The sequence below is a fragment of the Pimephales promelas genome, chromosome 10 (genome assembly GCF_988280905.1).
Source record: "Pimephales promelas chromosome 10, fPimPro1.hap1.1, whole genome shotgun sequence".
Taxonomy (NCBI): Eukaryota; Metazoa; Chordata; class Actinopteri; order Cypriniformes; family Leuciscidae; genus Pimephales; species Pimephales promelas.
In genome coordinates this window covers 458,199-529,919 of record NC_142778.1, presented here as the reverse complement: position 1 = coordinate 529,919, position 71,721 = coordinate 458,199, and the positions used below count along the sequence as shown (strand labels likewise).

General features: G+C 40.0%; 3 protein-coding genes across 3 annotated transcripts; all 3 read left to right on the top strand.

Annotated features, from left to right (window-relative positions):
- Positions 1–8,831: 8,831 nt before the first annotated feature.
- chrnb4 (cholinergic receptor nicotinic beta 4 subunit) lies at positions 8,832–23,211 on the top strand. The gene is made up of 7 exons (XM_039647424.2): positions 8,832–9,049; positions 12,094–12,239; positions 12,447–12,491; positions 16,382–16,491; positions 17,543–18,281; positions 19,099–19,377; positions 22,276–23,211. The coding sequence occupies exons 1-7, from the start codon at positions 8,947–8,949 to the stop codon at positions 22,435–22,437; spliced, it is 1,584 nt and encodes a 527-aa protein (XP_039503358.1). The 5' UTR covers positions 8,832–8,946; the 3' UTR covers positions 22,438–23,211.
- Positions 23,212–24,341: 1,130 nt separating this feature from the next.
- chrna3 (cholinergic receptor, nicotinic, alpha 3) lies at positions 24,342–33,544 on the top strand. The gene is made up of 7 exons (XM_039647427.2): positions 24,342–24,419; positions 25,089–25,234; positions 25,996–26,040; positions 28,406–28,515; positions 29,235–29,992; positions 30,356–30,627; positions 32,494–33,544. The coding sequence occupies exons 1-7, from the start codon at positions 24,359–24,361 to the stop codon at positions 32,620–32,622; spliced, it is 1,521 nt and encodes a 506-aa protein (XP_039503361.2). The 5' UTR covers positions 24,342–24,358; the 3' UTR covers positions 32,623–33,544.
- Positions 33,545–36,577: 3,033 nt separating this feature from the next.
- On the top strand, positions 36,578–71,520 carry lgals4 (galectin 4). The gene is given in 125 exon segments (XM_089116665.1): positions 36,578–36,634; positions 36,782–36,870; positions 36,957–37,155; positions 37,253–37,366; positions 38,390–38,575; positions 38,782–38,870; positions 38,959–39,157; positions 39,250–39,363; positions 39,493–39,609; positions 39,850–39,938; positions 40,027–40,225; positions 40,318–40,420; positions 40,658–40,683; positions 40,926–41,014; positions 41,103–41,301; positions 41,394–41,507; positions 41,635–41,751; positions 41,994–42,082; positions 42,171–42,369; positions 42,462–42,564; positions 42,800–42,825; positions 43,065–43,153; positions 43,242–43,440; positions 43,533–43,646; positions 43,780–43,896; positions 44,136–44,224; positions 44,313–44,511; positions 44,604–44,706; positions 44,936–44,961; positions 45,204–45,292; positions 45,381–45,579; positions 45,672–45,785; positions 45,919–46,035; positions 46,275–46,363; positions 46,452–46,650; positions 46,743–46,845; positions 47,075–47,100; positions 47,340–47,428; positions 47,517–47,715; positions 47,808–47,921; positions 48,049–48,165; positions 48,408–48,496; positions 48,585–48,783; positions 48,876–48,978; positions 49,208–49,233; positions 49,476–49,564; positions 49,653–49,851; positions 49,944–50,057; positions 50,185–50,301; positions 50,541–50,629; positions 50,718–50,916; positions 51,009–51,122; positions 51,248–51,364; positions 51,607–51,695; positions 51,784–51,982; positions 52,075–52,188; positions 52,316–52,432; positions 52,672–52,760; positions 52,849–53,047; positions 53,140–53,253; positions 53,381–53,497; positions 53,740–53,828; positions 53,917–54,115; positions 54,208–54,321; positions 54,449–54,565; positions 54,805–54,893; positions 54,982–55,180; positions 55,273–55,386; positions 55,512–55,628; positions 55,871–55,959; positions 56,048–56,246; positions 56,339–56,441; positions 56,671–56,696; positions 56,936–57,024; positions 57,113–57,311; positions 57,404–57,517; positions 57,645–57,761; positions 58,004–58,092; positions 58,181–58,379; positions 58,472–58,574; positions 58,810–58,835; positions 59,075–59,163; positions 59,252–59,450; positions 59,543–59,656; positions 59,784–59,900; positions 60,142–60,230; positions 60,319–60,517; positions 60,610–60,712; positions 60,940–60,965; positions 61,205–61,293; positions 61,382–61,580; positions 61,673–61,786; positions 61,914–62,030; positions 62,264–62,352; positions 62,441–62,639; positions 62,732–62,834; positions 63,064–63,089; positions 63,332–63,420; positions 63,509–63,707; positions 63,800–63,913; positions 64,041–64,157; positions 64,397–64,485; positions 64,574–64,772; positions 64,865–64,967; positions 65,197–65,222; positions 65,465–65,553; positions 65,642–65,840; positions 65,933–66,046; positions 66,174–66,290; positions 66,530–66,618; positions 66,707–66,905; positions 66,998–67,111; positions 67,219–67,341; positions 67,487–67,575; positions 67,898–68,096; positions 68,189–68,302; positions 68,438–68,554; positions 68,794–68,882; positions 69,222–69,420; positions 69,513–69,626; positions 69,734–69,856; positions 70,002–70,090; positions 70,413–70,611; positions 71,024–71,137; positions 71,271–71,520. Coding segments are annotated over 125 exon segments (15,099 nt in total). The 3' UTR covers positions 71,280–71,520.
- Positions 71,521–71,721: the final 201 nt, after the last annotated feature.

Here is a 71,721-nt window from a genome sequence, read left to right as displayed (position 1 = left end):
GAATACATTTTTGGTAGTTATGATGAGGACTGATGCTGGTTAAAAGATTTAACTTGGTAAAAGTGGAAAATAATAATAATATATAATATTTTAGGCAATGTTTAATATGTGGCCATTTTTGGTCCTTAATGCACTCAACGGTGTTAAAAATCTAATGCAGCACAAGGGTTAAAGGCTTTAAAATGCTCAAAACAAAACCACTATATGTGCCTGTGCATTTTTCTGTTCATTTGAATAAAATCATCCGCTTGGACATTAAAACTGTTTGATTTGGAAAGACAGACTGACTCTGTTCCAGTGATTCGACTCATCACATCCAGCTGAGGGAAATAAAAGACAAACATTGAAGTGTTTTATGACACTCAAAAGAGACATTAATATGTTAATGCAATTTCTGAAAGGACAGTGTGTTAGCGTGAACCGACTCCACAGCAGACACTCTCTAAACATGCTGCGGTGTTTGGGTCAATTATGGACAAACCAAACCGTTGGGTTAAACGTTTCACTTCAAAAAGGTGAACCAATGGTTGGGTTTGTCCATATTTGACCCAAACAAGATGATGGGAAGCACTAATGGGTTTGTGGACTCGCCATGTCTTGTAACACGGGTTATCAGTGTGTGTCCTGAGCTGCGTGTGTGTGTGTGTGTGAAGACTGGGTAATGTAATAGCGAGAGCGCTGGGACGCTGTAATCGCATCAGGCTTCAGCGGCTCGATGTGGGGCAGTGTGTGTCCGTCTCTCTGCATTCTCCCTAACCAGCAGACATAATCAGATCCAGTCTGTGTGTGTGTGTGTGTTTGTGTGTTAATTTTTGGTTGACTGTATATTCTGTGAGTCGGAAAGCTAGAGTTCAGTCCTGAAGAGATTCATCGGACAGTTATACAGCTAATGTAGTTTATGGGTCTGGAGTGTCCTGTCACGAGAACACAGACCTGGCTTAAGTCAATTAGCTAAGAGAGCAGACCTGGCTTAAATCAGAGAGAGAGAGAGAGAACAGGAGGGGGAGAGATATATAGATATAGATATAAAGAGAGAGGAGTGGGAGAGAGAGAGGAGCTTCATATAAACCTCTTCAGTCGAGCTGCAAAACCCGTTTAATGTAGGATTTGTGTGTGTGTGTGTGTGTGTGTGTGTGTGTATGCTTAATCACATCATGCAGTTTATTAGGGGCCAGTGAACACTTACTTGACCCTTAAATAGCTTTCTGTGGCCCATTTACATACTAGCATGCTTTCATAACTTAATACGAATATTAGCAAAACGTTCTATTTATAGAAAAATCTATTTATGGGAAAATTGCAGTTCAGAGATTGCGGGATTTCAATGTCCGAAAATGCTGATAAATACAAAAATACAAACATGATTGGAAATGAATTACTGATAATTCAGTTACGATAAATTTACACCCTAAAAATGCTAAAATTTTTGGTCAAATATGGACAAATTTAACCCAACGACTGGGTTTGTCCATATTTGACCCCATTTTTAGAGTGTTGCATTAATACTGAGCAAATAGCAGTATATGACTATATAATAAGAGTATATTTACAAAAATAAGTTCTTACTGGTGTCTTTCTGAGGCGAGCTCTGATATAAAGAAACCAGTCGAAGATTATTGTGTTCATGATGGTTTTCTGAATCACTCAGGAAATACACTTCTGTGCCTGGGAGAAATAAATACATGGGCTAAATGAAACTGTGAGTGTGTTTGAGATGAAACCAATGTGTGTCTGTGAGTTACACACACACACACACACACACAAACAGATGGAGCCGGACTCTCAGAGGCGACGAGGATCCAATCACACACACACACACACACACACACACACACACACACACACACACACACACACACACACACACACACACACACACACACACAGATGGGGCCGGACTTTCAGAGACGAGGAGCATCCAATCCAGATCCAATCACACACACACACACAGAGAGAGAGAGACTGGTATCTGCTGCTCGGACGCCCGCTGGCTCTGACCTTCTGAGTTAATGGATGTTTTTGTGCTATATTAATGTTAAGTGGGAGATTTAGCAGCAAATAATGTTTTGTTATGCTAATTTAGAAGTTTTTCTGTTAATGTTGGTTTTGTGAGAGTTGTCATCAGTGTTGTTGCACTCATACACAGTCCCTCCAGAATTTCACGATTTTTTTTTTGTGATTTTTGCGATCAAAATGACTGATTTTGTGGTGGTAATTTCCAAAAATTTGTGAAAAAATTTGGGATTTATACATAACATTTACCATAATAGTATAAGCATTGCTACTGTTTAACATACTATTGTTACAGTAATATATTTACAAATTAGTATGTTAGCAAGCTACCTGTTAGCTAAGTTTACATAGTTCCCACATGACGTCACATCATACACATTTATTGTGAGTGTTCACAAATATAAGTGAACACTTTTCAGTTTGAATAATGTCCACATGAAAATACTGTATCTGAGGCGAAGCTGCATAATCTTTTTTGTTACTGCATACGGATCCACACCATTTATCAATAAAATGTTTGCATTGTACCTCTCTCTGTCTTGTTTTAAAGGGTTAGTTCACCCAAAAATGAAAATTAAGTCATTAATTACTCACCCTCATGTTGTTCCAACCCTGTAAGACCTTCGTTCGTCTTCGGAACACAAATTAAGATGTTTTTGATGAAATCTGAGAGCTGGATCACTCACTAGTCCATAGGCTTCTTGAGGGATTGAAACTTGCCGGCCTCTAGAAGTTATTAAAGACATCGTTAAAATAGTCCAAGCAATTCAATTGTGGATATCAAGAATAGATATTTCAACCTGTAACAATTGAATTCTTGCTATCAAAAATAAAGGTTTTTACTAGTAATAATTGTATTTCTGATATGTGAAATAGAAACTAGTAATAAATCAATTCTTGATATCAACAATTGGATTTAAATATGGTGACATTTCACTTGTGAAAACACAATTGTTGATATCAAGAATTCATATCCTGGAAGTGAATAAAAGCTAAAAGGGCTTGCCACACTGAAGGACGTTCCCTGACCCGACGCGGAGCTTCATTACCGTCCCCTAATGACATCCAGAAGATCAACATCGACACTGCCGTGAAATATGCGGCACATTAATATCTCTGCTGTATGACAGAACAAATCCTTCACAAACCCAGACCTTTAGAGGATTAGCTCACTTCAGAATTAATTAGTTAATTATCTCTCCTCCACCTCATCCAAGATGTGCACGTCCTTCTTTCTTCAGTGGGAAAGACATGAAGGTTTTTGAGGAACACACTCCAGTGACTTCAATGGGGTCCAACAGGTCGAAGGTCACTCAGTCCCAGGTTTGGATGAATTCTGTGTCCTGGAATGTTTTATGATTAAATTACTCACAGTTAAATTGTATAGTTCATTCTTAAGGATAATATTTTTCTTTTATAATATCAGCTGATGTAGCCGAACGCTCACATCACACACACACACACACACTCTGAGATTATTGATCCGTCGTGTGACTTACACACAAGGACAGATTCGGCCGATCCAGAAGCCCGTCAGACGCGGGTAAATCATTCTGTGCTTTGCCTTTATTCTCGCTTCCAGATAATTATGATTTGTATGGTGTTTTTAAGGCTGTCCTTGACCTCTGCCGTCTGTAAAGCTGCACTTACATCACTACAGTCTCCGTTCCAAATGCTCTCTATGAATCCAGCGATCTTGTAAAATGTTAACGGGGTGTATTATTCGGATGTAATCGGCTGACGCTGTGGACATTACACACGTTCTGCTTTCACCTTCAGAACCGTAACACACTCTCACAACATCCTAAAGACTGAAGATGTTCAACACCGTTTATGGGACACTGGTCTATAAAAGCTTCATTTCATTTAGAACAAAAAGAGAAGCAGATGCAAATTTTAAAAGGACAGATTATCCAAGAATCAGCCGCTGGCTTCGATTTTTCACGCTAGTGTCGATCCGAACCCGTGTGACCGTCTTTCTTCTGTGAGGTTTGGAGAATGTCTTCGTTTTCTGTCCAGGACTCTGTCAATGTCCTATGAAAATCAGTAGGGTCCAACACACACACAAATGTGTTTCAGCGCTGAGAGATTGATTGAGGTCCAGTATGACAGTTAATCTGCAGCAATGTAAAAACAGCACAGAATTATGTCCAATACAATACAATTTACAGGCCTGTTAATATAAGAGAGTACACACACATGCATAGCCTACCAGACAGCAGGATCGCAGAAGGACCAGCTCCTCCAACAAACCAGGGACAAAACAGGATCCTCTAGCCAGATACTCTGGATAAAACCCTCTGTTAAATGATGACTTTAAAATGTCACAAATAACAGTTTCATAGAATCTGCAGTTGCCCGACTTTTCCAGTGTTCCTGCAATGCAATGCAAAAAAACTAATGCAATGCAAAAAAATGCAATAAAATAAAATAAAATGCAATGCAATAAAATGCAATGCAATGTAATAAAATGAAATAAAATAAAGTATGTAATGCAAAAAAAAAAACATAATGAATAAAGCATGATTAAAATTATAGTATACAGTTAAGTAAAAATGTTAAATTATTATGCAATTAAAATAGCAACCATTCAAATTAGAATCCATGATCTCATAATCATGATTAAACAGTTTTAATGTTTTAATTGCGCAAATAAAAAGATGTGAAATTTATAATTGACACATTCACATTGCATATATCTCAGGAGGTTCTTCGGGGAATAAACACATGGAAGGGTTCATATGAGAGCGTCACACAGACCCGTCATCAGTGTGTTTCAGTAGTAATCTTTAAAACTCGTAAAAGGCCTAATGGCTCCATCCGTCTCCAGCGCTGAGGAGATGTAGATGATCAGACAGGTGAGAAGCACAGCAGTAACAGTGGACAGATATATGACGAGGGCTTCAGTGGACACTTGCACAAGAGTTATTAAAGATTATAACCTCAGTTCATTCAGTGCGTCTCGAACAGCTTACGTCTGAAAGTGTCCAGAGGATCAGGATCGCCACAGATCAGTCATTATGCTTCAAATTAAAAGTGAAATATAAAACACTTGAGATTAAGAAACGAATAGATTATGAGAGTGAGTGGTTATATTGAACCACATCTACACGTCTGTGTGCATGTGTGTCTCACTCTATAGAAGTGTCGGTCAAAAATGACAGAAATTACATTTTTATGTCAATGACATGAATGTACTATATTTTAGCTCGATCATGTTTTTCATTAAATATTTTGTAATTTTACACTCTAAAAATTGCTGGGTTGTTTTAACCCAACTTTGGGTCAAATCCAGCCATTGGGTTACATTTTTCAATTACATTTTTAACCCAACATTTGGGTTTGTCCATATTTGACCCAAGGTTGGGTTAAAACAACCCAGCATAGGGGATTTTATGGCACTACATTATATTTACACTGTATTTATAATCCATTTATTCACGTTTTGAGCATAAACCTGAAAATGTACAACCCGATCTCACGGGAATTCGTAGGAATTTTACGAGGTGGCTAATTCGTAACAATTCATACGACCTCACTTGTACAAATTAGTACGATTTTGCTGGCCAATTCGTATGAATTCGTACGAATGACCTACTCCTGACCCCGCCCCTAAACCTAACCATCACGTGGGTTTAGAAAAATCGTATGAATTCGTACAAATTGGTCGTGAGATATGGTAGGCTTAAACTGGTAAATCTTGAACGCTTTAGAGCGACAGACTGGAGTTTGATCTCTTTATAAAGACGACGCTTGGCAGATTATTGATGAAGGGAAAAACGTTTTTAAAAAGTTCACTTACAAAAATTACAGAATTTTACGTTTATTGTCATGAGAAATGTGCAAAAATACTATTTTCACTATTTTTATATGAAATCGAAATTTTCAAAAACACATTTTACTCTAAAACTGCAAGAAAATCCAAGCGCTGAACAAGTGTGTGAGCTGATGTCTCAGTAAACGAGCGTTCAGTGAGTGTGTATTCGGCTGCAGTTCCACACGCTTCCACTAGAGGAAACTCTCATTCATTTCCAATGCGCTCGTTTCTGACACGAACCGCACAAGTTGCTTTCAGGACCATTGAACCTGTTCAGATCATGTCCATGATGAGTGTGTGAGTGTGTGTTCACACAGCAAGAGCCAAAACCTTGACCAAGTTTCGTACCAGTCCGATGAAGTAAAAAACAAAAACGTAACATTTTTCTCTCAGGGTCATCGCCGATTATGATCTGACTGTAATAGCCACATGTGCTCATCCGCCACTTCAGGGTGTATATTGTCTTTATTGAGCACATAATCTGTGTTAACTGCATAAACATCTGAGCGAGGGCAGTGTGCTGTGGCCGTCCCGGGTCAGACGCTCAGATCAATACCTCGGTGTGTGTGTGTGTGTGTGTGCTACAGGAGCACTCGCGGTAATGAACTGCCCGTTTGATATATCTAGTGCTGAAACACACTCTGCTACACTCTGTCGCTCGACAAAACTCCCGTCCTGCGGCATCAACTCGGGTCTTTAACATCGAGATCTGGGGTTTTTTTCTACCGTAACTTCCAGAACGTTCCCTGTCAGCTGGAATAATACGAAAAAGTTCATTACAAAATGTTGCAAATATAAACTTTTAGCGTGCCAGGGGAGTGCAGTGAGATCAGTGAGATCGGCCTGTGTTGTTGTTGCCGGAGTCTCTGAAGCTCGTATGAAGGCTCCGCCCTCTTCTGAATGGAGGCGGGGCTAAAGCTCATTTGCATTTAAAGGGACACACACTAAAACAGCACGTTTTTACGCACACCCATAAAGGGACACATTTGACAAGCTATAATAAATGATCTTTGAATGAGATTTCATGAAGCATTTGATGCAATAAGGACACAGTTAAATAAACTGGGCTTCAGTCATATAGTGCCAAGTAATTCAATTGTGGATATGAAGAATAGACATTTCAACCTGTAACAATTGAATTCTTGATATCAAAAATAAAGGTTTTTACTAGTAATAATTGTATTTCTAATATGTGAAATAGAAACTAGTAATAAACCAATTCTTGATATCAACAATTGGATTTGAATATGGTGACATTTCACTAGTGAAAACACAATTGATCCAAAACAGGATCCTCTAGCCAGATACTCTGGATAAAACCCTCTGTTAAATGATGACTTTAAAATGTCACAAATAACAGTTTCATAGAATCTGCAGTTGCCCGACTTTTCCAGTGTTCCTGCAATGCAATGCAAAAAAAATAATGCAATGCAAAAAAATTCAATACAATAAAATAAATTGCAATAAAATGCAATGCAATAAAATGAAATAAATAAAGTATGTAATGTAAAAAAAATAAATAAAAATAAAGAGACACATTTGACAAGCTATAATAAATGATCTTTGAATGAGATTTCATGAAGCATTTGATGCAATAAGGACACAGTTAAATAAACTGGGCTTCAGTCATATAGTGCCGTTCAGTTTCATCCACCCAGAAAACGAACCTCTGCTGGACGTCAAACTCAACGTCAAATCCTCTGAGATTCGAGTGTCCTGTTCATTCAGTGTGCTCCTCAAAGCCATAAATCAGCCTGTGTGTGATTGGATGGAGCCGGAGACGACTGGACACGACAGAAGCGCTTTAAATCTCTCACACACACCAAACCGCACGGGTGTCCTTCACCGGCTCTCTGACCACACGAGGAGTCGAGGGACAGTGCTCGATTGGGGATCTGAACACACACAGAAGCGTCGGATTGCACTAATGCATCAATACAGACGTGACCTGAGAGTTATGCTTCTTCCTAGTCTATAAAATGCTATAAATATGAATCACTACACCCCCCAGATGCCCTACACATATTCTTAAACCACTTACATTATAATTTGCGTAATAGTCTTCCACATGGGTTTATTAGTAAAATGATTTTTGCCACTAATATGATTCATGGACCTCATTATAAGTTACGTTGCCTGTGTCATAATAACACTATAACAGCAATGCATTTTACATTTCACAGAGACCAATCATCATCATAACATCAGAAACATGTGCGACGGACTCTTCTCTAAACATCAGATTCAGGAGCTCCTCATTATAATTCAATCACAGCTCCATGACATTCATCTGCAGTCATTAGTGAATGATGATGATGATGATGATGATGTGATATTAATAACGTCACCCTCCAGATCCCACATTCATCTGTAAATATTTTTAAACCGCTTACATTATGATTTCCCAGACAGTACACTGCTGCTGTAGACATTAGGGATGGTGTTCTTCTATTCGGTTTTATTGCAAGTAAAACTAGTATTGTTGCCACTAATATGATTTATGCTCCTCATTAAGTCACTTTGACTCTAAACAGTCCATTTGTTCGCCGTGGCACGTTTTGTTCTTCTAACACTGCCATGATGTCCAGAATATTACAAAGTGTTCCTGAACTCAGAATGTGAAGCGAGTGATGGAGAGAAGAGGAGATGAAACGGCATCTGAGGAGAACAACTGTGATGGATTGAGGTCAGAGACATGACCTTTGACCTGCCCTGACCCCACACTGCAGTAAAACACCAGCGGGATCAGGTTAGGGTGTCACACGTTTTAAAATGTTGTGTTTGAGATCTCTATTTTGGACAATGCACCCCTTATAGCCTATTGCAGATGGGGCATGTTGTCACAAAGGGTCACGTGCTCATTAAACATTTGGTTAATAATAACGCTAGAAAATACGTATTTTTGCAGCCGATACTTTTAAAGATAAAAACTGTGACAACTACCCCCGGTGTCCTGAGCGGCGGAGACGCGCAGTGTGCGTGTGTGTGTGTGTGAGAGAGGCTGATGCGGGAGAGTCTCTGGATGCCTCGCGCGAGACACACGCGCTGCCGGTGCCGTGGATCTTCATCCTCTTCATCTTCATCAGTGTTTTGTGGACTTCTGCGCCTGGATCGCGATGTTTGAACGCGACGGAAGAGCCGCGACGCGTCTGGAGAACACGCGCTCTTTCGTGACGCGCGCGCTGCCCGTTCTCCTGTGCGTGTTCACACTCATCAGAAGTAAGTGTAACGCGCATTCGTGCTTTACTGTGAAACGCGCTCGCTTTAGCTTTAGAAATGTCTTTTCCTGATGTGTTGCTGTGTGTAGAATTGTGTGACCGTGTTTACTGAGATGGCAACTAAATTTTTTTACTAAATAAGCGTCATTTTTGAGGAGTGTCATTAAAATAATGTGCACTTTCATGACATGAGATGAAGATTGGGATATGAAGAGTTTTAGAAGAATCTGTTTTTATTCTACACGGTCGCTCCCATATTGAGGTCACGTGATCCAGCCCTGTCCTCCAGTTGAGTGACAAGACAACTATAATGATATATGTCAACTTTATCTTGCTCATTCAGCTATAGTGTAGTACAAAGTGTAAATTACTTTATGAATATAAGTATAAAATCTAATGACAGACATGAAATCCAGTGTTATAAAAATGTTATTTCTACAGTTGATTCTGAACATTAAATGAACATCAGTCGTATATCGAGTGAAACGCTTCAGAACACATGTGGGCGGGGCTTGATTGTGTCTGTGGGGAGTTGATTGGTTGGTTGGCTGATGTGGTGTGAGTGACAGGTTATAGCCCCGCCCTCGTCATCAGAGAAGAGATGCTGCTGTTATTCTGATTCAAGATTATTAACACAATAATGATGTGCACCCATAAATCATTTACAATAAACACCACAATATATTCCATAAAAAAATGTATTTCTTGGTGACTTTAAGATGCCAGTATGTTAAAGTGAAGTCACGGTTCAGGGCGGCTGCTCTGTAAACCTCGTTATCTGCTATTTAGGCTACTTAAAAAAAATATGGTGACATAATGGATTTAATATTTTTAGTGAAATTAGCTTTTTTAACATAAGTTGAATCTCAAATTTGTGTGATTTAGAGTGAATAGAAAAACATCAAAACCTCAACGCTGCAGAAACTCTTCCAAATGTCCACAATAACTGAACTTTAAACATTAACACTTAATATCAATATTTAATCTCCATTTCTAGGCATATGCAAAGCATGCTGGGAACTAACAATGGTGTCTCTAATTAAAACCGCATAATTAAACGAATTCTCTTAAAATAAATAGGTAGCCTGTTTTCCTTTATCAGCTGATCGGTTCCTCGAGCCTCAGACCTGCCGACGGTTTCTTGGAAAATTAGGAGAATATCTCTTGGTTTTATTAGTGAAATGTTCTTAATATTTTCTGTACAACAGCAAACCAACATTTATTAATAAAATATACACAATATGTTTAATTATCACTAATTATCACAAATATTTTAATGGAATTAGAAATTAGACCCATGATTGCATCTATACAGTGTGTGTGTGTGTGTGTGTGTGTGAGAAGTGTGTCTCATGTACAGTATCTGCTGTGTAAATCCCTGAAGTGTGATCACACACTGATGTTCAAACACACACACACACACACACACCGTCTATATGACTTTTTATCTCTAATATGGAGAAGATAAACATGGTAAAAGTGGATCTGGTATCTTGTACGCTCTTAGTTTGAGTTGTATAATAACTCTGGAATATTGCAGTGTTTATTATAAATGATTTATGGGTGCACATCATTATTGTGTTAATAATCGTGAATCAGAATAACAGCAGCATCTCTTCTCTGATGACGAGGGCGGGGCTATAACCTGTCACTCACACCAGATCAGCCAATAGCAAACCACAACCATCCAATCAGTTCCCCACAGACACAGTCAAGCCCCGCCCACACGTGTTATAACGTCACACGTTATTATATACATGTAACATATATCATAATGAAGAATTGAGGCCGTGAAGGTTCTGGTTCTGCTGGTTCTGTCTCTTTAAGAGTTTCATCAATCACATCACCAAGAGACTGCTTACAGTGTGTGTTTCTAATGATTGCAGATCACTGCTCATTAATATTAATTAATCTTGATTAAACCTTCCAGACTCAGCATTACGCACACGTTTTATCCGCATTAACCGAGCGAGTTACACACACTCTCGTCAGTGATCCACGAGTGTAAAGCGCATCAGAAACTTCAGTGATCTCTAATAAATGTCAATTTTATAAGAAGCCAATAAAATCAGTTTGAGTTCCTGAGTCTGCAGAGCCAATCAGACGCTGCCAAACTCTGCCTCAGCATTAATCATATGATTGTTATGAAAAGATGAAATTGCATATTTACAAAGAATCTGTTTGCACATGAGTTTTGAACCAGCCTACTAATTAATTACAGTGATACACTGCATTTATAGAAAACATGAATTATTTTCATAGAGAATATATGATGGTGAATGTTAAAGATATCCCACTTTCACTGATCACAGTATTAATATCTGTGGATTATGTGAGGTTGTACTAAACTATAATATACAACACTGCCACGGGTCAGTCTCTCGCATCAGAACAATAGACTCAGTCCTGGGCAGTCCTCTACCTTCATCATCGTCATCTTCAACAGTATGTGTTTCTGTGAGAGATGATGTGATTTGTTGCCTGTCTATCGGTACCTTTAATAATGTGGAGGATCGATAATTAAAGGTATTTACATTAATCATAATAAAGTTTTTTATGTATTTTGACACAAAAAAAGCACACAACTCTTTTCTTTTTTTGTAAACGCATGATGTATAAACGCTGTAAACATATAATTATAAATTATATATTATATTATAAATTATATTGTTCAGTTTTTACACACGTTTTCAAGATTTTGCCTCTTTTTTCGCAACTTTACACAAGAATTGCACACAGAATGTAAAATGCCTCGCATCTCTTGCTAAACGAAGCACTGCATTCAGAATATCACAAACATCTCAAAAGCAAACATTTATCTTACGTTGCAAACACTGTTGTCCTAATATTATATTTGTGTATATCTTATGTACACACAGTCGTTCAGAACTACAGCTGTGTGTACATGAGAACTACAGTGTCTGGAGAAGTTCTGCTGACTCTGAAGCCGGCGGGTAATAAACTATGGGCTGTTAAAGCCTCCTCAAGCCGGACTGATGCAGCGGCGAGGTGTGTGTGTGTGTGTGTGTGTGTGTGTGTGTGCAGGTGGGGCGTGTGCAGACTCAGAGGAGCGTCTGATGAACTGGCTGCTGGGTAAAGAGCGCTACAACAAGCTGATCCGGCCGGCGCTGAACCGCAGCGAGCGAGTGACGGTGGTCCTGCAGGTGTCCCTGGCGCAGCTCATCAGTGTGGTGAACTAAACACTCCTCTCGCAACTCATAGTATGCGCGTGTGTGTGTGTGAGACGCAACATGGGATCTGTTTGTGTTTCAGGGGCATATAATTTATAATCAATCAATTAATTAATTGTGATAATAAATTAAATTTAAGTTTAAGTGTAAATTTTATTTTATTGCAAGTAACAGTTTTGGGTAACTATATTATTTCTTTGCCCTCAGAATGAAAGAGAGCAGATCATGACGACCAACGTCTGGCTCACTCAGGTCAGTGTCAGTCACATGTCAATCAAACTCAGGTCAGTGTCAGTCACATGTCAATCAGACTCAGGTCAGTGTCAGTCACATGTCAATCAGACTCAGGTCAGTGTCAGTCACATGTCAATCAAACTCAGGTCAGTGTCAGTCACATGTCAATCAGACTCAGGTCAGTGTCAGTCACATGTCAATCAAAATCAGGTCAGTGTCAGTCACATGTCAATCAAACTCAGGTCAGTGTCAGTCACATGTCAATCAGGTCAGTGTCAGTCACATGTCAATCAAACTCAGGTCAGTGTCAGTCACATGTCAATCAAACTCAGGTCAGTGTCAGTCACATGTCAATCAAACTCAGGTCAGTGTCAGTCACATGTCAATCAAACTCAGGTCAGTGTCAGTCACATGTCAATCAGGTCAGTGTCAGTCACATGTCAATCAAACTCAGGTCAGTGTCAGTCACATGTCAAACAGACTCAGGTCAGTGTCAGTCACATGTCAATCAAACTCAGGTCAGTGTCAGTCACATGTCAATCAGGTCAGTGTCAGTCACATGTCAATCAAACTCAGGTCAGTGTCAGTCACATGTCAATCAAACTCAGGTCAGTGTCAGTCACATGTCAATCAAACTCAGGTCAGTGTCAGTCACATGTCAATCAGGTCAGTGTCAGTCACATGTCAATCAAACTCAGGTCAGTGTCAGTCACATGTCAATCAGGTCAGTGTCAGTCACATGTCAATCAGACTCAGGTCAGTGTCAGTCACATGTCAATCAAACTCAGTGTCAGTGTCAGTCACATGTCAATCAAACTCAGGTCAGTGTCAGTCACATGTCAATCAAACTCAGGTCAGTCACATGTCACTAAGGTCAGTGTCAGTCACATGTCAATCAAACTCAGGTCAGTGTCAGTCACATGTCAATCAAACTCAGGTCAGTGTCAGTCACATGTCAATCAAACTCAGGTCAGTGTCAGTCACATGTCAATCAAACTCAGGTCAGTGTCAGTCACATGTCAATCAGACTCAGGTCAGTGTCAGTCACATGTCAATCAAAATCAGGTCAGAGTCAGTCACATGTCACTCAGACTCAGGTCAGAGTCAGTCACATGTCAATCAAAATCAGGTCAGAGTCAGTCACATGTCACTCAGACTCAGGTCAGAGTCAGTCACATGTCAATCAAACTCAGGTCAGTGTCAGTCACATGTCAATCAAACTCAGGTCAGTGTCAGTCACATGTCAATCAAACTCAGGTCGGTGTCAGTCACATGTCAATCAAACTCAGGTCAGTGTCAGTCACATGTCAATCAAACTCAGGTCAGTGTCAGTCACATGTCAATCAGACTCAGGTCAGTGTCAGTCACATGTCAATCAGACTCAGGTCAGTGTCAGTCACATGTCAATCAGGTCAGTGTCAGTCACATGTCAATCAGACTCAGGTCAGTGTCAGTCACATGTCAATCAGGTCAGTGTCAGTCACATGTCAATCAAACTCAGGTCAGTGTCAGTCACATGTCAATCAGACTCAGGTCAGTGTCAGTCACATGTCAATCAGACTCAGGTCAGTCAGTCACATGTCAATCAGACTCAGGTCAGTGTCAGTCACATGTCAATCAAAATCAGGTCAGTGTCAGTCACATGTCAATCAAACTCAGGTCAGTGTCAGTCACATGTCAATCAGGTCAGTGTCAGTCACATGTCAATCAAACTCAGGTCAGTGTCAGTCACATGTCAATCAAACTCAGGTCAGTGTCAGTCACATGTCAATCAAACTCAGGTCAGTGTCAGTCACATGTCAATCAAACTCAGGTCAGTGTCAGTCACATGTCAATCAGGTCAGTGTCAGTCACATGTCAATCAAACTCAGGTCAGTGTCAGTCACATGTCAAACAGACTCAGGTCAGTGTCAGTCACATGTCAATCAAACTCAGGTCAGTGTCAGTCACATGTCAATCAGGTCAGTGTCAGTCACATGTCAATCAAACTCAGGTCAGTGTCAGTCACATGTCAATCAAACTCAGGTCAGTGTCAGTCACATGTCAATCAAACTCAGGTCAGTGTCAGTCACATGTCAATCAGGTCAGTGTCAGTCACATGTCAATCAAACTCAGGTCAGTGTCAGTCACATGTCAATCAGGTCAGTGTCAGTCACATGTCAATCAGACTCAGGTCAGTGTCAGTCACATGTCAATCAAACTCAGTGTCAGTGTCAGTCACATGTCAATCAAACTCAGGTCAGTGTCAGTCACATGTCAATCAAACTCAGGTCAGTCACATGTCACTAAGGTCAGTGTCAGTCACATGTCAATCAAACTCAGGTCAGTGTCAGTCACATGTCAATCAAACTCAGGTCAGTGTCAGTCACATGTCAATCAAACTCAGGTCAGTGTCAGTCACATGTCAATCAAACTCAGGTCAGTGTCAGTCACATGTCAATCAGACTCAGGTCAGTGTCAGTCACATGTCAATCAAACTCAGGTCAGTCAGTCACATGTCAATCAGACTCAGGTCAGTGTCAGTCACATGTCAATCAAAATCAGGTCAGAGTCAGTCACATGTCACTCAGACTCAGGTCAGAGTCAGTCACATGTCAATCAAAATCAGGTCAGAGTCAGTCACATGTCACTCAGACTCAGGTCAGAGTCAGTCACATGTCAATCAAACTCAGGTCAGTGTCAGTCACATGTCAATCAAACTCAGGTCAGTGTCAGTCACATGTCAATCAAACTCAGGTCGGTGTCAGTCACATGTCAATCAAACTCAGGTCAGTGTCAGTCACATGTCAATCAAACTCAGGTCAGTGTCAGTCACATGTCAATCAGACTCAGGTCAGTGTCAGTCACATGTCAATCAGACTCAGGTCAGTGTCAGTCACATGTCAATCAAACTCAGGTCGGTGTCAGTCACATGTCAATCAAACTCAGGTCAGTGTCAGTCACATGTCAATCAAACTCAGGTCAGTGTCAGTCACATGTCAATCAAACTCAGGTCGGTGTCAGTCACATGTCAATCAAACTCAGGTCAGTGTCAGTCACATGTCAATCAGACTCAGGTCAGTGTCAGTCACATGTCAATCAGACTCAGGTCAGTGTCAGTCACATGTCAATCAGGTCAGTGTCAGTCACATGTCAATCAGACTCAGGTCAGTGTCAGTCACATGTCAATCAGGTCAGTGTCAGTCACATGTCAATCAAACTCAGGTCAGTGTCAGTCACATGTCAATCAGACTCAGGTCAGTGTCAGTCACATGTCAATCAGACTCAGGTCAGTCAGTCACATGTCAATCAGACTCAGGTCAGTGTCAGTCACATGTCAATCAGACTCAGGTCAGTCAGTCACATGTCAATCAGACTCAGGTCAGTGTCAGTCACATGTCAATCAGGTCAGTGTCAGTCACATGTCAATCAAACTCAGGTCAGTGTCAGTCACATGTCAATCAGGTCAGTGTCAGTCACATGTCAATCAAACTCAGGTCAGTGTCAGTCACATGTCAATCAGGTCAGTGTCAGTCACATGTCAATCAGGTCAGTGTCAGTCACATGTCAATCAGACTCAGGTCAGTGTCAGTCACATGTCAATCAAACTCAGGTCAGAGTCAGTCACATGTCAATCAAACTCAGGTCAGTGTCAGTCACATGTCAATCAAACTCAGGTCAGAGTCAGTCACATGTCAATCAAACTCAGGTCAGTGTCAGTCACATGTCACTCAGGTCAGTGTCAGTCACATGTCACTCAAACTCAGGTCAGTGGTGAACTCGTGTCCTTCAGCTGGTCCTGGATCTGTCCTCTGTGTTCACTCACGTCCGCTCGCCAGACTCATAACCGGCTGTGTAATTATGGGCTGTCTGAGCAAGGGAAAGCTCATATATGAAATAATAAGACTGATTATCCCTGTAATCTGCAGAACTGGAATGATTATCGTCTGTCGTGGGACCCGGCAGAGTACGAGGGAATCGACAAGCTCCGGATCCCGTCCAGACACATCTGGCTCCCGGATATAGTGCTGTACAACAAGTGAGTGAAGACCTGGAGCTTACTGATTAGATCCTGACTGTCACTTTAGATCCGTTTATTGCGTCCTCGCTGAATAAAAGTATTATTATTATTAATAATAATAAAATCTCCACACTTTTCAATGGTAGTGTACGATACTGTCCACAAAAATCTGATCGATAATAATCATAGTCTTGAGCATCAGATCCTCATATTAGAGTGATTTCTGAAGGATCATGTGACACTGAAGAGTAATGATGTAATGATGACAAATTCAGCTTTGATCACAGGAACAAATTACACTTCACTATATATTCACATAGAAAACAGATTTACACTGGAATAATATTTCACTGTTTTACTGTGTTTTTATATCAAATAAATGCAGCCTTGTTGAGCAGAAGAGACTCTTTTCACAAACACTCTTGATTATTCAAACTTATTCGATTATTCGAGTCTATATGTATTTTAATATACTAGCGGCTGTAGCTTAAAATGGCCATTCACTAAATCATTCTGCAATCATGAGACATTTATGCATATATAGAACATTTTTGACATAAAATGTTCTTTAAAACTGAGTCAAGAGTTCTATTGAGTCTAAGAGTGTATATAATGCTCTAGAAAATTAAACATGATTATTTATCAAATGAATTATTGCTTGTTTTATTTTATGTTCACTGTCATGTATTAAAGGTACAATATGTAAGTTTTCGCCACTAGATATCACCCCCCCTCCCCCCAAAAAAGAAATTTGATCAAATAAATGCAGAAGAGACTCACTTCTTGATTATTCCAAAATGTTTGACCGCAAGAGTATCTACGTATATTTTAATATATGAAATAATAAATTATGTTATATATAAATAACAAATTTTTCTTAATTGTATACATGCATATGTGTGTATTTATATATACAAAATTATTATACACAGTACACACACTTACTTTTATTTTGGATGCGATTAATCGCGATTACTTGCACTAATTTTAATATATGCAGTGTAAGTCAAATGCTTGTTGCAGTTGTAACACATCTGGTGTGTTGTGTGTGTGCGTGTGTGTTCCCCAGTGCTGACGGCACGTACGAGGTGACGGTCTTCACCAACGCAATCGTCCTGTTTAACGGCAGCATCGCATGGCTTCCCCCCGCCATATACAAGAGCGCCTGTAAGATCGAGGTCAAGCACTTCCCCTTCGACCAGCAGAACTGCACTCTGAAGTTCCGGTCCTGGACGTACGATCACACCGAGATCGACCTGGTCCTGAAGACCGCGGTGGCCAGTATGGACGACTTCACTCCCAGTGGAGAGTGGGATATTCTGGCTCTGCCGGGCCGGAGGACGGTCAGCGATCTGGACCCGACCTACGTGGACCTGACCTACGACTTCATCATCCGGCGCAAGCCTCTGTTCTACACCATCAACCTGATCATCCCGTGCGTGCTCATCACGTCGCTGGCCATCCTGGTGTTCTACCTGCCGTCGGACTGCGGAGAGAAGATGACGCTGTGCATCTCCGTCCTGCTGGCGCTCACCGTATTCCTCCTGCTGATCTCCAAGATCGTGCCGCCCACTTCTCTGGACGTCCCTCTGATCGGGAAGTACCTGATGTTCACGATGGTGCTGGTCACGTTCTCCATCATCACGAGTGTGTGTGTGTTGAACGTGCACCATCGTTCCCCGAGCACACACAGCATGCCGGCGTGGGTCAAGCTGGTGTTCCTGGTCCGGCTCCCAGCGCTGCTCTTCATGCAGAGACCCCGAGGGACCGCCACCCGTGGGAGCCGGCGTCTGCCCGACCACATCCCGGTACAAACTCAAATTCAGTACTCACTCAGTATACTTCGAGATACGCCGCCTATCACTGTGTTCATATATGAGCGATTACCCTCCTCCCTCCCCAGCTCCACCTCCATACGTGCAGACTAATCCGGTTTACTTCAAGTGTGTTAAAGGAGAACTCCGGCGAACAATGAACCTTTGGTCTAATAAAACATCGGTACCTAGTCGACCGTTCTCTGAGATTTGTTTTCATGATAATCAAATGTAAAGAGTTTTATCTCTAAAAACTGTTTAGCGTATAATGCTAGTAATGGGGGCATTGACTAAGTAAAAAGAAATCGCTAGTTTATACCACTAACAAGGCTCAAAATAGCCCCACACTAACACAGAAACATAATGAGGGTCCATACATTCAAAACGAAGCATTGAGAACTTTGTAAGTGTACAGACCGTTTAATAAGAAGATACTTTATGAAGACAGTTCACTTCGCGTATACAGACAGGAGCCATCTTAAAAAATAGTCTCGATAAGTCGATCCCCGAACGCCGCTCATACAGTTCAGAAGTTCGTTGAACTTCATACAGTTCAGATCACTCAGCACGACGTTCGTGGTTTGACTTATCGAGACTATTTTTTAAGATGGCTCCTGTATGTCCGGTATATTATATCTATGTCTAGGTATAGATATATTTTCAAGATAGAAGAATGTGGTTTTATAGATACTAGAAACATGACTTTTTAAATTAAAGATTGGTATTAAACAGTACACCCATTTGCGTCCAAATGTATTATTGAAAAAGGGAATTATTTCAAATACAGTAAAGTCTACTGTTGCTCCTCTAGGGCAGGACTCTGTTGGGTCTCGGATACGCAGCTCCTGGTAAATCCGGCATGTCCTCGTCTGCGTCTGCGCTGCTGGCTTCGACTCTCTCGTCACCGGGACACTTTTACAACAAGGGCCCTCAAACACACTACAGAGGAGACCCGCGGGCCTGGGGACAACAGAACTGCTCACAGGACCTGAGGGGGAACAGGCCGGACTGGGGATCTGAGCTTCAGGAGGCTGTCGATGGCGTTCGTTACGTGGCCGATCACATGATGGGAAATGATGATGATCAAAGCGTGAGTGACTTTCTCTCCCCAGATACATTATTGTTTAAAGAAAGTCTCTTCTGCTCACCAAGGCTGCATTTATTTGATCAAAAATACTTAAAAAAAAGTTTAAATATTATTATAATGTAAAACAGCTGTTTTCCATGTGCATATACAGTAAATTATGTCGAATTTATAGTAAATAGTAAATATATAGTCCAGTCTGCAGTGTCTAATATGATGATTTGATGCTCAAGAAACAATCACACAATTGTGAGTTTACAGAATTGCGTGATATAAAATCGCAATTGCGAGTTATAAAGTCAGAATTGCATGATATAAAGTCACATTTGCTAGTTATAAAGTCAGAATTGCATGATATAAAGTCACATTTGCGAGTTATAAAGTCAGAATTGTGTGATATAAAGTCACATTTGCTAGTTATAAAGTCGAGATTGTGTGATATAAAGTAATATTTGCTAGTTATAAAGTCAGAATTGCGTGATATAAAGTCACATTTGCGAGTTATAAAGTCAGAATTGCGTGATATAAAGTCACATTTGCTAGTTATAAAGTCAGAATTGCGTGATATAAAGTCACATTTGCTAGTTATAAAGTCAGAATTGTGTGATATAAAGTCACATTTGCTAGTTATAAAGTCAGAATTGCGTGATATAAAGTCACATTTGCTAGTTATAAAGTCAGAATTGCGTGATATAAAGTCACATTTGCTAGTTATAAAGTCAGAATTGCGTGATATAAAGTCACATTTGCTAGTTATAAAGTCAGAATTGTGTGATATAAAGTAATATTTGCTAGATATAAAGTCAGAATTGCGTGATATAAAGTCACATTTGCGAGTTATAAAGTCAGAATTGTGTGATATAAAGTCACATTTGCTAGTTATAAAGTCAGAATTGCGTGATATAAAGTCACATTTGCTAGTTATAAAGTCAGAATTGCGTGATATAAAGTCACATTTGCTAGTTATAAAGTCAGAATTGTGTGATATAAAGTCACATTTGCTAGTTATAAAGTCAGAATTGCGTGATATAAAGTCACATTTGCTAGTTATAAAGTCAGAATTGCGTGATATAAAGTCACATTTGCTAGTTATAAAGTCAGAATTGCGTGATATAAAGTCACATTTGCTAGATATAAAGTCAGAATTGCGTGATATAAAGTCACATTTGCTAGTTATAAAGTCAGAATTGCGTGATATAAAGTCACATTTGCGAGTTATAAAGTCAGAATTGCGTGATATAAAGTCACATTTGCTAGTTATAAAGTCAGAATTGTGTGATATAAAGTCACATTTGCTAGTTATAAAGTCAGAATTGCGTGATATAAAGTCACATTTGCGAGTTATAAAGTCAGAATTGCGTGATATAAAGTCACATTTGCTAGTTATAAAGTCAGAATTGCGTGATATAAAGTCACATTTGCGAGTTATAAAGTCAGAATTGCGTGATATAAAGTCACATTTGCTAGTTATAAAGTCAGAATTGCGTGATATAAAGTCACATTTGCTAGTTATAAAGTCAGAATTGCGTGATATAAAGTCACATTTGCTAGTTATAAAGTCAGAATTGCGTGATATAAAGTCACATTTGCTAGTTATAAAGTCAGAATTGTGTGATATAAAGTCACATTTGCGAGTTATAAAGTCAGAATTGCGTGATATAAAGTCACATTTGCGAGTTATAAAGTCAGAATTGCGTGATATAAAGTCACATTTGCTAGTTATAAAGTCAGAATTGTGTGATATAAAGTCACATTTGCTAGTTATAAAGTCAGAATTGCGTGATATAAAGTCACATTTGCTAGTTATAAAGTCAGAATTGCGTGATATAAAGTCACATTTGCGAGTTATAAAGTCAGAATTGCGTGATATAAAGTCACATTTGCGAGTTATAAAGTCAGAATTGCGTGATATAAAGTCACATTTGCGAGTTATAAAGTCAGAATTGTGTGATATAAAGTCACATTTGCGAGTTATAAAGTCAGAATTGCGTGATATAAAGTCACATTTCCTAGTTATAAAGTCAGAATTGCGTGATATAAAGTCACATTTGCTAGTTATAAAGTCAGAATTGCGTGATATAAAGTCACATTTGCTAGTTATAAAGTCAGAATTGCGTGATATAAAGTCACATTTGCTAGTTATAAAGTCAGAATTGCGTGATATAAAGTCACATTTGCTAGTTATAAAGTCAGAATTGTGTGATATAAAGTCAACATTTGCTAGTTATAAAGTCAGAATTGCGTGATATAAAGTCACATTTGCTAGTTATAAAGTCAGAATTGTGTGATATAAAGTCAACATTTGCTAGTTATAAAGTCAGAATTGCGTGATATAAAGTCACATTTGCGAGTTATAAAGTCAAAAATGCATGATATAAAGTTGCAATTGTTTTAAAGTCAGAATTGCATGATATAAAGTCGCAACACACAATGTATGTTACTTTTGCTGTAACGCTGTGCAACATATCGCTCGTCTTCACATTTATGACTTCATTGTCTTCCGTCGGTTTAAAACATCAGAATCTTGTTTAACTATAAAGATCACTTGAATCAGATGCAACTCCACAGACTTCTTAAATAAATCTGATAAAACACATTAATCGCATTAATTAACAGCATGTTTGTTTGTTGAATTTCACAGTAAAAGCTGAATGTCATTTAAATTTGACATTTCAAAGAACATCTTTTATGTGGAAACACAATTAGCAAACAGAGGTTACATTCGAGCACATCGATCGTGTCCTTGAAGAAATGCTGGAGGAGGGAGAAAGTGTGTGTGTGTGTGTGTGAGATGCTTGTTCTTGCTCAGCACTTGTTGACACACACATTCTCAATCTCCTTGTTCTGTTTCCTCGTCCCTCATTAGTGGTCATTAACTGTATTAACGAGGTTTCCTCTGTCCAGGTCATCGAGGACTGGAAGTATGTGGCCATGGTGGTGGACCGCTTGTTCCTGTGGATCTTCGTGATCGTGTGTGTGGTGGGAACTCTGGGTCTGTTCCTCCAGCCGCTCTTCCAGAACCAGGGCGTCCCCCACCAGGAGAACCCCAAACGGGACGGCGTGTGAGGAACGCTCTCTGTGACCGGGGCGTTATTCTGCGAGGAACTGATTTCCACTGTAGTAATCAGTAGATCAGGAGCCGTCGGACCCAGAGGACACTCGGATACTCTAGTGGAACTGCAGAAATGATGATTGTTTTCTTACAGGTTTCACTCCCCTTGTCTGCCATTGGTCAGATAAAGCAGTTAACCCCACCCACCGACTCACGCTATTGGTTGAGCCGTTGTTTGTCACTTTTTTTTTCACTTTTCAAGGAAATAAACCTACAAATGACCCATTTAGTCCATGCATACTAAGCTGGGATAATATTACTTTAATGTGAACATAAATTACACACTTTTAATTATCCTAAATGTGTTTACACTGAAAAAAAAAATGTGTGTTTGTTTTTACTTTGGACTTGCTTATTCATTTCACAAATAATTACAAAGAAATGGTTGCAAGTAAGATGTTGAATTAAATTGACTTTTTTAAAGTAGACTGACATCTTATTTTCCAATAGTCTTAATAGTCTTTAATTTACAATTTTGAAAAATCATTTTACAGTGTTTACAACTTGTATCTTCTGTTCCATTAGAGCTGCGTTAGGCTTGAAATTAATTGTAGAAGTAACAAAACAGCAGAATCTCATCAATAACACCATCTATTCACTGGGTTTGTGAGACAAGAGGTGTGGTATTAAATAACCACACACACACACACTCTCTCTCTTTCTAGGATGTCTTTTTGTTTTCCGAGGTGAGACAATGTTTTGTTTTCTACAAAGTTTTCATTTAATACCACATTTTGTCCTATGGACCGAGTTATTCTTTATGTATTGTGATGTGAAGGATGTGCACTGATTTTTGTTGTGTCCATAATGCATGCTGTTATTGATAAGACTTGTGTGTTTTGTCAGATTTATTTGTGGAAGGTAAATTGTCCAATCCGTTATAATCTTTAAAGAAACCTGTGGATAACATTCACAGAAAGAGTCGCATCTGATAAGTGTTCTTTAGAGAAAAGCAAGATTGTCCATGTCCATTGTGGGAAAGTCTTATTTAAATAAAACTAAAATCGTATATATATGTGTGTGTGCTTTAGTTGTAACGGAAGGATGGTGTACTCATCTTCAGTATTCGAGAGCTGTCCTGAAGGGACCAGTCCTGCATCATCAGCGTGTATAGCGCCACCTGCTGGCCAAGGCAGATCTCTCCTTCACACACTGTGTTTGAGTGTCATCTAATGCATCAGAACACCACATCTCCTTATCCAGAGGCAGATCACCACAGATTTGGCTGTAAATGTTGGACATTGTTATATTTCCCGCGGATCTGAAACACAAGGATGGAGAACATTAGGACAACTGAGTTTATCTCATAATACTGAGACAGAAAGCAAATGCTTAGAAAAATACCCAGTAATAAAGTTTTAATAAAGTTGTGACAGACAGCCAGAGGTTAGTTTTAGCCTATATGTGTTAAACTACACTGCTTTGCAGGATCATCTTCTGGTGGATTAGCGCCATTTTCATTTCCAAGTTTTTTGACAATATAGACTTACTCTGAGGTAAAAAATAAAAATAAAACAATAAAAACAAATAAAAACCGTTCTCGAACAATATTAAATGTGCTCTTCATGGTAAAACTGTACACAATCCTCCTTTAGGCTACTTTCTGATCACAGTCTGATGCGTTGCGTTTTAAAGGTGGTATGTCAACTTGTGTAGCCTAGTTTTAAAAACGCGCATCGTCGTTTCGACGAATATAATCGCTACTGGTGCATATAATCAAGTATCTTTACCTTTCTGATCAAACCTGACATTAAACCCAAAGAAAGAGCTCGTGTCCATCCTGGAGAGTGAGTGACTGCATGCTCGCTCTCGCTCTCTCTGCGCGCTCACGCTGCGCGCTCCTGACTGTTATCAGCATATTCTCCGGACTGTACGATGAAAGCCAGAGAGATCGTAATTTTCCACACTTGCTCTTTTCTGTTTTCTCTTCTGTCAGGTGAGTAAAACACAACTAATGTTCTCGGATACTTGTTGCTGTTTATTGGAATATAGTGTGTGTGTGCTGTCTGTGAGTGACTCAATGTTAGTTTGCAAATAAGACAGATAATGACAGGCTGACCCAATTAACGAGTCGGTTTATTTATTGAGCGTAATGCCCAAAGTGTGTGTTTCGTGTAGTTTGGATTATAACTATTTATTCCCGAAAATTACTAGTTAAAAAAAGAGTTTTTCGAAATACTCGTTTTCTTTTTTGTGGCAACATTCCCCAATGCTTTCACACTGTGTGGGGTAAAATATCACAATTAAACATTTTATTTTTCTTTTAGGCACAATAAAGATTCTAAAACTGCAAGTTTTTTTTTATTTCTTTACATTTGTAAAATTAAAAATATATATATTTATGCATGCATTTACGCCTGTTTTAGAAGTTTTAACGTTTGATTACTTGTAATCAGGATTATAATATTCAAGATAAAGGATTTAAGACGCTTTCTACAATGTTTGCAACTGTGTTATTACACAATATCAAGCGCTTTGCTGCGTTCCTCGTGTGTAAGTCTGATCTACATGAATGTAAGTTGATGAGTGTGTGTTCAGATCCTCAGATCCTGCAGGTAATGTAATGTAGTGGTGTGTGTGTGTGTGTGTGTGTGTGTGTGTGCAGATGCGGGGGTTTCCGGCTCTGATGCTGAGCACAGGCTGTTCTCCATCATCTTCTCCAGTTATAACCAGTACATCAGACCCGTGGAGAACGTGTCCGACCCGGTCGTGGTCCAGTTTGAGGTGTCCATGTCACAGCTAGTGAAAGTGGTGAGTGTTTGCCTCCTCCTCCTCCTCCTCCTCGTCTGCATCAGCTTCCATCAGTCGTGATGAGTTCAAAGAGCAAGGGCTTTTCACTCCAGAAGCCTTGACCTCTGACCTCAGGCATGCATGAATCAGTCAGTCAGTGTGAGCGAGCTCGTGATTTAGCTAAATCTCCTCATCTAACCCAGTGTGACCCATACACCTCACTGCTTTCAGTACAGTTTCCATCCAGCCTTTTCTCCTTTGCTGTTTCATGGTTTAATTCATTTTGATTTCTGGTTTCTGTGATGTAGAATGGAGTGAGAGCCATTTTCACTACTTCTGTGAATGCAGTCATGTCTGCTCGATATGCTTTAAAGTTTTTAGGGAGTTAATTTCATGCATTTTGGGTTTGAAGGACAAACCACTATAAAAAAGTGTAATATCGCAGCAACATTACTGGACTGATGTTATATTTGACATTCGATTGGATGAAAAAAACATTTTCAGGCTCCTATTGTAATAGATGACAGTGTATCATGCACACGTTGACAGTTTTAATAGGTAACAAATTAAGTTTCAACAAATCAAAATGGTTTCCTTAGCTGTGTTTCAATCGAATTTAACTTGTTCACAATATTAGAATATGGCATAACCACCAAACCAACATTTGAGATGCAGCGATGCGATTGGTCCGCTGGTTTAGTCCAGTTGTCCAATCACAGCCTCTGCTGGGTTTCTGCTTGCACATCAAATCTCTCTCTGAGACTCTGCTCCTCTCTCCACAGGACGAGGTGAACCAGATTATGGAGACCAATCTCTGGCTGCGACATGTAAGCTCATACATTATTCATGCACGTCCAACTGATTCATTTTGATCACTCAACACACTTGTATTCGCTATATCTTTGCGGTCACTGTTTAAATTGATCGGTACAGGAGTAAAGAAGTGAGCTTCACCTGTAAAACTGATTTACCAGTTAAATATGAATCATGAACAGACCTTTTATTACATAATAATAGGTAAAACCTTTGTGAATGGTGCTCAAAAGTATGTCCACTTTATTGATAATTCAGATTCAGATTGATAATGCATTTCAGATCAGCAATACAATGTTTTTCGATTTACAAACCATGTATTAAAAGTAAAAACCGGAGATCTGTTTTTAAAAGTCCAAATGATGTTAATTGAATAAATAGGAAAAAGAGGCTGCTGTCACTTTAAGAAGTGAGCGGTGATGTTGACTAAGAAAGCTGGAGAAAACTATGATTATGATCACCTAATAATGATTAACCTAAAGTTCTAGCTTATTTGCGGACGATAACTGTGTTCTGTGGCTTGGTTTAAAACTGAAATTTAATACATTTACACTGAATATGTTTAAAGAAAATATTTTTTTATTTTAGTATGATGTTGAGATATCAAAAAATTGTTGTTGTTGTTTGTCCAAATTCATTATTACCGCTTTATACGTTTCTTTATAATAATTCAGATTAATAACTGACAGCGCAGATGAAGAAGTAAACGAGGATGAGAGGATTGTGATCTGTCATGTTAATTCCCTGATGTCTAATTGTCTATTGTTTTTAATTAAATGAAGTTTAAAGTTAAACAAGAAGATTGCCGGAAATAAAGAAAGTGCATATCATCATTTGTTTATAGAGGACTATCGAATGAAGCATCGTGATCTACTGGAGATAATCGTGCAGCTCATTACCGTTTCAGCATAATCTCATTTAATACATAATTCATTCTCCTGGGTGGCAAGTCTTACAAAATATTTTAGCGACTGACCTAGACAATAGAAATAAAACGGTGCATCTATTAACAGTGTCAGACATATTAAAAATGACAAGCGGGATGGGTCTACCCTTTCTTTGTCTTTTATTACTGTGTCCTTTCTGCAGACACAGGCTTTGCTGTTGCTCTGAGACGATCTGGAGAATAATAAACGAGAGGATGGCTTATAGCCATGTCTTTCAAACACACTTAATATCTTAATGTCTAACGATCGTGCCAGAATCCAGCAGGCCTTCACAAACTGAGCTCAACTATATTACTCAGCATATATTGAGGGAGGGATTTAAAATGCATGCTTTAAAATATAAAATGTACTTAAAAATAACTTGTATATAGGTTTTTAAATAGTAATTTTACGCTATTTCAACTTGTTAACTTGCTTCCTGAACATATTTGATTTATTTAGTCTGTGAGTTTGCTGTGACCGTGGAATACTAAATGTAAGTCAGCATTATACACTAGCCTGATGCAAATACAATGTTCCTCTAATGTTCAAAAGTTTTCTAAATGTTTACACTCAGCAGATATATGAAGTTTAAATTTAATGTAAATCAAATATAGTGTACTATATTTTTTTATTTTATATGAAATATATGTTTTACAAAATATTTTTACTCTAAAATTAATATAAAATCAAATCTAACCAAGTTATGTTCCAAATTTAAAGTTGATATCACAAAAATTGAAGTTCCCATCCCATGAGATTGTGTTTAGGCGTACTACCAAAAATAGCCACCGGGTGCCATAGATTCTATTGAATTTAGTTTTATACATTCTGCCTTAACAAATTAAGAAATTTCTGTCCTAATATCAATTCTGTCACAAAATTTGTAATCTTGAGACACAGACCTTTCTGACATTGTGTTTTGTCAAGATTAGAAAAAGTTTTGATCATAAATGATGAAATAAAATAAGTAACGTTTCTATGGTAACACAATGTTCAATTATAAAACGGTTTTCACAGGATCAATTCTGAGTTTATAAGCTTTCAAATGATACCTATTTTATGATAACTACTAAAATATGGGAAATAATAAAAAGGCGATAAAAAATATAATATTATATTTTAGAGGATATTATAATTTTTAGAGCCAATATTATACCTTAATTTTTTATTGAAAAATACTAGATTATATGTTTTATTATGAACTTTAGCATAAAAACAGAAGTTTCAATGATTAAAAGTGGGTGCATCGACTTTTTGTGACAAAGGTCAGACCTCCTGTTATGATGGAGATTTTTTGAGGTGCACTCTTGTCATAAATTCATCAATTACTCTTCCTACATAATTTGTAACACAAAACAGGGGTAGAATATCGATTTGGAATAGACCTTTCCAAAGATAGATAATTTGTCATAATCAGATTAGGATTTAATTGAAATATGGATCTCCGTAGATCTGGAATGATTATAAGCTGAGGTGGAATCCCAAGGACTTCGGAGGGGTCGAGTTCATCCGTGTTCCCTCCAAGAAGATCTGGAAGCCGGACATTGTGTTGTACAACAAGTAAGTGTGCCGGATCCGTTCCGCTCCTCGTTTCGTGATTACGGGTGTCAGTCCTTCATCAAGACCCTCGTGTCCCGAATCGAGCCCGTTCTCATCCCAAGGCGTCATATACTGAAACTTTTGACATTTCGTCTACATTCAACGCACATGGCACCCTTCAGCGTCAAGATGAGATGCAGATATATATGGGACAGAAGGCGCCTCCTAGTGGTCTAACACTAACACTACCCCAGACCTAAACCTACCATAACCGAACAAAGCTCTGTGTGTGTTATATTGACGCTAAAGTGTGCCATGTGCGTTGGATTTAGACGAAATTTCAATAGTGTCACTATATGACGCCCTAGGATGAGAACGCTGAACAGGCTTGGACCCAAAGCACAGGACAATAGAGACACCAGAATAACAATATTCATGATTCTGAAGCTGAAAATACAGAATTATTGTTGATGAATATGCTTGATCTCTGTCACTGACTAGATATATTTACATTAATGTCAGACTGGAAATATCAGACATGTGGCATAATCAAGACCCACAGATATGTATTATTATACATTATATTCAACATTATATATAGCAGTTTACTGTAGTCCTGACACTAAAACTCTGAAAACAGTAACTTTCATTTTGGTTGAACGATCCGCGACACAAGTGGTTTGAGTTTTGCATGTGCCGGCCCTCGTCCTCACGATCTGCCTCTGTTCCCGAAACCGCAGTGCTGTGGGAGATTTCCAGGTGGACGATAAAACGAAAGCTCTTCTGCGCTACAACGGAGACGTGACCTGGATCCCGCCGGCCATCTTCAAGAGCTCCTGCAAGATCGACGTCACGTACTTCCCGTTCGACTACCAGAACTGCACCATGAAGTTCGGCTCGTGGACCTACGACAAGGCCAAGATCGACCTGGTGCTCATCGGCTCCACCATCAACCTCAACGAGTTCTGGGAGAGCGGCGAGTGGACGATCATCGACGCGCCCGGGTACAAACACGACATCAAGTACAACTGCTGTGAGGAGATCTACACGGACATCACGTACTCGCTCTACATCCGCCGGCTGCCTCTGTTCTACACCATCAACATGATCATCCCCTGTTTGCTGATCTCCTTCCTCACGGTCCTGGTGTTCTACCTGCCCTCGGACTGCGGCGAGAAGATCACGCTGTGCATCTCCGTCCTCCTCTCGCTCACGGTGTTCCTGCTGGTGATCACCGAAACCATCCCGTCCACGTCTCTCGTCATCCCTCTGATCGGGGAGTACCTGCTGTTCACCATGATCTTCGTCACGCTCTCCATCGTGATCACGGTGTTCGTGCTGAACGTGCACTACCGCACGCCGAAGACGCACACCATGCCGGGTTGGGTGAGGCGGGTCTTCCTCGGCTTGCTCCCGCGGGTCATGTTCATGACGAGGCCTGGGACCGACCCGGAGCGACCCGGGAGACCGTGTGCTCTTCATGCTCCAGCTTCCCCTGGTGAGAAACATGTGTGCTAAGTGTACTTGCGGCCTTATTTAAAATATAATAAAGCAGTGTTACTCATCGCCAACTTTTAATATGTGGCTTGCGTGGCGGTGAATATTACAGTGATATGATCGTGCTGTCAATATATAGATATTAACATGCAGGGTGATATATTAATGATGAATATATTCTAGAAATCAGTTTTTTTAGTCATCTTGTCTCAGTTACAAATTTGACCGGTGAATCATAAATAATGACTTTTTCTTGCATTGCATATTGTATGTTCAGGGACGACAGATTGATGATTGGACATGGTGTTTATGTCTGGATGTAACGTTTGATACTCTGACGCAGTGAAGGGTGTTCTGTGCCCAGGCCCCATCGCTCCTGGCCCGCTCCTGTGCTCGACCGAGCTCCACAGCCTGGCCGCCGCCGGGCTCCTGCGGGGAGAGTGCCCAGGCTCCTGTTGCTGGAACCCTCACGGCATCAGCGGCGCGGGAGACGACGGAGGAGCGAGTCCCAGCTCCAGCTCCCAGTCCTCAGATGGGCTTCTGTGCGCGGCCGCTCTCTCGCCGCGGGTCCGAGAGGCCATCGAGAGCGTCAAGTACATCGCAGAGACCATGAGGCTTAAGAACGAGGCCGAGGAGGTGAGAGAGCCGAGCGAGGCGTCATTATACACTCACCTAAAGGATTATTAGGAACACCAGACTAATACTGTGTTTGACCCCCTTTCGCCTTAATTCTCCGTGGCATTGATTCAACAAGGTGCTGAAAGCATTCTTTAGAAATGTTGGCCCCTATTGATAGGATAGCATCTTGCAGTTGATGGAGATTTGTGGGATGAAGCTCCCGTTCCTCCACATCCCAAAGATGCTCTATTGGGTTGAGATCTGGTGACTGTGGCGGCCATTTTAGTACAGTCAACTCATTGACATGTTCAAGAAACCAATCTGAAATGAGTCGAGCTTTGTGTCATGGTGCATTATCCTGCTGGAAGTAGCCATCAGAGGATGGGGACATGGTGGCCATAAAGGGATGGACATGGTCAGAAACAATGCTCAGGTAGGCTGTGGCATTTAAACCATGCCCAATTGGCACTAAGCGGCCAAAAGTGTGCCAAGAAAACATCCCCACACCATTACACCACCACCACCAGCCTGCACAGTGGGAACAAGGCATGATGGATCCATGTTCTCATTCTGTTTATGTAACTCTGACTCAACCATCTGAATGTCGAGACTCATCAGACCAGGCAACATTTCTCCAGTCTTCAACTGTCCAGTTTTGGTGAGCTCTTGCAAATTGTCGCCTCTTTTTCCTATTTGTAGTGGAGATGAGTGGTACCCGGTGGGGTCTTCTGCTGTTCAAGGTTGTGTGTGTTGTGCTTTGCTGCATACCTCGGTTGTAACGAGTGGTTATTTCAGTCAAAGTTGCTCTTCTATCGGCTTGAATCAGTCGGACCATTCTCCTCTGACCTCTCGCATCAGCAAGGCATTTTCTCCCACAGGACTGACCCATACTGGATGTTTTTCCCTTCTCACTCCATTCTTTGTAAACCCTAGAAATGGTTGTGGGTGAAAATCCCAGTAACTGAGCAGATTGTGAAATACTCAAGACACCAACAACCATTGCTTAAATCATCTTTCTTTCCCATTCTGGCATTCAGTTTGGAGTTCAGGAGATTGTCTTGACCAGGACCACACCCCTAAATGCATTGAAGACACTGCCATGTGATTGGTTGATTAAATAATTGGATTAATGAGAAATTGAACAGGTGATCCTAATAATCCTTTTGGTGAGTGTATAATGACATTATATTTCATCAAAGGACAATTCCGGCGCAAAATGAACCTAGGGGTTAATAACACATGGGAACACAGAGTTTACATTGAATTGAATTGAATAGCTTTATACCGGTGGTTCTCAACTCGTTTGGCCGTTTCCTATGGTCATCAAGCCAAGACCCGCTTTATTAGGAATTACAGTATTTACAGTCAACAATTGAAGTGGATCAACAAAAGTGCATCAAAGTTGTCCTCAGACAAGAACAGGTATTGTTCAAAATTCATGTATAACTTTGATGAAACGTTTTGATCCACTTCAAACGTTGACTACTGTATTTATATATGGGCCTGTTATAATACATTTGCTTTCGCAAAAAAATTATATTTGCAAGTAAGATGATATTTAATGCTTAGTTTTATGATCAAAGCTCTGTAGTTTTAAATCATACAATGATTGAGAGATGAACTAATTCCTCAAAAGCGATGATCATATTTGAAATACTCATGATTTTTATTAGAAATGATGATGGATAATCAAGTAAACCTCAGTTGCTTCTGTCCATTTGAAATATTACTAACAATATCAAAGTGATGTTTACCTTTACAGTGCAGTTTTGAGCGCAGAAAGACACGTGAAGCTGAAGCAGGACGCATGCAATTAATACAAGTGTAAAGACTCCATCAGACGAGCTTTGCTGATGTCTTGCTCTCCGGCTCTCGACTCCGCAGGTCCAGGACGACTGGAAGTACGTTGCCATGGTGATTGACCGGATCTTCCTGTGGGTGTTTGTGCTGGTGTGTATTCTGGGGACGGCCGGGCTCTTTCTCCAGCCGCTGCTGTTGGCCGAGGACATGTGACGCACACTTTCGATCTCAACATTTTGATAGTCAGAATCAAGTTTTAGCAACCCTAACAATGCATTTTTTACATATTTCTATCATGCGTCGTTTAGAGCTGAATGCCAAGACAGTCGCTGGACCTCGAAGGGTTAAATGGATCATCATCGGACTTTAGGAAGGTTTCTCTGCACTCGTTACCTTAAACGCGGTTAAAAGTCTTACCCAAAAGTGGACATTTATTTGCTCTCGAGTTGTTCATAACACACACATGTTCATTATTGTTCATAACACACGGCGTCATATTTTCTTTTCTGGTTCCAGAAATGTAGTATTTTGAAGAATTCTCACACAGGTCTTTTCCATAGTTCATATTAGCTCCAGAATACACAATCTTATTTCCAATATATAGACTTTTTATCTGACAATTCTGACTCATTTTTTTCTCTGATTGCTTTCTCAGAATTGTGTTTTGTTTTTGAAGTCAGAATTGCCAGATAAAAAGTAGTATTTTATTATTGTGGTAATAGGTTTCCATACCAAAATGGCTAAAAGGTAGTCTGTGCAACTCTGCTTTTGTCTTCCAGGGAAAAATAACATCACACAGCATTTTTTATTTATGTATTACATTATAATAATTTGTTACATTATATAAAAAATATCTAATAAAAAAACCTGTTAGACTTTTTTTTTACAGACTTATAAAAAATCCAGTCTCTTTATGTTCACATTTGCTTCCAGCGCCACCTGGTGGTGACTTTGAGCAAGTCCAGGGAACCAGTCAGTAATGGGTTTCTAAAACTATCAATGCAATCCGATGTTGTTTTCCCGACATGTAATAATTGTCTGTTCGCTGTACATGTCAATATATTCTTAATGTAAAACTTTGATGCACATTTCCAACCTTTCAAGCAACCCTGCAAATAAAGGAAACACTGAGAACTGTGAACATCTTCTGTCAAGGAAGAAATGATTGATCTTTGTTCTCGTGAGAGTTATGCGTTTCACACTCACGTCTGCCTTCGGCTGTATTCACATCGATCACATCTATCTAACGCACTGTAAATTAGTGTCATACACCTGTCTCTGAGAGTTCACGGCTTTCATCACACAATAAATCAGATCTTCCTCAAGTGGCATTAAGGCGGAATCGCTCACACTGACATCCAGACAATATAAAGAACATATTCACAAATTTATAGCAACCTATTAATAATAGGATTAAATGACATCATGTGTACATTCAAGGGTTTCTCAGTTTACAGGTTTGTTATCATCTGCTTACACACATTTAAAAAAATGTTGCCTCTTTTTTCTCAAAACTGTACACACAAATCCAACAATTGCACACAGAATGGAAAATGCCTCACAAGCAAATATTTGTCTTGCGTTGCAAGCATTTGTGGTTGTGAATACAGAATTACACAGTCCAAAAATCCTATAACTCAACCTTTGACCTTTTATAGGCCCATTCTAAAGCACTGATTGGTGTGTGTGTGAGGCTTTTTAAACAGGAAATCAAGAGACTTCCTGTTAGATTGTTGTGTTTCATAGAGACGTGTGTGTTGTGGTTTGCAAACAGACTTTGATGAAATTGAAAACCGAGTCGAAGGCAGAGGATTATTGTCTGGTTTTGCAGATGTGGTGTGTGTTTTTGAGTGTCAGATTTCAGAAATCGTGTGACAAGTAAGAATTTTGTGTGTGTAAGCAAAAAGGGTTATGATCACCTTCAGGCCTTCTCAACACACGCAAATATTCTGCAAGATGAAGATGAATTAATATCAGATGTGAACATTTGCACACCGACAAAACAAGTTTCTCTCTCCCTTCAGTTGCTCATTTTAGTGTACTTATACTGGCATGTTGACAAGATTTGACCAATAACCGACATGATGCGTGTGACGTAAACGGCATTAGTTCCTCTCGGACACATCAGATGTACTTTGAATTAGGCATTAAAGTACAACACCTTATGCAATAATCTTGAATCTGTGCGAGCATGAACACAATAACACTGAAGGGCCACAAATACAACAACTGCTGTGTGTAACCGTTCCAGATGTTAAGCAAATGTGCAAATTCATTCATTGAAACTAAACAGTCATAAACCGTGATATGGAGGAACTATAATGGCCTGCACATTTTGTTCAAACACAAATGTAGTTAATTCTGTAATTCATATTTAGCCAAATGTATTGCTTGATTCTTACTAAGAAACATTCTTTGGTTGAACTGTGCAGTAATGCCACAAAACACATACTAGTTTACAGGGTCCTTTAGTCAAGGAGTTTTATTGGAAATCCTTATGTCTGAAAGAACAGGATCCTGAAGTTCATGCTATTCACTTTATGAACTTATGAGAATTCTGCTGACTTGACAAAGCATTTGATAATCAAACTCGCAGCTCTGCCCTCCGGCTGGAACCGGTCCGGGTAACGTTACACAACACGCTATAGATTACACAACACTCCTTCATGAGATCATATAACTTTATTAATGAGCTGAACTAATCAATAGTTAACAACGAGGGGACGCAACCTTCAAAAGATTTTACTACACTATTGTTCAGTGAAAAGTAGTAAATGCACGCTGTAGTAGATCAACATTAGAGGACTGCAACTTCAAGCAGAAACAAACATGGATGTTGGCTTGATGACTATTCTTAACCCTCTGATGGTCTTCCTTTATGAATCACGTCCTGAGCCTTCCCGGTCAGAAGTGACCGGAGGCCTAAAAATGAAACATCTTCCATCCCAGTAAAACCAATGCAATTTATTTTTGTTCTATAATATTTATTCTTTTTAATTTAGTATTTTGAGATAATTTGATTCAATTTATTAATATTTATGCAATATTTATGGTCTATTTTTTCAATGGAAATATATATATATATATATATTTCTATATATATATTATTATTTTTTTTAATTATTAATGCAGTATTTTTGTTTAATATAGAGTCCTATAGGCCTTCAGAAAAAAAAAATTGAAGAAAATTAGCACCGTCTGGTTAGACAAAAAGCATAGATATTATTAAGATATTATTCAAATTAGAAACAAGTTAGGTCAAAAGTAATCTAAAAGTAGTCTATATTCAGGGATGTGAATAAGTTTGGACACCCATGCTAAAGTTGCCTAAAAAAAGGAATAAATAATCATCTTTTGAAAATTGATCTTTATGCCATGGCCCATGGGTTTATTTCAGTTAGCCTAATAGCTGGTGTGAACCGCCTTGAAAGTCCATGCCGAGTCTAAGTGTGGTGAAGTGTGTGTGATGATGTGGGGATTTAATCCCAAAGGCTGAGGGAACTTTATCAGTGATCCATGAAATAAATGGCCTTTAAAAACATAAATCTGTCCCTATATGGGAGTTTGACACAGGGGTGTTCTGACTTATGACCCCGTATTTTAAGGAAGAACATTTATTTATTCATGATACATTATTCATTCACAAAGAACATTGGTGTCCTTAAAGGTTGGATTTTCCTCATTTTTTTTTTTTAATTAAGGCATTAAGATAAATTTCCAAAAGAGGTTTTTTTTATTTCTTTTTAGGCAACTTTACCATGGGTGTCCAAACTTATTCACATCACTGTAGTTATATTACCTAAAATGTGTAATGTAGATTTTTATCATGTAATGGACTACAATTTGTAAGTAATCTACCAAGAACTGCTTGCAGGCGAATTATAATTTCATGCAGAGATCTTTGAACGCTGGTGCACAATATGGCTTTGGGCAAAACTGTTGCAAAAACTCAAATAATCCTGTCCATCATAGCTTGCAATTTTGCTTCTAGTTTGCAAAGATGAACTGAACCCATTATTTCTATTTTGAAATGGCTTGTGGCTAAAAGCGCCTGAAGACTGAACCACACCCACACAGAGAGATATAAACCCAAGACCACCTGCAACACTCACCCCGAGTCGAGAACATCCACCAGTGCATCAGCTCATCACCCCGAGCGGCCGACAACATGAGCTTTAAGTTTCAGTCAGAGTTCAAGTCAAGCTTCCAGACGATCTCCGGCTTTGTGAGTGACCCCTCAGCCTTTCATGCACTCCTGACTTACGTTAGCCTTTCCACATGTTTTTTTTTTCTTTTGTGCATTTTCAGAATAAATTTGAGTCAGTTGCACATTGTGAACTTTACCATAACATACATCAATTTTACTATGCAGAGCGTCCCGTACGAGAGTCCCATCCCTGGAGGACTGAAAGCTGGCAAAGCCATCTTCATTAAGGGAACCGTTCCCTCTGGATCTAAAAGGTGAAACTTTCTTTTCAAGACTAGAGAAAAGAAATGCAATTTTGTTTGAGTAACTAGCTCACTCCACATTGTCCTAATCATTGCAGCTTCGAGGTGAATCTGAAGTGTGGGAAGTCCAAAGGAGATGACATTGCCTTTCAAATCAGACCGCAATTTAGTAGCAACTGCATGGTCCTCAACAGCCGGCAAAATGGATCTTGGGGAAAAGAGGAGAAACTGGAACTACCATTAAAGCAGGGGAGCAGCTTTGATCTGGTCATTGCCGTAAATTCTGAAAATTATCAGGTGTGTTGTGATGTTTTGATCTATTCAATGAGTACATCGTGCAAAGGCTAAAAGAAATAAGATAAGAAATCTGAACATAGTAATGTTCAATCTGAAGGTGTCTTTGAGTGGGCGTGAAGTTGGCCGATTTCAGCATCGTATATCTCTGAACCGAGTCATCGCTCTGAGTGTTGCAGGAGAGGTTTCTTTGACCAACGTGGCGTTCACTGAGGTGAGGGATCCTCCTCTTTTTACAGAATTTAGTTGTATTACTCAAGCACAGCACAGTTCTTAATTCGCCGGACTGAACTTGGGGCGTTGGCAGTGGGAGTTCCCCTACTTTACCTAGCAGCGAACATCTCCTTAAGTGAGACTGAGAAGAGATTATGAAAGGACATTTTAGGTACTAAAAAAAGCTACTCTCCTAATTTCTTCAAATTCCAGCATCGCTAGAAAACGTAAAACTGCGATCATACAAACCAGAAACCACTGAATTTTAAAGCAGGAATAAACACTACATACTAGCTAACAAGGCAAAGTTTGTACTGTAAAACCATTTTGTTGGCATTTTCCTCTTTAAAAACAAAACAGCAGTGGAATTTCCAAGAAATGAAAGCATTTTTACCTGTGGGCAGCATCGTTTCTAGGAGCAGTGACTCAGTCTGCGTCTGAGGAGATTGTTGTCGTGAGCTGTTATTTTGCCGTATGTTGCGCAGTCAACAAGGGTGGTACACGAGACTCCTGTCGTGAGTCATTAATCAAGCAATGCTTAATATAGTGTTATTATGGCAAAATACAGATTTAATTCGTTTTAAATGAAACCATTGTAATCCTGAAAGTATCCCTCCTTTTTTCAAAAAGTAACACATTTTTGTATCCTGATTACATAACGCCGTTACATGAATTCCATTACTCCCCAACCCTGATAACAACACATAAAACACATGTGTCCTCAAGTATGTGACTGTCACAGCAGTCTTGCAGTGTGACATGCGATACTCTTTAAAAAAGGATTATAAATTGATTTGTAATATGCAAGAGTACTCTAAGACTAGAACTGGAAGAGTACCGGTAATATATATATATATATATATATATATATATATATATATATATATATATATATATATATATATATATATAAACGTGTCACTGCAGGACAACTTGAAAGAGAGAAAGCAGTAGTTAATAAACAGCATGGGGGGCAAATGGCAAATGTTTGTGTTGTTCAACTCTTATAATCTTGCTCTTACAGAACACGGCTGGATCCTCCATCTTTCAGCGGGGCGGAAGTTTGATCAACTTGCAGGGTGGGACTATGACTTTTGATGAACAATCATCTGTGCAAAATGGAAGCTGTTCTTTGATGAGCACCAAATACAATCAGTCATCTTTCAAAACAACGACTGAACTTTCATTGAGCAACCCAGTCCAAAATCCTGTGAGTAGCAGAAACTTTACAGGAAAACACAATAAAGTGAAAGCACTAAAAGAGAAATCAGTAAATAAAATTTGTCAATCCCAGAGGACAAACTTTTACATTGCAGTTTCATTATTTTTGATGGCTCTTTAAAAGTTAAAAATTCTGCCATGCCATAAGAATCTGGTCAATATAGGATAATGCCTATTTTCTTGTTCTTCCTGCAGATCCTTCCTTATGTGGGTCCAATTTCTGGAGGACTGAGAGTTGGAATGGCCTTGTACTTGCAGGGAGTTGTTCCCACTAATGCTGACTGGTAAGGAATTGGTTTGTTGGACAATATGGACAAAAACAATCCAATGCTTTTTGGAGTCAGTTGCTTTAACGCATCATCTTCAATGCAGGTTTGTAGTAAATTTCAAGACCGGGTCATCTGAGACTGATGACATTGCTTTACACTTCCTCCCCCGAATGGGCTCAAATGTGATCATGAACAGCTTCAGGAATGGAGGATGGGAGTCTGAGGAAAGTCTCTCTGACAACCCCTTTAAAAAGGGAGAAGCTTTTGAGACGATCATAGTCATCAAATCGGAGGGATATCAGGTATGTGCTTTGAAACACAAAACTCACTGCGCACCCCTAAAAGAAATCTAGGAACTTGTCCACACTCAGGCTGTGTTGTTTTGGATCATCAGATATACGTGAACGGCAAGGAGCAGTACACATTCAAGCACCGTATCCCACTGGAAAAAGTGTCAACATTAAACATCAAAGGATTTGTTGAAGTGAAACTTCTTGGCTTCATACAAGTAACTTACATTTCCTACAGCTGTGGAAATATTAAAACTTTACTGAAACTTTGTCAGAATCCATTAACGTTGAAGGTAAAGAGCCTTCTGAATACACACTCTCTCTCTCTCCCTGTGTTACCTCATTAGAACTGGAGCACAACTTCATTCCCTACAGAAGTTACAACACAAATCATCAGTTTGGGCAGCTCACGTGGGAAACGTTCCACCGTACAGTCAGAGATCTTGCAGCCAGTCCAAAACCCTGTGAGTGACCGTTCCATTCCAGTGACTTCTGAACGCACAACAAAGTACAAATAGTTAATGAAACAACAGTGCTTGAGAACTGTTTAAAACCCAGAGCAATTGTCTCACCGTAGTTTCTGGATTTTGATGATCGTTTTTTAAACAATGAAATTCTAAATGTCCCATTTCATTGAGTTCAAAACCCTGCCATAAGAATCTAGTCAATATAGGGTAATGCCTATTTTCTTGTTCTTCCTACAGATCCTTCCTTATGTGGGTCCAATTTCTGGAGGACTGAGAGTTGGAATGGCCTTGTACTTGCAGGGAGTTGTTCCCACTAATGCTGACTGGTAAGGAATTGGTTTGTTGAACAATATGGACAAAAACAATTCAATGCTTTTTGGAGTCAGTTGCTTTAACGCATCATCTTCAATGCAGGTTTGTAATAAATTTCAAGACTGGGCCAACTGACAAGCATGACACCGCTTTCCATTTTAACCCCCGAATAAGCCATAAGGTGGCCATGAACAGCTCTACCAATGGAAAATGGGGAGCTGAGGAAAGTGTCTCTGACAACCCCTTTAAAAAGGGAGAAGATTTTGAGACGATCATAGTCATCAAATCGGAGGGATATCAGGTATGTGCTTTGAAACACAAAACTCACTGCGCACCCCTAAAAGAAATCTAGGAACTTGTCCTTACTCAGGCTGTGTTGTTTTGGATCATCAGATATACGTGAATGGCAAGGAGCAGTACACATTCAAGCACCGTATCCCACTGGAAAAAGTGTCAACATTAAACATCAAAGGAGTTGTTGATGTGAAACTTCTTGGCTTCATACAAGTAACTTAAATTTCCTATAGCTGTGGAAATATTGAAGCTTTACTGAAACTTTGTCAGAATCCATTAAAAACTACGATGAATGTAAAGAGCCTTCTAAATACACACGCTCTCTCTCTCCCTGTGTTACCTCATTAGAACTGGAGCACAACTTCATTCCCTACAGAAGTTACAACACAAATCATCAGTTTGGGCAGCTCACGTGGGGAACGTTCCACCGTACAGTCAGAGATCTTGCAGCCAGTCCAAAACCCTGTGAGTGACCGTTCCATTCCAGTGACTTCTGAACGCACAACAAAGTGCAAATACTTAATAAAACAACAGAGCTTGAGAACTGTTTCAACCAAGAGCAACTGTCTCACCGTAGTTTTGGGATTTTGATGATCCTTTTTTTAAAAATGAAATTCTAAATGTCTCATTTCATTGAGGTAAAAAAAACCCTGCCATAACAATCTAGTTAATATAGGGTAATGCCTATTTTCTTGTTCTTACTGCAGATCCTTCCTTATGTGGGTCCAATTTCTGGAGGACTGAGAGTTGGAATGGCCTTGTACTTGCAGGGAGTTGTTCCCACTAATGCTGACTGGTAAGGAATTGGTTTGTTGAACAATATGGACAAAAACAATTCAATGCTTTTTGGAGTCAGTTGCTTTAACGCATCATCTTCAATGCAGGTTTGTAATAAATTTCAAGACCGGGTCATCTGAGACTGATGACATTGCTTTACACTTCCTCCCCCGAATGGGCTCAAATGTGATCATGAACAGCTTCAGGAATGGAGGATGGGAGTCTGAGGAAAGTCTCTCTGACAACCCCTTTATAAAGGGAGAAGCTTTTGAGACGATCATAGTCATCAAATCTGAAGGCTATCAGGTATGTGCTTTGAAACACAAAACTCACTGCGCACCCCTAAAAGAAATCTAGGAACTTGTCCACACTCAGGCTGTGTTGTTTTGGATCATCAGATATACGTGAATGGCAAGGAGCAGTACACATTCAAGCACCGTATCCCACTGGAAAAAGTGTCAACATTAAACATCAAAGGAGTTGTTGATGTGAAACTTCTTGGCTTCATACAAGTAACTTAAATTTCCTATAGCTGTGGAAATATTAAAACTTTACTGAAACTTTGTCAGACTCCATTAACGTTGAAGGTAAAGAGCCTTCTAAATACACACTCTCTCTCTCCCTGTGTTACCTCATTAGAACTGGAGCACAACTTCATTCCCTACAGAAGTTACAACACAAATCATCAGTTTGGGCAGCTCACGTGGGGAACGTTCCACCGTACAGTCAGAGATCTTGCAGCCAGTCCAAAACCCTGTAAGTGACCGTTCCATTCCAGTGACTTCTGAACGCACAACAAAGTGCAAATACTTAGTGAAACAACAGTGCTTGAGAACTGTTTCAACCAAGAGCAATTGTCTCACCGTAGTTTCGGGATTTTGATGATCGTTTTTAAACAATGAAATTCTAAATGTCTCATTTCATTGAGGTAAAAAAAAACCCTGCCATAAGAATCTAGTCAATATAGGGTAATGCCTATTTTCTTGTTCTTACTGCAGATCCTTCCTTATGTGGGTCCAATTTCTGGAGGACTGAGAGTTGGAATGGCCTTGTACTTGCAGGGAGTTGTTCCCACTAATGCTGACTGGTAAGGAATTGGTTTGTTGGACAATATGGACAAAAACAATCCAATGCTTTTTGGAATCAGTTGCTTTAACGCATCATCTTCAATGCAGGTTTGTAATAAATTTCAAGACCGGGTCATCTGAGACTGATGACATTGCTTTACACTTCCTCCCTCAAATGGGCTCAAATGTGATCATGAACAGCTTCAGGAATGGAGGATGGGAGTCTGAGGAAAGTCTCTCTGACAACCCCTTTATAAAGGGAGAAGCTTTTGAGACGATCATAGTCATCAAATCGGAGGGATATCAGGTATGTGCTTTGAAACACAAAAGTCACTGCGCACCCCTAAAAGAAATCTAGGAACTTGTCCACACTCAGGCTGTGTTGTTTTGGATCATCAGATATACGTGAATGGCAAGGAGCAGTACACATTCAAGCACCGTATCCCACTGGAAAAAGTGTCAACATTAAACATCAAAGGAGTTGTTGATGTGAAACTTCTTGGCTTCATACAAGTAACTTAAATTTCCTATAGCTGTGGAAATATTGAAGCTTTACTGAAACTTTGTCAGAATCCATTAAAAATTACGTTGAATGTAAAGAGCCTTCTAAAGACACACACTCTCTCTCCCTGTGTTACCTCATTAGAACTGGAGCACAACTTCATTCCCTACAGAAGTTACAACACAAATCATCAGTTTGGGCAGCTCACGTGGGGAACGTTCCACCGTACAGTCAGAGATCTTGCAGCCAGTCCAAAACCCTGTGAGTGACCGTTCCATTCCAGTGACTTCTGAACGCACAACAAAGTGCAAATACTTAATAAAACAACAGTGCTTGAGAACTGTTTCAACAAAGAGCAATTGTCTCACCGTAGTTTCGGGATTTTGATGATCCTTTTTTAAACAATGAAATTCTATATGTCCCATTTCATTGAGTTCAAACCCCTGCCATAAGAATCTAGTCAATATAGGGTAATGCCTATTGTCTTGTTCTTACTGCAGGTCCTTCCTTATGTGGGTCCAATTTCTGGAGGACTGAGAGTTGGAATGGCCTTGTACTTGCAGGGAGTTGTTCCCACTAATGCTGACTGGTAAGGAATTGGTTTGTTGAACAATATGGACAAAAACAATTCAATGCTTTTTGGAATCAGTTGCTTTAACGCATCATCTTCAATGCAGGTTTGTAATAAATTTCAAGACCGGGTCATCTGAGACTGATGACATTGCTTTACACTTCCTCCCTCAAATGGGCTCAAATGTGATCATGAACAGCTTCAGGAATGGAGGATGGGAGTCTGAGGAAAGTCTCTCTGACAACCCCTTTATAAAGGGAGAAGCTTTTGAGACGATCATAGTCATCAAATCGGAGGGATATCAGGTATGTGCTTTGAAACACAAAAGTCACTGCGCACCCCTAATAGAAATCTAGGAACTTGTCCTTACTGAGGCTGTGTTGTTTTGGATCATCAGATATACGTGAATGGAAAGGAGCAGTACACATTCAAGCACCGTATCCCACTGGAAAAAGTGTCAACATTAAACATCAAAGGAGTTGTTGATGTGAAACTTCTTGGCTTCATACAAGTAACTTAAATTTCCTACAGCTGTGGAAATATTAAAACTTTACTGAAACTTTGTCAGAATCCATTAAAAATTACGTTGAATGTAAAGAGCCTTCTAAAGACACACACTCTCTCTCCCTGTGTTACCTCATTAGAACTGGAGCACAACTTCATTCCCTACAGAAGTTAAAACACAAATCATCAGTTTGGGCAGCTCACGTGGGGAACGTTCCACCGTACAGTCAGAGATCTTGCAGCCAGTCCAAAACCCTGTGAGTGACCGTTCCATTCCAGTGACTTCTGAACGCACAACAAAGTACAAATACTTAATGAAACAACAGTGCTTGAGAACTGTTTCAACCAAGAGCAATTGTCTCACCGTAGTTTCGGGATTTTGATGATCCTTTTTTAAACAATGAAATTCTAAATGTCCCATTTCATTGAGTTCAAACCCCTGCCATAAGAATCTAGTCAATATAGGGTAATGCCTATTTTCTTGTTCTTCCTACAGATCCTTCCTTATGTGGGTCCAATTTCTGGAGGACTGAGAGTTGGAATGGCCTTGTACTTGCAGGGAGTTGTTCCCACTAATGCTGACTGGTAAGGAATTGGTTTGTTGAACAATATGGACAAAAACAATCCAATGCTTTTTGGAGTCAGTTGCTTTAACGCATCATCTTCAATGCAGGTTTGTAATAAATTTCAAGACCGGGTCATCTGAGACTGATGACATTGCTTTACACTTTCTGCCTCAAATGGGCTCAAATGTGATCATGAACAGCTTCAGGAATGGAGGATGGGAGTCTGAGGAAAGTCTCTCTGACAACCCCTTTAAAAAGGGAGAAGCTTTTGAGACGATCATAGTCATCAAATCGGAGGGATATCAGGTATGTGCTTTGAAACACAAAAGTCACTGCGCACCCCTAAAAGAAATCTAGGAACTTGTCCTTACTGAGGCTGTGTTGTTTTGGATCATCAGATATACGTGAATGGCAAGGAGCAGTACACATTCAAGCACCGTATTCCACTGGAAAAAGTGTCAACATTAAACATCAAAGGAGTTGTTGATGTGAAACTTCTTGGCTTCATACAAGTAACTTACATTTCCTACAGCTGTGGAAATATTAAAAGTTTACTGAAACTTTGTCAGAATCCATTAACGTTGAAGGTAAAGAGCCTTCTAAATACACACTCTCTCTCTCCCTGTGTTACCTCATTAGAACTGGAGCACAACTTCATTCCCTACAGAAGTTACAACACAAATCATCAGTTTGGGCAGCTCACGTGGGGAACGTTCCACCGTACAGTCAGAGATCTTGCAGCCAGTCCAAAACCCTGTAAGTGACCGTTCCATTCCAGTGACTTCTGAACGCACAACAAAGTGCAAAAACTTAGTGAAACAACAGTGCTTGAGAACTGTTTCAACCAAGAGCAATTGTCTCACCGTAGTTTTGGGATTTTGATGATCGTTTTTAAACAATGAAATTCTAAATGTCTCATTTCATTGAGGTAAAAAAAAACCCTGCCATAAGAATCTAGTCAATATAGGGTAATGCCTATTTTCTTGTTCTTACTGCAGATCCTTCCTTATGTGGGTCCAATTTCTGGAGGACTGAGAGATGGAATGGCCTTGTACTTGCAGGGAGTTGTTCCCACTAATGCTGACTGGTAAGGAATTGGTTTGTTGGACAATATGGACAAAAACAATCCAATGCTTTTTGGAGTCAGTTGCTTTAACGCATCATCTTCAATGCAGGTTTGTAATACATTTCAAGACCGGGTCATCTGAGACTGATGACATTGCTTTACACTTCCTCCCCCGAATGGGCTCAAATGTGATCATGAACAGCTTCAGGAATGGAGGATGGGAGTCTGAGGAAAGTCTCTCTGACAACCCCTTTATAAAGGGAGAAGCTTTTGAGACGATCATAGTCATCAAATCGGAGGGATATCAGGTATGTGCTTTGAAACACAAAAGTCACTGCGCACCCCTAAAAGAAATCTAGGAACTTGTCCTTACTCAGGCTGTGTTGTTTTGGATCATCAGATATACGTGAATGGCAAGGAGCAGTACACATTCAAGCACCGTATCCCACTGGAAAAAGTGTCAACATTAAACATCAAAGGAGTTGTTGATGTGAAACTTCTTGGCTTCATACAAGTAACTTAAATTTCCTATAGCTGTGGAAATATTGAAGCTTTACTGAAACTTTGTCAGAATCCATTAAAAATTACGTTGAATGTAAAGAGCCTTCTAAAGACACACACTCTCTCTCCCTGTGTTACCTCATTAGAACTGGAGCACAACTTCATTCCCTACAGAAGTTACAACACAAATCATCAGTTTGGGCAGCTCACGTGGGGAACGTTCCACCGTACAGTCAGAGATCTTGCAGCCAGTCCAAAACCCTGTGAGTGACCGTTCCATTCCAGTGACTTCTGAACGCACAACAAAGTACAAATACTTAATGAAACAACAGTGCTTGAGAACTGTTTCAAAAAAGAGCAATTGTCTCACCGTAGTTTCGGGATTTTGATGATCCTTTTTTAAACAATGAAATTCTAAATGTCCCATTTCATTGAGTTCAAACCCCTGCCATAAGAATCTAGTCAATATAGGGTAATGCCTATTTTCTTGTTCTTCCTACAGATCCTTCCTTATGTGGGTCCAATTTCTGGAGGACTGAGAGTTGGAATGGCTTTGTACTTGCAGGGAGTTGTTCCCACTAATGCTGACTGGTAAGGAATTGGTTTGTTGAACAATATGGACAAAAACAATCCAATGCTTTTTGGAATCAGTTGCTTTAACGCATCATCTTCAATGCAGGTTTGTAATAAATTTCAAGACCGGGTCATCTGAGACTGATGACATTGCTTTACACTTTCTGCCTCAAATGGGCTCAAATGTGATCATGAACAGCTTCAGGAATGGAGGATGGGAGTCTGAGGAAAGTCTCTCTGACAACCCCTTTAAAAAGGGAGAAGGTTTTGAGACGATCATAGTCATCAAATCCGAAGGATATCAGGTATGTGCTTTGAAACACAAAACTCACTGCGCACCCCTAAAAGAAATCTAGGAACTTGTCCACACTCAGGCTGTGTTGTTTTGGATCATCAGATATACGTGAATGGCAAGGAGCAGTACACATTCAAGCACCGTATCTCACTGGAAAAAGTGTCAACATTAAACATCAAAGGAGTTGTTGATGTGAAACTTCTTGGCTTCATACAAGTAACTTAAATTTCCTACAGCTGTGGAAATATTAAAACTTTACTGAAACTTTGTCAGAATCCATTAACGTTGAAGGTAAAGAGCCTTCTAAATACACACTCTCTCTCTCCCTGTGTTACCTCATTAGAACTGGAGCACAACTTCATTCCCTACAGAAGTTACAACACAAATCATCAGTTTGGGCAGCTCACGTGGGAAACGTTCCACCGTACAGTCAGAGATCTTGCAGCCAGTCCAAAACCCTGTGAGTGACCGTTCCATTCCAGTGACTTCTGAACGCACAACAAAGTGCAAACACTTAATGAAACAACAGTGCTTGAGAACTGTTTCAAGAAAGAGCAATTGTCTCACCGTAGTTTCGGGATTTTGATGATCCTTTTTTAAACAATGAAATTCTAAATGTCCCATTTCATTGAGTTCAAACCCCTGCCATAAGAATCTAGTCAATATAGGGTAACACCTATTTTCTTGTTCTTACTGCAGATCCTTCCTTATGTGGGTCCAATTTCTGGAGGACTGAGAGATGGAATGGCCTTGTACTTGCAGGGAGTTGTTCCCACCAATGCTGACTGGTAAGGAATTGGTTTGTTGGACAATATGGACAAAAACAATCCAATGCTTTTTGGAGTCAGTTGCTTTAACGCATCATCTTCAATGCAGGTTTGTAATAAATTTCAAGACCGGGTCATCTGAGACTGATGACATTGCTTTACACTTCCTCCCTCAAATGGGCTCAAATGTGATCATGAACAGCTTCAGGAATGGAGGATGGGAGTCTGAGGAAAGTCTCTCTGACAACCCCTTTATAAAGGGAGAAGCTTTTGAGATGATCATAGTCATCAAATCGGAGGGATATCAGGTATGTGCTTTGAAACACAAAAGTCACTGCGCACCCCTAAAAGAAATCTAGGAACTTGTCCACACTCAGGCTGTGTTGTTTTGGATCATCAGATATACTTGAATGGCAAGGAGCAGTACACATTCAAGCACCGTATTCCACTGGAAAAAGTGTCAACATTAAACATCAAAGGAGTTGTTGATGTGAAACTTCTTGGCTTCATACAAGTAACTTACATTTCCTACAGCTGTGGAAATATTAAAACTTTACTGAAACTTTGTCAGAATCCATTAACGTTGAAGGTAAAGAGCCTTCTAAATACACACTCTCTCTCTCCCTGTGTTACCTCATTAGAACTGGAGCACAACTTCATTCCCTACAGAAGTTACAACACAAATCATCAGTTTGGGCAGCTCACGTGGGGAACGTTCCACCGTACAGTCAGAGATCTTGCAGCCAGTCCAAAACCCTGTAAGTGACCGTTCCATTCCAGTGACTTCTGAACGCACAACAAAGTGCAAATACTTAGTGAAACAACAGTGCTTGAGAACTGTTTCAACCAAGAGCAATTGTCTCACCGTAGTTTTGGGATTTTGATGATCGTTTTTAAACAATGAAATTCTAAATGTCTCATTTCATTGAGGTAAAAAAAAACCCTGCCATAAGAATCTAGTCAATATAGGGTAATGCCTATTTTCTTGTTCTTACTGCAGATCCTTCCTTATGTGGGTCCAATTTCTGGAGGACTGAGAGATGGAATGGCCTTGTACTTGCAGGGAGTTGTTCCCACTAATGCTGACTGGTAAGGAATTGGTTTGTTGAACAATATGGACAAAAACAATTCAATGCTTTTTGGAATCAGTTGCTTTAACGCATCATCTTCAATGCAGGTTTGTAATACATTTCAAGACCGGGTCATCTGAGACTGATGACATTGCTTTACACTTCCTCCCTCAAATGGGCTTAAATGTGATCATGAACAGCTTCAGGAATGGAGGATGGGAGTCTGAGGAAAGTCTCTCTGACAACCCCTTTATAAAGGGAGAAGCTTTTGAGACGATCATAGTCATCAAATCCGAAGGATATCAGGTATGTGCTTTGAAACACAAAACTCACTGCGCACCCCTAAAAGAAATCTAAGAACTTGTCCACACTCAGGCTGTGTTGTTTTGGATCATCAGATATACGTGAATGGCAAGGAGCAGTACACATTCAAGCACCGTATCCCACTGGAAAAAGTGTCAACATTAAACATCAAAGGAGTTGTTGATGTGAAACTTCTTGGCTTCATACAAGTAACGTACATTTCCTACAGCTGTGGAAATATTGAAGCTTTACTGAAACTTTGTCAGAATCCATTAATGTTGAAGGTAAAGAGCCTTCTAAATACACACTCTCTCTCTCCCTGTGTTACCTCATTAGAACTGGAGCACAACTTCATTCCCTACAGAAGTTACAACACAAATCATCAGTTTGGGCAGCTCACGTGGGGAACGTTCCACCGTACAGTCAGAGATCTTGCAGCCAGTCCAAAACCCTGTAAGTGACCGTTCCATTCCAGTGACTTCTGAACGCACAACAAAGTGCAAATACTTAGTGAAACAACAGTGCTTGAGAACTGTTTCAACCAAGAGCAATTGTCTCACCGTAGTTTTGGGATTTTGATGATCGTTTTTAAACAATGAAATTCTAAATGTCTCATTTCATTGAGGTAAAAAAAAACCCTGCCATAAGAATCTAGTCAATATAGGGTAATGCCTATTTTCTTGTTCTTACTGCAGATCCTTCCTTATGTGGGTCCAATTTCTGGAGGACTGAGAGATGGAATGGCCTTGTACTTGCAGGGAGTTGTTCCCACTAATGCTGACTGGTAAGGAATTGGTTTGTTGGACAATATGGACAAAAACAATCCAATGCTTTTTGGAATCAGTTGCTTTAACGTATCATCTTCAATGCAGGTTTGTAATAAATTTCAAGACCGGGTCATCTGAGACTGATGACATTGCTTTACACTTCCTCCCCCGAATGGGCTCAAATGTGATCATGAACAGCTTCAGGAATGGAGGATGGGAGTCTGAGGAAAGTCTCTCTGACAACCCCTTTATAAAGGGAGAAGCTTTTGAGACGATCATAGTCATCACATCGGAGGGATATCAGGTATGTGCTTTGAAACACAAAACTCACTGCGCACCCCTAAAAGAAATCTAGGAACTTGTCCACACTCAGGCTGTGTTGTTTTGGATCATCAGATATACGTGAATGGCAAGGAGCAGTACACATTCAAGCACCGTATCCCACTGGAAAAAGTGTCAACATTAAACATCAAAGGAGTTGTTGATGTGAAACTTCTTGGCTTCATACAAGTAACTTACATTTCCTACAGCTGTGGAAATATTAAAAGTTTACTGAAACTTTGTCAGAATCCATTAACGTTGAAGGTAAAGAGCCTTCTAAATACACACTCTCTCTCTCCCTGTGTTACCTCATTAGAACTGGAGCACAACTTCATTCCCTACAGAAGTTACAACACAAATCATCAGTTTGGGCAGCTCACGTGGGGAACGTTCCACCGTACAGTCAGAGATCTTGCAGCCAGTCCAAAACCCTGTGAGTGACCGTTCCATTCCAGTGACTTCTGAACGCACAACAAAGTGCAAACACTTAATGAAACAACAGTGCTTGAGAACTGTTTCAACAAAGAGCAATTGTCTCACCGTAGTTTCGGGATTTTGATGATCCTTTTTTAAACAATGAAATTCTAAATGTTCCATTTCATTGAGTTCAAACCCCTGCCATAAGAATCTAGTCAATATAGGGTAATGCCTATTTTCTTGTTCTTACTGCAGATCCTTCCTTATGTGGGTCCAATTTCTGGAGGACTGAGAGATGGAATGGCCTTGTACTTGCAGGGAGTTGTTCCCACTAATGCTGACTGGTAAGGAATTGGTTTGTTGAACAATATGGACAAAAACAATTCAAAGCTTTTTGGAATCAGTTGCTTTAACGCATCATCTTCAATGCAGGTTTGTAATAAATTTCAAGACCGGGTCATCTGAGACTGATGACATTGCTTTACACTTCCTCCCTCAAATGGGCTCAAATGTGATCATGAACAGCTTCAGGAATGGAGGATGGGAGACTGAGGAAAGTCTCTCTGACAACCCCTTTATAAAGGGAGAAGCTTTTGAGACGATCATAGTCATCAAATCCGAAGGATATCAGGTATGTGCTTTGAAACACAAAACTCACTGCGCACCCCTAAAAGAAATCTAGGAACTTGTCCACACTCAGGCTGTGTTGTTTTGGATCATCAGATATACGTGAATGGCAAGGAGCAGTACACATTCAAGCACCGTATCCCACTGGAAAAAGTGTCAACATTAAACATCAAAGGAGTTGTTGATGTGAAACTTCTTGGCTTCATACAAGTAACGTACATTTCCTACAGCTGTGGAAATATTGAAGCTTTACTGAAACTTTGTCAGAATCCATTAATGTTGAAGGTAAAGAGCCTTCTAAATACACACTCTCTCTCCCTGTGTTACCTCATTAGAACTGGAGCACAACTTCATTCCCTACAGAAGTTACAACACAAATCATCAGTTTGGGCAGCTCACGTGGGGAACGTTCCACCGTACAGTCAGAGATCTTGCAGCCAGTCCAAAACCCTGTAAGTGACCGTTCCATTCCAGTGACTTCTGAACGCACAACAAAGTGCAAATACTTAGTGAAACAACAGTGCTTGAGAACTGTTTCAACCAAGAGCAATTGTCTCACCGTAGTTTTGGGATTTTGATGATCGTTTTTAAACAATGAAATTCTAAATGTCTCATTTCATTGAGGTAAAAAAAAACCCTGCCATAAGAATCTAGTCAATATAGGGTAATGCCTATTTTCTTGTTCTTACTGCAGATCCTTCCTTATGTGGGTCCAATTTCTGGAGGACTGAGAGTTGGAATGGCCTTGTACTTGCAGGGAGTTGTTCCCACTAATGCTGACTGGTAAGGAATTGGTTTGTTGGACAATATGGACAAAAACAATCCAATGCTTTTTGGAATCAGTTGCTTTAACGTATCATCTTCAATGCAGGTTTGTAATAAATTTCAAGACCGGGTCATCTGAGACTGATGACATTGCTTTACACTTCCTCCCCCGAATGGGCTCAAATGTGATCATGAACAGCTTCAGGAATGGAGGATGGGAGTCTGAGGAAAGTCTCTCTGACAACCCCTTTATAAAGGGAGAAGCTTTTGAGACGATCATAGTCATCAAATCGGAGGGATATCAGGTATGTGCTTTGAAACACAAAAGTCACTGCGCACCCCTAAAATAAATCTAGGAACTTGTCCACACTCAGGCTGTGTTGTTTTGGATCATCAGATATACTTGAATGGCAAGGAGCAGTACACATTCAAGCACCGTATCCCACTGGAAAAAGTGTCAACATTAAACATCAAAGGAGTTGTTGATGTGAAACTTCTTGGCTTCATACAAGTAACTTACATTTCCTACAGCTGTGGAAATATTAAAACTTTACTGAAACTTTGTCAGAATCAATTAACGTTGAAGGTAAAGAGCCTTCTAAATACACACTCTCTCTCTCCCTGTGTTACCTCATTAGAACTGGAGCACAACTTCATTCCCTACAGAAGTTACAACACAAATCATCAGTTTGGGCAGCTCACGTGGGGAACGTTCCACCGTACAGTCAGAGATCTTGCAGCCAGTCCAAAACCCTGTGAGTGACCGTTCCATTCCAGTGACTTCTGAACGCACAACAAAGTGCAAACACTTAATGAAACAACAGTGCTTGAGAACTGTTTCAACAAAGAGCAATTGTCTCACGGTAGTTTCGGGATTTTGATGATCCTTTTTTAAACAATGAAATTCTAAATGTTCCATTTCATTGAGTTCAAACCCCTGCCATAAGAATCTAGTCAATATAGGGTAATGCCTATTTTCTTGTTCTTACTGCAGATCCTTCCTTATGTGGGTCCAATTTCTTGAGGACTGAGAGATGGAATGGCCTTGTACTTGCAGGGAGTTGTTCCCACTAATGCTGACTGGTAAGGAATTGGTTTGTTGAACAATATGGACAAAAACAATTCAATGCTTTTTGGAATCAGTTGCTTTAACGCATCATCTTCAATGCAGGTTTGTAATACATTTCAAGACCGGGTCATCTGAGACTGATGACATTGCTTTACACTTCCTCCCTCAAATGGGCTTAAATGTGATCATGAACAGCTTCAGGAATGGAGGATGGGAGTCTGAGGAAAGTCTCTCTGACAACCCCTTTATAAAGGGAGAAGCTTTTGAGACGATCATAGTCATCAAATCCGAAGGATATCAGGTATGTGCTTTGAAACACAAAACTCACTGCGCACCCCTAAAAGAAATCTAAGAACTTGTCCACACTCAGGCTGTGTTGTTTTGGATCATCAGATATACGTGAATGGCAAGGAGCAGTACACATTCAAGCACCGTATCCCACTGGAAAAAGTGTCAACATTAAACATCAAAGGAGTTGTTGATGTGAAACTTCTTGGCTTCATACAAGTAACGTACATTTCCTACAGCTGTGGAAATATTGAAGCTTTACTGAAACTTTGTCAGAATCCATTAATGTTGAAGGTAAAGAGCCTTCTAAATACACACTCTCTCTCTCCCTGTGTTACCTCATTAGAACTGGAGCACAACTTCATTCCCTACAGAAGTTACAACACAAATCATCAGTTTGGGCAGCTCACGTGGGGAACGTTCCACCGTACAGTCAGAGATCTTGCAGCCAGTCCAAAACCCTGTAAGTGACCGTTCCATTCCAGTGACTTCTGAACGCACAACAAAGTGCAAATACTTAGTGAAACAACAGTGCTTGAGAACTGTTTCAACCAAGAGCAATTGTCTCACCGTAGTTTTGGGATTTTGATGATCGTTTTTAAACAATGAAATTCTAAATGTCTCATTTCATTGAGGTAAAAAAAAACCCTGCCATAAGAATCTAGTCAATATAGGGTAATGCCTATTTTCTTGTTCTTACTGCAGATCCTTCCTTATGTGGGTCCAATTTCTGGAGGACTGAGAGATGGAATGGCCTTGTACTTGCAGGGAGTTGTTCCCACTAATGCTGACTGGTAAGGAATTGGTTTGTTGGACAATATGGACAAAAACAATCCAATGCTTTTTGGAATCAGTTGCTTTAACGTATCATCTTCAATGCAGGTTTGTAATAAATTTCAAGACCGGGTCATCTGAGACTGATGACATTGCTTTACACTTCCTCCCCCGAATGGGCTCAAATGTGATCATGAACAGCTTCAGGAATGGAGGATGGGAGTCTGAGGAAAGTCTCTCTGACAACCCCTTTATAAAGGGAGAAGCTTTTGAGACGATCATAGTCATCACATCGGAGGGATATCAGGTATGTGCTTTGAAACACAAAACTCACTGCGCACCCCTAAAAGAAATCTAGGAACTTGTCCACACTCAGGCTGTGTTGTTTTGGATCATCAGATATACGTGAATGGCAAGGAGCAGTACACATTCAAGCACCGTATCCCACTGGAAAAAGTGTCAACATTAAACATCAAAGGAGTTGTTGATGTGAAACTTCTTGGCTTCATACAAGTAACTTACATTTCCTACAGCTGTGGAAATATTAAAAGTTTACTGAAACTTTGTCAGAATCCATTAACGTTGAAGGTAAAGAGCCTTCTAAATACACACTCTCTCTCTCCCTGTGTTACCTCATTAGAACTGGAGCACAACTTCATTCCCTACAGAAGTTACAACACAAATCATCAGTTTGGGCAGCTCACGTGGGGAACGTTCCACCGTACAGTCAGAGATCTTGCAGCCAGTCCAAAACCCTGTGAGTGACCGTTCCATTCCAGTGACTTCTGAACGCACAACAAAGTGCAAACACTTAATGAAACAACAGTGCTTGAGAACTGTTTCAACAAAGAGCAATTGTCTCACCGTAGTTTCGGGATTTTGATGATCCTTTTTTAAACAATGAAATTCTAAATGTTCCATTTCATTGAGTTCAAACCCCTGCCATAAGAATCTAGTCAATATAGGGTAATGCCTATTTTCTTGTTCTTACTGCAGATCCTTCCTTATGTGGGTCCAATTTCTGGAGGACTGAGAGATGGAATGGCCTTGTACTTGCAGGGAGTTGTTCCCACTAATGCTGACTGGTAAGGAATTGGTTTGTTGAACAATATGGACAAAAACAATTCAAAGCTTTTTGGAATCAGTTGCTTTAACGCATCATCTTCAATGCAGGTTTGTAATAAATTTCAAGACCGGGTCATCTGAGACTGATGACATTGCTTTACACTTCCTCCCTCAAATGGGCTCAAATGTGATCATGAACAGCTTCAGGAATGGAGGATGGGAGACTGAGGAAAGTCTCTCTGACAACCCCTTTATAAAGGGAGAAGCTTTTGAGACGATCATAGTCATCAAATCCGAAGGATATCAGGTATGTGCTTTGAAACACAAAACTCACTGCGCACCCCTAAAAGAAATCTAGGAACTTGTCCACACTCAGGCTGTGTTGTTTTGGATCATCAGATATACGTGAATGGCAAGGAGCAGTACACATTCAAGCACCGTATCCCACTGGAAAAAGTGTCAACATTAAACATCAAAGGAGTTGTTGATGTGAAACTTCTTGGCTTCATACAAGTAACGTACATTTCCTACAGCTGTGGAAATATTGAAGCTTTACTGAAACTTTGTCAGAATCCATTAATGTTGAAGGTAAAGAGCCTTCTAAATACACACTCTCTCTCCCTGTGTTACCTCATTAGAACTGGAGCACAACTTCATTCCCTACAGAAGTTACAACACAAATCATCAGTTTGGGCAGCTCACGTGGGGAACGTTCCACCGTACAGTCAGAGATCTTGCAGCCAGTCCAAAACCCTGTAAGTGACCGTTCCATTCCAGTGACTTCTGAACGCACAACAAAGTGCAAATACTTAGTGAAACAACAGTGCTTGAGAACTGTTTCAACCAAGAGCAATTGTCTCACCGTAGTTTTGGGATTTTGATGATCGTTTTTAAACAATGAAATTCTAAATGTCTCATTTCATTGAGGTAAAAAAAAACCCTGCCATAAGAATCTAGTCAATATAGGGTAATGCCTATTTTCTTGTTCTTACTGCAGATCCTTCCTTATGTGGGTCCAATTTCTGGAGGACTGAGAGTTGGAATGGCCTTGTACTTGCAGGGAGTTGTTCCCACTAATGCTGACTGGTAAGGAATTGGTTTGTTGGACAATATGGACAAAAACAATCCAATGCTTTTTGGAATCAGTTGCTTTAACGTATCATCTTCAATGCAGGTTTGTAATAAATTTCAAGACCGGGTCATCTGAGACTGATGACATTGCTTTACACTTCCTCCCCCGAATGGGCTCAAATGTGATCATGAACAGCTTCAGGAATGGAGGATGGGAGTCTGAGGAAAGTCTCTCTGACAACCCCTTTATAAAGGGAGAAGCTTTTGAGACGATCATAGTCATCAAATCGGAGGGATATCAGGTATGTGCTTTGAAACACAAAAGTCACTGCGCACCCCTAAAATAAATCTAGGAACTTGTCCACACTCAGGCTGTGTTGTTTTGGATCATCAGATATACTTGAATGGCAAGGAGCAGTACACATTCAAGCACCGTATCCCACTGGAAAAAGTGTCAACATTAAACATCAAAGGAGTTGTTGATGTGAAACTTCTTGGCTTCATACAAGTAACTTACATTTCCTACAGCTGTGGAAATATTAAAACTTTACTGAAACTTTGTCAGAATCAATTAACGTTGAAGGTAAAGAGCCTTCTAAATACACACTCTCTCTCTCCCTGTGTTACCTCATTAGAACTGGAGCACAACTTCATTCCCTACAGAAGTTACAACACAAATCATCAGTTTGGGCAGCTCACGTGGGGAACGTTCCACCGTACAGTCAGAGATCTTGCAGCCAGTCCAAAACCCTGTGAGTGACCGTTCCATTCCAGTGACTTCTGAACGCACAACAAAGTGCAAACACTTAATGAAACAACAGTGCTTGAGAACTGTTTCAACAAAGAGCAATTGTCTCACGGTAGTTTCGGGATTTTGATGATCCTTTTTTAAACAATGAAATTCTAAATGTTCCATTTCATTGAGTTCAAACCCCTGCCATAAGAATCTAGTCAATATAGGGTAATGCCTATTTTCTTGTTCTTACTGCAGATCCTTCCTTATGTGGGTCCAATTTCTGGAGGACTGAGAGATGGAATGGCCTTGTACTTGCAGGGAGTTGTTCCCACTAATGCTGACTGGTAAGGAATTGGTTTGTTGAACAATATGGACAAAAACAATTCAATGCTTTTTGGAATCAGTTGCTTTAACGCATCATCTTCAATGCAGGTTTGTAATAAATTTCAAGACCGGGTCATCTGAGACTGATGACATTGCTTTACACTTCCTCCCTCAAATGGGCTCAAATGTGATCATGAACAGCTTCAGGAATGGAGGATGGGAGACTGAGGAAAGTCTCTCTGACAACCCCTTTATAAAGGGAGAAGCTTTTGAGACGATCATAGTCATCAAATCCGAAGGATATCAGGTATGTGCTTTGAAACACAAAACTCACTGCGCACCCCTAAAAGAAATCTAGGAACTTGTCCACACTCAGGCTGTGTTGTTTTGGATCATCAGATATACGTGAATGGCAAGGAGCAGTACACATTCAAGCACCGTATCCCACTGGAAAAAGTGTCAACATTAAACATCAAAGGAGTTGTTGATGTGAAACTTCTTGGCTTCATACAAGTAACGTACATTTCCTACAGCTGTGGAAATATTGAAGCTTTACTGAAACTTTGTCAGAATCCATTAATGTTGAAGGTAAAGAGCCTTCTAAATACACACTCTCTCTCTCCCTGTGTTACCTCATTAGAACTGGAGCACAACTTCATTCCCTACAGAAGTTACAACACAAATCATCAGTTTGGGCAGCTCACGTGGGGAACGTTCCACCGTACAGTCAGAGATCTTGCAGCCAGTCCAAAACCCTGTAAGTGACCGTTCCATTCCAGTGACTTCTGAACGCACAACAAAGTGCAAATACTTAGTGAAACAACAGTGCTTGAGAACTGTTTCAACCAAGAGCAATTGTCTCACCGTAGTTTTGGGATTTTGATGATCGTTTTTAAACAATGAAATTCTAAATGTCTCATTTCATTGAGGTAAAAAAAAACCCTGCCATAAGAATCTAGTCAATATAGGGTAATGCCTATTTTCTTGTTCTTACTGCAGATCCTTCCTTATGTGGGTCCAATTTCTGGAGGACTGAGAGATGGAATGGCCTTGTACTTGCAGGGAGTTGTTCCCACTAATGCTGACTGGTAAGGAATTGGTTTGTTGGACAATATGGACAAAAACAATCCAATGCTTTTTGGAATCAGTTGCTTTAACGTATCATCTTCAATGCAGGTTTGTAATAAATTTCAAGACCGGGTCATCTGAGACTGATGACATTGCTTTACACTTCCTCCCCCGAATGGGCTCAAATGTGATCATGAACAGCTTCAGGAATGGAGGATGGGAGTCTGAGGAAAGTCTCTCTGACAACCCCTTTATAAAGGGAGAAGCTTTTGAGACGATCATAGTCATCAAATCGGAGGGATATCAGGTATGTGCTTTGAAACACAAAAGTCACTGCGCACCCCTAAAAGAAATCTAGGAACTTGTCCACACTCAGGCTGTGTTGTTTTGGATCATCAGATATACGTGAATGGCAAGGAGCAGTACACATTCAAGCACCGTATCCGACTGGAAAAAGTGTCAACATTAAACATCAAAGGAGTTGTTGATGTGAAACTTCTTGGCTTCATACAAGTAACTTAAATTTCCTATAGCTGTGGAAATATTGAAGCTTTACTGAAACTTTGTCAGAATCCATTAAAAATTACGTTGAATGTAAAGAACCTTCTAAAGACACACACTCTCTCTCCCTGTGTTACCTCATTAGAACTGGAGCACAACTTCATTCCCTACAGAAGTTACAACACAAATCATCAGTTTGGGCAGCTCACGTGGGGAACGTTCCACCGTACAGTCAGAGATCTTGCAGCCAGTCCAAAACCCTGTGAGTGACCGTTCCATTCCAGTGACTTCTGAACGCACAACAAAGTGCAAACACTTAATGAAACAACAGAGCTTGAGAACTGTTTCAACAAAGAGCAATTGTCTCACCGTAGTTTCGGGATTTTGATGATCCTTTTTTAAACAATGAAATTCTAAATGTCCCATTTCATTGAGTTCAAACCCCTGCCATAAGAATCTAGTCAATATAGGGTAATGCCTATTGTCTTGTTCTTACTGCAGGTCCTTCCTTATGTGGGTCCAATTTCTGGAGGACTGAGAGTTGGAATGGCCTTGTACTTGCAGGGAGTTGTTCCCACTAATGCTGACTGGTAAGGAATTGGTTTGTTGAACAATATGGACAAAAACAATTCAATGCTTTTTGGAATCAGTTGCTTTAACACATCATCTTCAATGCAGGTTTGTAATAAATTTCAAGACCGGGTCATCTGAGACTGATGACATTGCTTTACACTTCCTCCCTCAAATGGGCTCAAATGTGATCATGAACAGCTTCAGGAATGGAGGATGGGAGTCTGAGGAAAGTCTCTCTGACAACCCCTTTATACAGGGAGAAGCTTTTGAGACGATCATAGTCATCAAATCCGAGGGATATCAGGTATGTGCTTTGAAACACAAAACTCACTGCGCACCCCTAAAAGAAATCTAGGAACTTGTCCACACTCAGGCTGTGTTGTTTTGGATCATCAGATATACGTGAATGGCAAGGAGCAGTACACATTCAAGCACCGTATCCCACTGGAAAAAGTGTCAACATTAAACATCAAAGGAGTTGTTGATGTGAAACTTCTTGGCTTCATACAAGTAACTTAAATTTCCTACAGCTGTGGAAATATTAAAACTTTACTGAAACTTTGTCAGAATCCATTATTGTTGAATGTAAAGAGCCTTCTAAATACACACTCTCTCTCTCCCTGTGTTACCTCATTAGAACTGGAGCACAACTTCATTCCCTACAGAAGTTACAACACAAATCATCAGTTTGGGCAGCTCACGTGGGAAACGTTCCACAGTACAGTCAGAGATCTTGCAGCCAGTCCAAAACCCTGTGAGTGACCGTTCCATTCCAGTGACTTCTGAACGCACAACAAAGTGCAAATACTAAGTGAAACAACAGTGCTTGAGAACTGTTTCAACCAAGAGCAATTGTCTCACCGTAGTTTTGGGATTTTGATGATCGTTTTTAAACAATGAAATTCTAAATGTCTCATTTCATTGAGGTAAAAAAAACCCTGCCATAACAATCTAGTTAATATAGAGTATTGCCTATTTTCTTGTTCTTACTGCAGATCCTTCCTTATGTGGGTCCAATTTCTGGAGGACTGAGAGTTGGAATGGCCTTGTACTTGCAGGGAGTTGTTCCCACTAATGCTGACTGGTAAGGAATTGGTTTGTTGGACAATATGGACAAAAACAATCCAATGCTTTTTGGAATCAGTTGCTTTAACGCATCATCTTCAATGCAGGTTTGTAATAAATTTCAAGACCGGGTCATCTGAGACTGATGACATTGCTTTACACTTCCTCCCTCAAATGGGCTCAAATGTGATCATGAACAGCTTCAGGAATGGAGGATGGGAGTCTGAGGAAAGTCTCTCTGACAACCCCTTTATAAAGGGAGAAGCTTTTGAGACGATCATAGTCATCAAATCCGAGGGATATCAGGTATGTGCTTTGAAACACAAAACTCACTGCGCACCCCTAAAAGAAATCTAGGAACTTGTCCACACTCAGGCTGTGTTGTTTTGGATCATCAGATATACGTGAATGGCAAGGAGCAGTACACATTCAAGCACCGTATCCCACTGGAAAAAGTGTCAACATTAAACGTCAAAGGAGTTGTTGATGTGAAACTTCTTGGCTTCATACAAGTAACTTAAATTTCCTACAGCTGTGGAAATATTAAAACTTTACTGAAACTTTGTCAGAATCCATTATTGTTGAATGTAAAGAGCCTTCTAAATACACACTCTCTCTCCCTGTGTTACCTCATTAGAACTGGAGCACAACTTCATTCCCTACAGAAGTTACAACACAAATCATCAGTTTGGGCAGCTCACGTGGGAAACGTTCCACCGTACAGTCAGAGATCTTGCAGCCAGTCCAAAACCCTGTGAGTGACCGTTCCATTCCAGTGACTTCTTAACGCACAACAAAGTGCAAATACTTAATAAAACAACAGTGCTTGAGAACTGTTTCAGCAAAGAGCAATTGTCTCACCGTAGATTCGGGATTTTGATGATCCTTTTTTAAACAATCAAATTCTAAATGTCCCATTTCATAGAGTTCAAACCCCTGCCATAAGAATCTAGTCAATATAGGGTAATGCCTATTGTCTTGTTCTTACTGCAGATCCTTCCTTATGTGGGTCCAATTTCTGGAGGACTGAGAGTTGGAATGGCCTTGTACTTGCAGGGAGTTGTTCCCACTAATGCTGACTGGTAAGGAATTGGTTTGTTGAACAATATGGACAAAAACAAGTCAATACTTTTTGGAATCAGTTGCTTTAACGCATCATCTTCAATGCAGGTTTGTAATAAATTTCAAGACCGGGTCATCTGAGACTGATGACATTGCTTTACACTTCCTCCCTCAAATGGGCTCAAATGTGATCATGAACAGCTTCAGGAATGGAGGATGGGAGTCTGAGGAAAGTCTCTCTGACAACCCCTTTAAAAAGGGAGAAGCTTTTGAGACGATCATAGTCATCACATCCGAAGGATATCAGGTATGTGCTTTGAAACACAAAACTCACTGCGCACCCCTAAAAGAAATCTAGGAACTTGTCCACACTCAGGCTGTGTTGTTTTGGATCATCAGATATACGTGAATGGAAAGGAGCAGTACACATTCAAGCACCGTATCCGACTGGAAAAAGTGTCAACATTAAACATCAAAGGAGTTGTTGATGTGAAACTTCTTGGCTTCATACAAGTAACTTACATTTCCTACAGCTGTGGAAATATTAAAACTTTACTGAAACTTTGTCAGAATCCATTAACGTTGAAGGTAAAGAGCCTTCTAAATACACACTCTCTCTCTCCCTGTGTTACCTCATTAGAACTGGAGCACAACTTCATTCCCTACAGAAGTTACAACACAAATCATCAGTTTGGGCAGCTCACGTGGGAAACGTTCCACCGTACAGTCAGAGATCTTGCAGCCAGTCCAAAACCCTGTGAGTGACCGTTCCATTCCAGTGACTTCTGAACGTACAACAAAGTGCAAACACTTAATGAAACAACAGTGCTTGAGAACTGTTTCAACCAAGAGCAATTGTCTCACCGTAGTTTCGGGATTTTGATGATCCTTTTTTAAACAATGAAATTCTAAATGTCCCATTTCATTGAGTTCAAACCCCTGCCATAAGAATCTAGTCAATATAGGGTAATGCCTATTTTCTTGTTGCAGATCCTTCCTTATGTGGGTCCAATTTCTGGAGGACTGAGAGTTGGAATGGCCTTGTACTTGCAGGGAGTTGTTCCCACTAATGCTGACTGGTAAGGAATTGGTTTGTTGAACAATATGGACAAAAACAATTCAATGCTTTTTGGAGTCAGTTGCTTTAACGCATCATCTTCAATGCAGGTTTGTAATAAATTTCAAGACCGGGTCATCTGAGACTGATGACATTGCTTTACACTTCCTCCCTCAAATGGGCTCAAATGTGATCATGAACAGCTTCAGGAATGGAGGATGGGAGTCTGAGGAAAGTCTCTCTGACAACCCCTTTATAAAGGGAGAAGCTTTTGAGATGATCATAGTCATCAAATCCGAAGGATATCAGGCATGTGCTTTGAAACACAAAACTCACTGCGCACCCCTAAAAGAAATCTAGGAACTTGTCCTTACTCAGGCTGTGTTGTTTTGGATCATCAGATATACGTGAATGGCAAGGAGCAGTACACATTCAAGCACCGTATCCCACTGGAAAAAGTGTCAACATTAAACATCAAAGGAGTTGTTGATGTGAAACTTCTTGGCTTCATACAAGTAACGTACATTTCCTACAGCTGTGGAAATATTGAAGCTTTACTGAAACTTTGTCAGAATCCATTAATGTTGAAGGTAAAGAGCCTTCTAAATACACACTCTCTCTCTCCCTGTGTTACCTCATTAGAACTGGAGCACAACTTCATTCCCTACAGAAGTTACAACACAAATCATCAGTTTGGGCAGCTCACGTGGGGAACGTTCCACCGTACAGTCAGAGATCTTGCAGCCAGTCCAAAACCCTGTAAGTGACCGTTCCATTCCAGTGACTTCTGAACGCACAACAAAGTGCAAATACTTAGTGAAACAACAGTGCTTGAGAACTGTTTCAACCAAGAGCAATTGTCTCACCGTAGTTTTGGGATTTTGATGATCGTTTTTAAACAATGAAATTCTAAATGTCTCATTTCATTGAGGTAAAAAAAAACCCTGCCATAAGAATCTAGTCAATATAGGGTAATGCCTATTGTCTTGTTCTTACTGCAGGTCCTTCCTTATGTGGGTCCAATTTCTGGAGGACTGAGAGTTGGAATGGCCTTGTACTTGCAGGGAGTTGTTCCCACTAATGCTGACTGGTAAGGAATTGGTTTGTTGAACAATATGGACAAAAACAATTCAATGCTTTTTGGAATCAGTTGCTTTAACACATCATCTTCAATGCAGGTTTGTAATAAATTTCAAGACCGGGTCATCTGAGACTGATGACATTGCTTTACACTTCCTCCCTCAAATGGGCTCAAATGTGATCATGAACAGCTTCAGGAATGGAGGATGGGAGTCTGAGGAAAGTCTCTCTGACAACCCCTTTATAAAGGGAGAAGCTTTTGAGACGATCATAGTCATCAAATCCGAGGGATATCAGGTATGTGCTTTGAAACACAAAACTCACTGCGCACCCCTAAAAGAAATCTAGGAACTTGTCCACACTCAGGCTGTGTTGTTTTGGATCATCAGATATACGTGAATGGCAAGGAGCAGTACACATTCAAGCACCGTATCCCACTGGAAAAAGTGTCAACATTAAACGTCAAAGGAGTTGTTGATGTGAAACTTCTTGGCTTCATACAAGTAACTTAAATTTCCTACAGCTGTGGAAATATTAAAACTTTACTGAAACTTTGTCAGAATCCATTATTGTTGAATGTAAAGAGCCTTCTAAATACACACTCTCTCTCTCCCTGTGTTACCTCATTAGAACTGGAGCACAACTTCATTCCCTACAGAAGTTACAACACAAATCATCAGTTTGGGCAGCTCACGTGGGAAACGTTCCACCGTACAGTCAGAGATCTTGCAGCCAGTCCAAAACCCTGTGAGTGACCGTTCCATTCCAGTGACTTCTGAACGCACAACAAAGTGCAAACACTTAATGAAACAACAGTGCTTGAGAACTGTTTCAACAAAGAGCAATTGCCTCACGGTAGTTTCGGGATTTTGATGATCCTTTTTTAAACAATGAAATTCTAAATGTTCCATTTCATTGAGTTCAAACCCCTGCCATAAGAATCTAGTCAATATAGGGTAATGCCTATTTTCTTGTTCTTACTGCAGATCCTTCCTTATGTGGGTCCAATTTCTGGAGGACTGAGAGATGGAATGGCCTTGTACTTGCAGGGAGTTGTTCCCACTAATGCTGACTGGTAAGGAATTGGTTTGTTGGACAATATGGACAAAAACAATCCAATGCTTTTTGGAATCAGTTGCTTTAACGCATCATCTTCAATGCAGGTTTGTAATAAATTTCAAGACCGGGTCATCTGAGACTGATGACATTGCTTTACACTTCCTCCCTCAAATGGGCTCAAATGTGATCATGAACAGCTTCAGGAATGGAGGATGGGAGACTGAGGAAAGTCTCTCTGACAACCCCTTTATAAAGGGAGAAGCTTTTGAGACGATCATAGTCATCAAATCCGAAGGATATCAGGTATGTGCTTTGAAACACAAAACTCACTGCGCACCCCTAAAAGAAATCTAGGAACTTGTCCACACTCAGGCTGTGTTGTTTTGGATCATCAGATATACGTGAATGGCAAGGAGCAGTACACATTCAAGCACCGTATCCCACTGGAAAAAGTGTCAACATTAAACATCAAAGGAGTTGTTGATGTGAAACTTCTTGGCTTCATACAAGTAACGTACATTTCCTACAGCTGTGGAAATATTGAAGCTTTACTGAAACTTTGTCAGAATCCATTAATGTTGAAGGTAAAGAGCCTTCTAAATACACACTCTCTCTCTCCCTGTGTTACCTCATTAGAACTGGAGCACAACTTCATTCCCTACAGAAGTTACAACACAAATCATCAGTTTGGGCAGCTCACGTGGGGAACGTTCCACCGTACAGTCAGAGATCTTGCAGCCAGTCCAAAACCCTGTAAGTGACCGTTCCATTCCAGTGACTTCTGAACGCACAACAAAGTGCAAATACTTAGTGAAACAACAGTGCTTGAGAACTGTTTCAACCAAGAGCAATTGTCTCACCGTAGTTTTGGGATTTTGATGATCGTTTTTAAACAATGAAATTCTAAATGTCTCATTTCATTGAGGTAAAAAAAAACCCTGCCATAAGAATCTAGTCAATATAGGGTAATGCCTATTTTCCTGTTCTTACTGCAGGTCCTTCCTTATGTGGGTCCAATTTCTGGAGGACTGAGAGATGGAATGGCCTTGTACTTGCAGGGAGTTGTTCCCACTAATGCTGACTGGTAAGGAATTGGTTTGTTGGACAATATGGACAAAAACAATCCAATGCTTTTTGGAATCAGTTGCTTTAACGTATCATCTTCAATGCAGGTTTGTAATAAATTTCAAGACCGGGTCATCTGAGACTGATGACATTGCTTTACACTTCCTCCCCCGAATGGGCTCAAATGTGATCATGAACAGCTTCAGGAATGGAGGATGGGAGTCTGAGGAAAGTCTCTCTGACAACCCCTTTATAAAGGGAGAAGCTTTTGAGACGATCATAGTCATCAAATCGGAGGGATATCAGGTATGTGCTTTGAAACACAAAAGTCACTGCGCACCCCTAAAAGAAATCTAGGAACTTGTCCTTACTGAGGCTGTGTTGTTTTGGATCATCAGATATACGTGAATGGCAAGGAGCAGTACACATTCAAGCACCGTATCCCACTGGAAAAAGTGTCAACATTAAACATCAAAGGAGTTGTTGAAGTGAAACTTCTTGGCTTCATACAAGTAACTTAAATTTCCTATAGCTGTGGAAATATTGAAGCTTTACTGAAACTTTGTCAGAATCCATTATTGTTGAATGTAAAGAGCCTTCTAAATACACACTCTCTCTCTCCCTGTGTTACCTCATTAGAACTGGAGCACAACTTCATTCCCTACAGAAGTTACAACACAAATCATCAGTTTGGGCAGCTCACGTGGGAAACGTTCCACAGTACAGTCAGAGATCTTGCAGCCAGTCCAAAACCCTGTGAGTGACCGTTCCATTCCAGTGACTTCTGAACGCACAACAAAGTGCAAATACTTAATAAAACAACAGTGCTTGAGAACTGTTTCAGCAAAGAGCAATTGTCTCACCGTAGATTCGGGATTTTGATGATCCTTTTTTAAACAATCAAATTCTAAATGTCCCATTTCATTGAGTTCAAACCCCTGCCATAAGAATCTAGTCAATATAGGGTAATGCCTATTGTCTTGTTCTTACTGCAGGTCCTTCCTTATGTGGGTCCAATTTCTGGAGGACTGAGAGATGGAATGGCCTTGTACTTGCAGGGAGTTGTTCCCACTAATGCTGACTGGTAAGGAATTGGTTTGTTGAACAATATGGACAAAAACAAGTCAATACTTTTTGGAATCAGTTGCTTTAACGCATCATCTTCAATGCAGGTTTGTAATAAATTTCAAGACCGGGTCATCTGAGACTGATGACATTGCTTTACACTTCCTCCCTCAAATGGGCTCAAATGTGATCATGAACAGCTTCAGGAATGGAGGATGGGAGTCTGAGGAAAGTCTCTCTGACAACCCCTTTATAAAGGGAGAAGCTTTTGAGATGATCATAGTCATCAAATCCGAAGGATATCAGGTATGTGCTTTGAAACACAAAACTCACTGCGCACCCCTAAAAGAAATCTAGGAACTTGTCCTTACTCAGGCTGTGTTGTTTTGGATCATCAGATATACGTGAATGGCAAGGAGCAGTACACATTCAAGCACCGTATCCCACTGGAAAAAGTGTCAACATTAAACATCAAAGGAGTTGTTGATGTGAAACTTCTTGGCTTCATACAAGTAACTTATATTTTCATCAGCTGATTCAATATTGCAGAATGAATGATACTGTGTCGGAATCGAATGTGGAATGTAAAGAGCTTTCTAAATGCACTCTCTCTCTTTAGGACTGGAGTACATCCTCATTTGTTACTGAAGTTACAACAAAGGAAGTTACAACAAAAATCATCAGTTTGGGCAGTTCACGTTCCATCGCACAGTCAGAGATCTTGCAGCCAGTCCAAAACCCTGTGAGTGACCGTTCCATTCCAGTGACTTCTGAACGCACAACAAAGTGCATCTCTTAAAGTGATAGTTCACCTGAAAATGATGTAATTTACTCACCCTCATGTCATTCGATTTGGACTGATGCCTATTTTCTTGTTCTTACTGCAGATGCTTCCTTATGTGGGTCCAATTTCAGGAGGACTGAGAGTTGGAATGGCCTTGTACGTGCAGGGAGTCGTTCCCACTAATGCTGACCGGTATGTGACAATTCCATGGGTATTGTATGCAACCACGCTTTAGATATGCCCTGAATAAGTGTTAGGTATCGTCAAGCACCACTAGATAAGATATGTATTGCAATAAGTAGACATAACACAATTTATGGCCATGCACCACTGTATTATAACAATATTGATACCTCGCCAAACATGCAAGAGAGGCCCAGCTCTGCTCTAAACACGAAATAATTTTCCATTTATTGTACTTACAATGTAGACTATTCTCTGCAATCTCATAAGGTTGATGAGACGAATTATTATTTAGATTCAGATCATTTAACATGTCTCAACTTCCATGCAGGTTTGCAATCAATTTCAAGACTGGGCCAACTGACAAGCATGACACCGCTTTCCATTTTAACCCCCGAATAAGCCATAAGGTGGCCATGAACAGCTCTACCAATGGAAAATGGGGAGCTGAGGAAAGTGTCTCTGACAACCCCTTTAAAAAGGGAGAAGATTTTGAGACGATCATAGTCATCAAATCCGAAGGATATCAGGTATGTGCTTTGAAACACAAAACTCACTGCGCACCCCTAAAAGAAATCTAGGAACTTGTCCACACTCAGGCTGTGTTGTTTTGGATCATCAGATATACGTGAATGGCAAGGAGCAGTACACATTCAAGCACCGTATCCCACTGGAAAAAGTGTCAACATTAAACATCAAAGGAGTTGTTGATGTGAAACTTCTTGGCTTCATACAAGTAACTTAAATTTCATATAGCTGTGGAAATATTGAAGCTTTACTGAAACTTTGTCAGAATCCATTAAGAATTACATTGAATGTAAAGAGCCTTCTAAATACACACACTCTCTCTCTCCCTGTGTTACCTCATTAGAACTGGAGCACAACTTCATTCCCTACAGAAGTTACAACACAAATCATCAGTTTGGGCAGCTCACGTGGGGAACGTTCCACCGTACAGTCAGAGATCTTGCAGCCAGTCCAAAACCCTGTGAGTGACCGTTCCATTCCAGTGACTTCTGAACGCACAACAAAGTACAAATACTTAATGAAACAACAGTGCTTGAGAACTGTTTCAACAAAGAGCAATTGTCTCACCGTAGTTTCGGGATTTTGATGATCCTTTCTTAAACAATGAAATTCTAAATGTCCCATTTCATTGAGTTCAGAAACCTGCCATAAGAATCTGGTCAATATAGGGTAATGCCTATTTTCTTGTTCTTCCTGCAGATCCTTCCTTATGTGGGTCCAATTTCAGGAGGACTGAGAGTTGGAATGGCCTTGTACTTGCAGGGAGTTGTACCTACTAATGCTGACCGGTAAGTAATTATTTTGGCCTTGGGTATACAACCAAATATAAAATGAATGCAACACTACAGTTCCGTCAGGGATAGACCACATCCTCAGATATGCACAGACTCAGGGATAGGTAATGGATCCACTTCACTGAGGAGTTTCCTCCAACCTTGATCAAACCAACCTGCCTGAAACTTTCCTGTAGTCCTGAAGATTGGGATGAGCTTGTACAGGTTTGTTTGTTTAGGGTTGGAGCAAAACTCTGCAGGAAAGTGGATCTCAAGGGCCAGAGAACGCCAGAAGTAGAAAGTTGAGTCATTATCTGGATTTGGTTAATTTCACATTCCTCAACTTTCATGCAGGTTTAGAATTAATTTCAAAACTGGGCAATCTGACACTGATGACATTGCCTTCCACTTCAACCCTCAATTGGGCTCAGTTGTGGCCATGAACAGCTTCAGGAATGGAAAATGGGAAAGTGCGGAAAGTCTCTCTGACAACCCCTTTATAAAGGGAGAAGCTTTTGAGACGATCATTGTCATCAAATCCGAGGGATATCAGGTATGTGCTTTGAAACACAAAACTCACTGCGCACCCCTAAAAGAAATCTAGGAACTTGTCCACACTCAGGCTGTGTTGTTTTGGATCATCAGGTATACGTGAATGGCAAGGAGCAGTACACATTCAAGCACCGTATCCCACTGGAAAAAGTGTCAACATTACATATAAATGGAAATGTTGATGTGAAACTTCTTGGCTTCATACAAGTAACTTATATTTTCATCAGCTGATTCAATATTGCAGAATGAATGATACTGTGTCGGAATCCAATGTGGAATGTAAAGAGCTTTCTAAATGCACTCTCTCTCTTTAGGACTGGAGTACATCCTCATTTGTTACTGAAGTTACAACAAAGGAAGTTACAACAAAAATCATCAGTTTGGGCAGTTCACGTTCCATCGCACAGTCAGAGATCTTGCAGCCAGTCCAAAACCCTGTGAGTGACCGTTCCATTCCAGTGACTTCTGAACGCACAACAAAGTGCATCTCTTAAAGTGATAGTTCACCTGAAAATGATGTCATTTACTCACCCTCATGTCATTCGATTTGGACTGATGCCTATTTTCTTGTTCTTACTGCAGATCCTTCCTTATGTGGGTCCAATTTCAGGAGGACTGAGAGTTGGAATGGCCTTGTACGTGCAGGGAGTCGTTCCCACTAATGCTGACCGGTATGTGACAATTCCATGGGTATTGTATGCAACCACGCTTTAGATATGCCCTGAATAAGTGTTAGGTATCGTCAAGCACCACTAGATAAGATATGTATTGCAATAAGTAGACATAACACAATTTATGGCCATGCACCACTGTATTATAACAATATTGATACCTCGCCAAACATGCAAGAGAGGCCCAGCTCTGCTCTAAACACGAAATAATTTTCCATTTATTGTACTCACAATGTAGACTATTCTCTGCAATCTCATAAGGTTGATGAGACGAATTATTATTTATATTCAGATCATTTAACATGTCTCAACTTCCATGCAGGTTTGCAATCAATTTCAAGACTGGGCCAACTGACAAGCATGACACCGCTTTCCATTTTAACCCCCGAATGGGCCATAAGGTGGCCATGAACAGCTCTACCAATGGAAAATGGGGAGCTGAGGAAAGTGTCTCTGACAACCCCTTTAAAAAGGGAGAAGATTTTGAGATGTTCTTCATCATCAAATCAGAAGGATATCAGGTAATTGTTTTGTGATTCTCACAGCCCCCTTAAGGAAAGCCCACATCTAGTTAATACATAATAATTATCATAAATCCATGCATTAACAAACAATTAACCCAGATTTTAAAGGCCGTTTTTGCAACTGCCAAATGATGATATGCCCATAAGAAGCAAAGCTAATATTCATTAATCCTGCGTGAGTTGTGTGGTCTTTTTGATGTCTGTTATTATTTTACTGTATTCTTAGACTGAGATGTTTTTATTTTGTTATTTGTTTTTATTATATGCTAATTGATCTGGATGTATGAATCATCTGTGCAGCACTTTGGAAACTTCCTGTTTATAAAATGTGCTATAGAAATAAACTTGGATTGGATTGGATTGGATTAAAATGCTACCTAAACCTTAAAGCCTGATTTTGATTTGTCAGGTACAAATAAAAGGCCAACAGCACAGCATGTTTAAGCACCGCATCCCTTTGGAAAAAGTTAATACAATCAACATTAAAGGGAATGTCTCCATCAGCCTCCTCGGTTTTGTCATGGTGAGTGATACCAGTCCGCTTGTTCATCATATACATACAATATACTGCAATAGAAAAGCTGGAATGCATCATTTGTCCTGTATTTAAATCAATACAAAGGTTGAAGATTATATAACCCTCCTTTGTTTTACAGGGTATGTGAACAGGAGCATTTCTGAGGCTGCATTTTCACAGAATCATTTTTAAATGTCCTCATCTTGATATTTACTCACCAAGACAATCATTGATTTCAATCTAATCCACTATGCCATAAATCATGGTTACTGCTTATCTTGCAATGAAAGGAAATAAATCAGATTTTCTTCAACCAAACTGCTCTAATGTTGCAAGTTTTGGGTCACAATACGAAACACATTTTAGAGCTCTGTCACCATATGGACATATTGACACATTTAATGCATTATATTCATTGTTGGGTTTTTCTTTGAATTTTAAGATAACTGAAGGCAATGCGAGTTGGTTTTTATGCAAATTCAATGACTTTTTTTTCACAAACCATCCAAAGAGTAAAGCTTGAGACACAATAAAACCAAAGCTTTTCAGTTCATTTTCTTCCTAACTTTCACACAGTGTCCAAAACAAAT

Bases quoted from the DNA above. Each gene is read 5' to 3' on its own strand.
- chrna3 (XM_039647427.2), top strand. From the start codon at position 24,359: ATGAAAGCCAGAGAGATCGTAATTTTCCACACTTGCTCTTTTCTGTTT. The intron at 24,420-25,088 runs GTGAGTAAAACA...GTGTGTGTGCAG, and splicing joins TCTGTTTTCTCTTCTGTCAG to ATGCGGGGGTTTCCGGCTCT. The intron at 30,628-32,493 runs GTGAGAGAGCCG...TCGACTCCGCAG, and splicing joins TTAAGAACGAGGCCGAGGAG to GTCCAGGACGACTGGAAGTA.
- chrnb4 (XM_039647424.2), top strand. From the start codon at position 8,947: ATGTTTGAACGCGACGGAAGAGCCGCGACGCGTCTGGAGAACACGCGC. The intron at 12,240-12,446 runs GTGAACTAAACA...CTTTGCCCTCAG, and splicing joins TGGCGCAGCTCATCAGTGTG to AATGAAAGAGAGCAGATCAT. The intron at 19,378-22,275 runs GTGAGTGACTTT...TCCTCTGTCCAG, and splicing joins GAAATGATGATGATCAAAGC to GTCATCGAGGACTGGAAGTA.